General features: G+C 45.9%; 1 protein-coding gene across 1 annotated transcript; it reads left to right on the forward strand.

The window, feature by feature from the left end:
* Positions 1 to 49,255: 49,255 nt before the first annotated feature.
* On the forward strand, positions 49,256 to 57,719 carry LOC124652661 (probable LRR receptor-like serine/threonine-protein kinase At1g56140). Its single transcript, XM_047191700.1, has 24 exons — positions 49,256 to 49,355; positions 50,205 to 50,388; positions 50,478 to 50,549; positions 50,638 to 50,709; positions 50,814 to 50,885; positions 51,006 to 51,077; positions 51,196 to 51,267; positions 51,349 to 51,420; positions 52,220 to 52,291; positions 52,386 to 52,460; positions 52,564 to 52,638; positions 52,732 to 52,803; positions 52,895 to 52,960; positions 53,060 to 53,119; positions 53,453 to 53,497; positions 53,603 to 53,667; positions 53,767 to 54,146; positions 54,226 to 54,424; positions 55,692 to 55,853; positions 55,943 to 56,061; positions 56,293 to 56,503; positions 56,590 to 56,821; positions 56,914 to 57,061; positions 57,191 to 57,719. Exons 2-24 carry the CDS (start codon positions 50,261 to 50,263, stop codon positions 57,524 to 57,526), a joined length of 2,877 nt encoding a protein of 958 aa, XP_047047656.1. The 5' UTR covers positions 49,256 to 49,355; positions 50,205 to 50,260; the 3' UTR covers positions 57,527 to 57,719.
* Positions 57,720 to 72,089: the final 14,370 nt, after the last annotated feature.

Here is a 72,089-nt window from a genome sequence, read left to right on the forward strand (position 1 = left end):
TTCTTCTTGCCGTGTAAAACCGTATAGCGCCACCAATGCGCTTCCCAAGGTAACCCTTGTCGATTGATTTGTTATTGCCTTGTCATCTTTTTTGTAACTCCTTTATTGACATCGCTCCCTGTTTTTTGTATAGAACCATCCAAATCTTGTCTCGCTTCCTCCCCTTCCTGAAGGTGGAGAAGTCGATGAGAGGGCCGTTGTCACCGATGACAACCAAGATGCCCCCTCTTTTGTGAATGAACCCGCAGATTCTCAAAAATCTGCGGGATCTTCTGAAAAGGAGGCTGCCTCTGAAGGCACTGCATCGGCACAATCTCCCCCTCCTGCTGTTTCTCCGAGGAACAAAAGGAAAAGGGATGATGTCGAAGATTCCGGCACCTCCAAAGCCGAAGAAGCCGTCCCTTCTCGTTCGAAGGCAGCTTTTGATCCATACCTTGACGCCCTCATCAGCTCGTAAGTCACCTTTTATTTCCTCTTGTTTTTGTACTCGAAGTTTTTTTTGTCTATCATGCTTTTTACACTGCCGTCATTTGATCGTAGTGGCGACGAGGAAGAAATACCAGCTTTTGATGCGACTGCTCGAACGAGTACGTCGCATACTATATAGTTGTTTCTGAGGCGCAGATTGAAGGAGAAGAATCTTCGCCTCCTCAACAAAACCTCAACGCTCCTACTCCTCCTTCAAGCCCCCTTGTCCCTTCACCAAAAAGGACAAGGGTTGAAACAATCCCAGAGCCTACCCTCCAATTGGGTAGCTCCTCTAGTCCTCTCTTGGATGATGTAAGTTCTTAATTTTCTTATCACTGTCTATATTTCCTCTGTTTGCTTCTTTATGCCATCATATTTTTCCTATACCGATGTTTTCTTTCTTTGTCCTTCTTTGATAGCCTATGATCAAAGAGCTTATTCGCATCGGTGCCCAATTCATTGGGTACCGTGAGTATGCCAGCAAGACTGAAGGTAATAACTCTTTGCTGGCCCTTGTTTATAACTTCTTGCTCCTGTTTTGTCGCAATTTTGATGATTCTTAACTATTTTGGCAGAAAAACTTGCGGAAGCCAACAAGCTTGTCGACACGCTTGCTCAGAAATTAGAGCAAAGTGAAGCGGCTCGCAAAAAGTCTGAACTTGATGCTGGCAAAGCTAAAGCGGAGGCCGATAAGGCCAAGGCGGAAGCCGCCGGTGTCGAAGATCTACAAAAAAGACTTGATGATGCCGAAACTGCTTTGAACGAGCATAAAGCCGCGCAGGCTACTCGTGAAAAGGCGATCATCAAGCGCTTGAACTCGCAGAATCGGCGCTTTGTCGGTAATTTTGTCGATCCATTCTATCTTTTTTAGACTTGCTTTTCTTTACTTGCTGTCGACCAACATATATTTTCTGCATCAGGTAAAACAAACCAAGAATTTGAGCTTGAAGATCCCGACAACGATCCTCTTCTCGACGCACTCTCTATCCTTGAGTTTCATGGAACCGAAGCTCGCGAAGGCATTGAACAGGCTGACGCAGGATTGTCACGGCTATTCCCCTATTTCTTCCCGAAGAAAATGGAACCCAAGACTTTCCTTGCTCTTGCCAAGGACTTCAATCCACCAGAAGATCTTGGGCTGAAGATGCGCCAAGAGAACATGAAGATTGCTGTCGAAAGCACTGTTGCCTTGGTCGCCGACAGCCAGCAAACTATTGACTGGACGAAGGTTGGCGATACAGAAGAGATGGAGACCACGAAGTGGCGGGCACTGATCAGGGCGGCAAAGCCCAATACGAAGAAAATCCTGGCCTATCTCGAAATCAAGCCATCTTCGACTCCTAGCTCATCGAAGCCGGAGGTCTAGTTGAATGCCTCTTCTTTTTTCTTTTTTTATTTTTTTTATTTTTCCTGCTTCTTTTGCCGTTGTCGCCATAGTAGTTTTGGCGACAACGTTCGCAATAGCCCTTCTGAAGAACTTCTCCTGTAATATCTATGTAAATTTTCTGAAGATCAATGAAATTCTATCTTGCACTATCATTGATCCTGAGACTTTCTTTTCCAGTTGATATTTGATAACTACTCCGCCAATCCTTGTTCTGCCGATACTTCGCCTGCTTCTTCATTCTCGAAGAAAACCCTTGTCGAAGATTCTTCAAGTAAACATCTGTCGCAAGATTTGCAAGAACTTCGCCAACAACTTCAATCCATGAAGAAACAAACTCTTGCGATGATGGAGCAATCTCGAAAAGCATCCGAGAGAGAGAAAATTGCTCTTCAACAGGCAAAAGAAGCCATTGCTGCAAAGGATGCTGTCGTCTGCTCGAGGCTACCGAAGCTTCTTCTCGAGAAAATTATATGCTTCAGCTAATGACTGACGCCAGCCTGGACATGACAGGTATGTTTCTTGTTCATAACCATGCTGGATATTGTTCTTGCTATTTTCCTTCCTTGGCAATTTATTTGCTGGACCAGGCTCATTTTTGGATACTGCTGCCGAAGATCAACGTGTTGAAGCTCGAGCCAATGTTCTGCTCAGACTGGCTGCACAACATGGTTCTAACTTTTGGGTTACTCCTGAGCGTACCCGCCAAATTGTCAGATTCCAAGATCGTGCGGCTCAGGTCCGTGACTTCCTCGACTTCTGTACGAAGACTTTGTTTTTAGTTTATGGAACCATGTTCCCTCGCAACAAGATGCCAGAAACTCTTCCTGCTTTAATGGAAAAATTTCGAGATGCTCCTCGAATCCATGGCTTTGTACGGGCTCAACTCTCTGCTGGCGCAAGATTTGCTATGATGATGATAAAGATCTGCTATCCAAAATTGCCCATGAATCAAATTGTTTCCAAGTGCCTGGCTAAGATGTCAAAGAAGAAGAGAAACATGGGCAAAATTGATGATCTTGTAACTCCTGTAGCCGAAGATATGATGGATGAACTTCTTCGGATGGATGCTGAATTCTTTGTGAAGGGTAGCTATGCCGAGCATAGTACTCATCCTTCCAATGAGCGAATAACCATAGACCATGTGCTAGGTATCCGTTGAGGGTTTTTTCCTTTTTCTTGTTGTAGTTTCTCCATTGATACGCCTTTGTGTATTTGTAAACATGATCTATATTGTAAGGCTGTCAACTTTGTAAATATATATTGTTTCTATTTTTGATCGTCAAGCCCCTGAGCCTTTGGCTGGGGTTTATACTGTTTTGTTATCCCGAAGTTTTTCTCTTGTTGCAAGAAAATATATATGTTTTGCTGTCGATGGGTACGAGCCCCCGAGTGTCTTGGTGGTGACGTTCTATATTTTTGTTGCGAGGTTTTCAGACCAAAGCAGTAAAAGTTTGACGAGTACACTATGTTTATAGTTGTTAGCTCCCGATGTTCTATTTGGCGAGGTATTCTTGTACCAAGGCGAAATATTTCGGTAAGTCTAGTTTATCTATATTGTGTATATTTTGTAACTTGAAGGCATTGAGCCCCCGAGTGTGTCGAAGAATAAGAAGTATATCTCCACTATCTTTATTATATTGCAGCACCGCGAGCCCGCCTCATTAAAAACCTTTCCGGCCCCACTCGGTGCCCCGAAAAGGAAAAGAGTGCGTCTGAAAACTCGCGGGCATTTCAGTACATTGTATTTTTACAGAGGAGGACTATATTTCGACTCTAAGCGTAGAACCGCCTGAGCTGTGCCACGTTCCAGGGGTTTTTCTCGGGAACCCCTGTCTTCTTGTCCTTGATCCTATATGCTCCTCCGTCGATGACTTCCGTGACGACGTAAGGTCCCAACCATGGTGACTCGAGCTTTTCAGTACTTTGCTGGTTAAGCCGTAGGACCAAATCGCCGACCTGGAAAGATCTGGGCCGCAATCGTCAACTGTGGTAGTTTTTTAGGTCCTGTTGGTACTTGGTAACTCGTGATAGTACTTCATCTCGAGCTTCATCGAGTGCATCCATATCGTCCTCCCGAGCTTTTCGTGATGTTTCCTCGTCATACTCTGTTACTCTTGGAGAATCATGCTCTATTTCGATTGGTAGTACTGCTTCGGCTCCGTGGACGAGAAAAAACGGAGTTTCTTGTGTCGCCGTATTTGGTGTTGTTCGGATGCTCCACCGAACACTTGGCAATTCTTCTGGCCAAGTATGTCGAGCCTTTTCAAGCGGTCCTAGTAGGCGCTTTTTAATGCCGTTGCAGATGATACCATTGGCTTTTTCGACTTGGCCATTTGTTTGCGGGTGTCCAACTGACGCAAAGTGCAATTTGATGCCTACTTCTGCGCAGTATGCCTTGAACTCCTTAGCTGTAAAATTAGTGCCATTGTCCGTGACAATGCTATGCGGCACTCCAAACCGAAAAATGAGGCCTTTCACGAACTTTATTGCCGACACTGCATCTGGTGAGTTTATTGGCTTCGCTTCTACCCACTTGGTGAATTTGTCGACAGCAACTAACAGGTACTCATATCCTCCTGGCGAAGCTTTGTGCAACTTGCCCACCATATCAAGTCCCCATTGGGCAAAGGGCCATGACAATGGTATTGGCATCAGCTCTGCCGCCGGAGAGTGAGGTTTTGCGGTGAATCTCTGGCACGCGTCGCAGGTTCGTACTATCTCTTTTACATCCTCGATTGCTGTCAGCCAGTAAAATCCTGCCCGAAAAACGTTGGCCGCAATAGCTCGGCTGCTCGCGTGGTGACCACATATTCCTTCATGTACATCCTTTAGGATTATCCTTCCTTCTTCGGGTGTGACGCACCTTTGCAGGACGCCTGAAATACTTCGCTTGTATAACTCTCCTTTGACCACTGTGAAAGCTTTGGATCGTCGAATAATTCACCTTGCCACAACTGGATCGTCGGGTATTTCTTTCCTAAGGATATACGATATGTACGCTTGCATCCAAGGAACTTCTACCATCATCACAAGCTCTTGGTTTTCTTCGTCATCCACGGCTTCTTTGAGGGGCGCCGAAGTTTTTTCCTCCTTTGCTTTTTTCTACGCTTTCTTCGGCTTTGTGGATCTCTCCGCTATTTCTTCCCAAAATACACCTGGCGGGATTGGGAGGCACTGCGACCCGATGTTTGCGAGAACGTCGGCTTCATCATTGCTCAACCTACTGATGTGATTTACCTCGCATCCATCAAACAGCTTCTCAAGCTCATTGTACACCTCCTTGTATGCTATCATGCTATCATTGATCGCATCACATTGGTTCATAACTTGCTGAGCCACCAATTGTGAGTCACCAAAGATTTTTAGTCGAGTTGCGCCGCAAGCTTTCGCCATCTTCATCCCGTGTATGAGGGCATCGTATTCTGCTTCATTGTTGGATGCGTTTGGGAACGTCATCCGTAGGACATATTTTAACTTGTCGCCTTCGGGTGATATAAGTATCACTCCTGCGCCAGCTCCTTCTACTCTCTTGGATCCATCAAAGTTCATAGTCCAAGTTCTCAACAAATCTGGGGGTCCCGTGTTTTGCAGCTCCATCCACTCTGCAATGAAATCTGGCAAAACTTGCGACTTGATTGCCTTTCTTTTTTCATACGTGATGTCCCGAGGGGAAAGTTCTATTCCCCAAAGGGAGACACGTCCTGTAGCTTCTGGATTGTTCAGTATATTTGAAAGAGGTGCTTCATTGACTACTATTATCGGGTGTGCCGAAAAATAGTGGCGCAACTTTCTTGCCGTTGTAATCACTCCATATGCTAGCTTCTGGTACTGCGGGTACCGCTGTTTGGAAGGCGATAAAACTTCACTGATGAAATATACCGGCCTTTGCACTCCATGGAGTTTTCCTCCTTCTTCTCTTTCGACGACTAACACCGTGCTAACCACCTGGGGTGTGGCTGCAATGTACAGCAGGAGAGGTTCCTTTTCCTTCGGCGCCACCAAGATTGGTGGTGTCGAGATTGTACGTTTCAGATCCTCGAAAGCTCTATCGGCTTCTTCGTTCCACTGGAATTTCTCCCCTTGCTTTATTAAAGCGTAGAACGGTAACGCTTTTTCTCCTAGCCTGGCGACGAATCTGCTTAAAGCTGCGACTCGCCCAGTTAATTATTGTACTTCTTTCAACTTTGTTGGCTTCCTCATTGTTACGATAGCTTGTATTTTATCGGGATTTGCTTCAATCCCTCTTGCTGAAACTAGAAACCCAAGAAGTTCTCCTGTTGGGACGCCGAAGGAGCACTTCGTCGGGTTCAGCTTGAGGCAGAATTTGTCGAGGTTGTCGAAGATTTCCTTGAGATCCTCGATCAGCGTTGTCCCTTTTTTTGATGTTATGACGACATCGTCGATGTACACTTGCACATTTTTTCCAATCTGTGTCGCCAAGCACTTCTGCATCATCCTCTGATATGTTGCTCCCGCGTTTTTCAGACCAAAGGGCATTGTTCTATAGCAAAACACGCCGTAAGGTGTGATGAACGCTGTTTTTACTTCATCTTCTTCTTTTAACCTGATCTGGTTATAACCAGAATATGCGTCCAAAAAGGGAAGACGTTCACATCCTGCCGTGGAGTCGATAATTTGGTCGATCCTCGGGAGGGGAAAGTGATCCTTTGGACAATGTTTATTGAGACACGTAAAGTCGACGCACATGCGAAGGACCTTAGTGTTTTTCTTCGAGCACCAACAACCGGATTTGCTACCCATGTGGCCTCTGTGTGTAGCTCCTTGATAAAACCAGCTTCTCTTAGTCGATCAATTTCTGACAGCATAGCCTTGCGGTTTGGTTCCGAAAAAGGTCGTAAAGGTTGTTTGATTGGTCTCGCTAGTGGATCCAAGTTTAGGTGGTGCTCGGCAAGTTCCCTGGGTACTCCTGGCATGTCAGCTGGACACCATGCGAAGATTTTCCAGTTCTCACGGAGGAACTCGACGAGCGCGCTTTCCTATGCGAGGTCCATGTCGTTTGCGATGGATGTCGTATTTTTTGGATCAGTCGGGTGAATCTGCACCTCCTTAGAATTTTTCTCGGTGTTGAAAGTTGATTCTTTATTTGGCCTTCCGACGTCTGGCAGCACGTCGTAGTCAGTCATAAGCCTTGACGCCAAATACTTAGCTTGCATCCCGAAAGTTTCTGATATTCGATGAAAATCCTTATCACACTTATCGGCTAGGGCGAAGCTTCCTTTGATTGTGATTGGTCCCTTAGGTCCAGGCATCCTCCACAATAGGTACGTGTAATGTGGTACCGCCATAAATCTAGCATATGCTGGTCGTCACAACAAAGCGTGGTATTGTGACGGAAAATCTATGACTTCAAACTCCAGCTTCTCGATTCTGTAATTTTCTCGGGTCCCAAACTGAACGTCGAGGTTAATCTTCCCCAGCGGATAACTTGGCTTCTCCGGTGTGATACCGTGGAATCTCGTGTCCGTTGGTTTCAGGTTTGCTAGGGATATGTTCATCTTCCTTAATGTATATGCATACATAAGGTTTAAACTGCTGCCGCCATCTATGAACACGCGAGATACGTCGAACCCTGCGATAACTGCCGGTAGTATAAGTGCTGACTGCCCTGGTCGAGGAACTTGCTGTGGATGATCCGCTATGGTGAAGCCAATGTATTGCCCTGACCAATTAAGATACTCGACTGTTGGTGGAGGCATTTTTTCTGCCATGAACACCTATCGCGAGATTACTTTCTGAGCTCTATTAGATGGCCTTCCCTTCTGAATCATCGAGACCGCTCCGTTAGAGTTAGGATCAACATAAGGCGGTGGTGCGAGTGCTGCCGCTATTCCGAGCTGATGTCGATTTTCGTCCGTAATCGCGGGAGGAGGTGGCAAGTGAATCTCACTCCTGGGTTCTCGAGGATTTCTCTGTGCTGCCTGAGCATTGGCATGCCCTGCATACCTTAGCATTGCCTGGAAATTTTGACAGTCCTTCTGCAGATGTCCTAACTGTCTTTTTCCGTTGCTGTCGAGGAAAAAGTGCATCTGACACGGCCCGTTCATCATCTCTTCGGGAGACACGAAAGGCCTCTGGAACCTTGGCCCGCTCCTTTGCCTATTGTTTCGGGAGTCATCTCTATTGTCGCCTCGTTGCTCATTGCTTCTCTGGTAATCATCTCTGTTGTTTCCTCCGGCGCTTGCTCGGAAGCCAGCCGAGATTTGACCTGGAGCGTCATAGCTCGAGTACTGCCGAGGAAATCGTCGCCTTGGTTGATAATTTCGACCGCGGTCTTCCTCTGGCGACCTATGCCATTTGTTGTGAACAGCATCTTCTCCATCTGCCCATCTGTTTGCTATTTCCATTAGTGCAGATACTGTCTTTGGATTGGTCCTTCCCAAGTCCTCGACAAAATCTCCACGCCTGATACCTGCGACAAACGCGTCTATTGCTCTCTCGTCAGATATGTTTTCTGCCGAGTTTTTGATGATATTCCACCTTTGGATATACTTTCTCATTTGCTCGTCTGGCTTTTGTCGGCACGCCCTCAGTTCCTCTAATGACGCAGGTTTTTTACATGTGGATCGGAAGTTCTTGACGAACACATCCTCGAAGCTACCCTAGCTGTCGATAGATCCTGGAGGAAGTTTCTTTATCCAAGATCGTGTGGCTCCACTTAAATGCACCTGGATGCTTTGCATAGCTGTTGCTCTGGTTCCTCCTGTGAGCTTCACCGTCTCGAGGTAATCAACTAGCCAATCCTCTGGATCTTGAAGGCTGTCGAATTTCTTGAAGTTATCGGGTAACTTGAATCCTGAAGGGACTCGAGTTTTTCGAACTCTCCTTGTGAAGCATGGCAAACCACACATATCCTCGTCGTTTAGCTCTGGGGACTGCCGATGTTCCCTTCTGCTTTGTCGCGCTCTGTCGACCCTTGCTTGTGCTACCGTATCCCTTGCTCCACTTGGTCCTTCGGGAGCTGCTGCTGTTGCTGCCGCAGGTCGTGGACTATTTTGCCTTGCTGTTCCTTCGGGAGGTGTTGATACAAACGCCGTTCCCATGGCTCCAACTCCTGCCATTGCCATGTTATATAATGTCTCCCTTGGATCTCCTGGTGGTGGCCTGGATGCAAGGATGAAAGCCTGTGTTGCCATATACCCAGCTTCTGGTGTCTTGGGGATGATGTTCCCTCTCGTGTCTATCGACATAAAAGACATGTCGAGGTTTTGAACCAAGTGCTCTCTTTGTCCTTCAGGTACGTTTTGTAACCTTGATCTTGCTCTGTTCCGAGCTTCTCTGTGGCTATCACCCGAAGTTCTAGATTGTCGACTCAGCTCTGCCCTTCGCCTACTTGACGCAGAGGCTGCCTCCTTTCTTCTGTTTAACTCAGCTGTCTGTTTTTCCAATTCCCTTGCGGCTCGTGCGAGCCTCGTATTGATATGCTTGTAACTCTTCCGGCGTGGCTGTGGTGGCCATTGGTTCGAGCCATCCATAGCTCTTGCGGCTCTATCCCATGCTGCTTGCGGAAGTTGGACTCTATCTCGCGGCTGTGGCCCGATATATTTATTGCCTAAGCCTCGTCGCAAATCAGAGGGATCGACGTATGGATTTCCCAAATCGTCGAAAGCCTCAGATGTTTCCTCCTGGTCACGGCTTGGCTCTCTGATGACGTAAATCTGATGATACTTTGTATTCAGATCTATGCTGGGTTTGGTGACACCATCATGAAGATTGGCGAAGACCTTGCCTTCGTAGTGGATTTGTCGATGAAGTTGAAGCTGTCGACACTGCTTGAGTCATCGCTTATATAAGAGTCCGCGGATGACTCAAACGACATGTCGCTGAAGATCTTGGCAAGTTTTTCTCTTGCCCTGGTGCTGATGAAGCGTGACGACGAAGTTTCTTCTTCTCCTGATTCGGTTGACGATGTATAGCTTGAAAAATCGGAATCGACTGCCGACGATCCCGACAAAATCGGAATTTCGACACGATACGATCCTTCTTTCTCGACGCGAAAGTGAAATCTTCCGAACGTCATCTCCATAGGCTCCTCCAGATACGCATATGCATCCAAACGGGGGGCGGGTGAGGAACAAAATCGACAGGACCAGTTGCGATCTGTTTACCTCGATCCATCACGTTGCTTGCGGTTGATGAAGTCGACGATCTTGAACGTGCCATCGAGATCGGATCCTTGACACCTCTAGTTCCCACAGACGGCGCCAATTGACAAGGTATCAACTTGTCAATGCCTACGAGTTGTAGACTAGGGTTTAGTTGGAAGTAGAGGGCAAGTAGATCTCGAAGGTTTCAGCCGAAAAGTACTCGACGATTATGAGAACTAGGGTTTAAGAGACAATGATTCGATGCTTTCTTTGTCCCTCGACTCCCCCTTATATAGGAGGCGGAGCCGAGGGATTCGTATTGTACAAGTTACAGAGTCCGGGAAGGTTTCTAACTCATCCCGCAAGATTACAAATAATGTTTCCTATTACAACTCTAGCTTTCCTTAACAATATCTTGGGCTTCCGAATCTTCTTATTCCTCGGGTAGTGGGCCTTCAGTAAACCCCGGGTACTATCTTCGGCAGGCCCATTGGGGATGCCTATGTCACATGGAATACAAGTAGAACCTATGGAATATTCCTTCATATAAACTCAATGAAAACATTAGTCCATAGGGGTTGTCATTGATTACCAAAACCACACATAGGGGCAACATACCCTTACACGTACTCATCTTCCCAGTTCACCGGTGTTGCGGCCATTTGGTTGCAATCCTTCCTCGTCCAATTTTCGCAGGCTGACTGGCTGAAGTATGTTCAAGGCATTATGGCACGGTTCATGCGCAACCAGCATCAGGTTCTTCTCGGTGGCTCTATCATATTTCTCGGGGAATTTTACTTTTTGCCCCATTTTACATGGGACTTCTACTATTTGGGGAGATTTTATAATTTGCCACATATTACATAGAACCTTTATAATTTGCCACACATTACTTAGTCTTTTACTATTTGCCACATATTACATTAATTTCTTTATAATTTGCCATTTTTCTCCTTTTACAGATTTATTCATTATTTTAACTCCAAGATACGTTGTGGAATACAGTATGTGTACCTGTGCTGGAAACCAAATCGATCAACTGATCCGCTCCAATTATTAGTTCTAACGCCGACAATGAACGACTAGCGCCTGATTCCCCTCTCCCAAACAAGCGCCACCGGCATGGATGTCGTCGCGGTGCCCTGGAGCACCCACACGCCAAGATCCACGCCGGCCGGCTGTGAGAACCGGAACTTAACTTTCCAATCCTCATGTGTTACTCGTCAATCTCAAGATCAATGTTGATGACACAGCGAAATGTATATCATTACAAACGTACAAAAAAAATATTTATTACAAAGATTGAATAGCCACATAGTGTGACATTCATTACAATCAGAAAACACAGCGGGATAGATAAAACACGAAGTGACTCCATCTCAGCCACAGGCAGTTGATGTAGTCCACGAGGCCTCACTCTTCAATGTCGTCGTAGTTGTTGTAGTCTTCCTGGTCTTTGTAGTACTCTGGATATCAACAAAAGTATTGTCATGAGTACATAGAGTACTCAACACACCCCCTTGATGCAAGACCTAATATATCTACATGAGGCTTCAAAGGAAGGTTGTAGGTTCATTTGCGTAAAGCTAATTTTATTTGCAATATATTTGGTAGAAACAGTTTTAGATGAAAACATGTTTTATAATGAGTGTAATATTTCTCATCAATGTGGTTGTCCTTGACAACTCACATATCTCATAGGATTCGGATTTTAGGGAAAGGAGGAAAGAACAGAGAGACAAAGAGAGAATTTGCAAAGCAGGTTCCTATATGTCAAGAAGGATTCATGTGTCATCCATAACCGTGGACACGGCTATTCGAATAGTTTTAACTCTGCAGAGGTTGTACACTTTACCCACACGACACAACCTCGTCTTGTTTCCCACCAGTCGTCGCTGATTTAATACACACCAATTGGTGTACCGGCAGAGGGATCGTGACAAGGTCTTTTAGCTAGATGCCCCAAAGATGTGACATGCCCACCGGGTCTGGCGCACGGCACTGGGAGTACGTCCCCAAACCGGTCCCCCCATCTGTGCTGAAGGTTCTCCCGTAGGCAGCCACCTCATCTGCGGTACGGCGACATCAACACCTAAGGCTGACTAACTTACTTAACCAGGGCAGTGCCCATATAGCATGTGGTTGTACGGTTGTCACAATCTTCAAATCCAAGACTTATTAGGACCCTTAGCGGCACGAACGACGGATTGCTCCCTCCAAATTGTGAAGGTCAGCCAATCGCTCCTTCAACATTTGATTCAGCTGTCGCCCGCGCCATGTTTAGATGGTAAATTTAACCCAGAGTAGGAGAGAGAGTAGAGGAAGCAATGACGGCTAAGCAGCCTAGCTCAACGAGCTCAACAACTTTCAAAAGAGTATGTTTGACCCGAAGGTCGGTCAATTCCTCCAAAGAGGCAATATGAAGTATCCTAATGATTATTTAGCATGCTAAGCATATCTACTCTATCAGGATTATTATATAATCTCTACTCAGGGTATCAAGTAAAAGGCGACAAGCAAATCAAGGTTGGTGTGTCAATCGGCACGCTAGCTACTGGAATAAAATAGCATATATATTTGTAAAACATAAAATAGCATGCGCTTTGTAAAACTGGGATAAACATGATGAGAGGGATGCCTTCGTTGTAGAGACTCTCCTATTCACCTTTCTGCTCGTAACCGTCCCACTCTCCACTCCCTAATCGCCGTGTCGCAACAATAATAATCTAAATAAATACAAGCAACACAGCGAAAGAACATTCGAAGGAAAAGTGGCAAATAAAATCCAATGAAGTCTAGCAAGGTTTAGACGGTTCATGGGGTAATGGTCGGTTCGCTCTCTTATCACCGATATCGCATTAGGGTAATAACATATATTTAAAATAGCCAATATAGATGGCATAGTTTCAATATGCAATGCACATACAACAAACAACTAGGTAGACGCACTCATGCAAGGATGAACTATGTAAGGCTCACACGCATGAACTAGCTAAGTTGACAGGATCAGCAATATAATATTGAGAAAAATATCTACCGTATCCAAAGCATATAGAATTATCATGCAAATACAAAATACTATATGCATCTTCTAACATACAAGCATCATACGCATGGAAATAATAATGTAAAGGTAATCATAACCTGAACTAGTCCACTAACAGTACCCCTCAATAAAAACAGTAGCAGTTACACGTAGTTAGGAGACATAGTAAATAATCTAGCCATTGAACTAAACATTAAGCAACCTGGGCAGTAACAGCACAATATATAACACCTAGCAATTTACTGTAAACGAACCACCTAATATGATAAATTGAACAATGACCGAACTAGCAAATCAACACTAGAACATATATATACGCGAGGCAATCACTATGTACTTAAGCATGTATATATACAAGTGCAAAACAATATAGAACCCATCCTGTAAGTATACTGAAAAATCTATAACTAGACATGTGCAATCAACTTGCAGCAGTTCTACTACATGACTAACACATGCGAACCGCTAGATGATATTCAGTTTAAAGAGATGCATCTTATTAAATCTAATTCAATCTAAACAAGTATAAATAAAATGCAGGGATAAATAAACTAACAGCATTACATGAGTAGATGCAACTACACAAATACGTGGATAGCTAACTGTACGGCTAGAAATAACTAACAACAGAACATGCACTCGTGTGTATACCTAGTATATGCAATGAGTTCACCTTAGTTTTTTTACAAAATAGATAGAAACTCATAGGGTACGATCACAACTGGGCACACTACTAGCTTCCTGGAGTTGTTCGGCCCAAGTCTTGTGCTGAAGACATAACCAGAGAACGTGTTCTACATAGACCAATCGACCATGACGCCGGATGGCATTCGGTTCACCGGCAGCGCGACGAACTACCAAACTAAGGCTGAGGATCATGTCTAGGAGGTAGCTCTATGGATGGGGATCACGTTCCAAGCAAAAGAAACGGTTGGTTCTCACCGAGTTCATCACAGTTTGAGGTAGACGTCGGCGGCCGAAGTCGATCGCGTTGCCGGAGGTGTCGTGGATGATCAACGATTTCCCTTTTCCTTCCGTGGGTTGGCTTCCTTGCTCCTGGTGACCTCTCTGGCGCAGCAGCTCCTCCTCTCGTGGCCTGGGTCGTCGGGAACGACGGCGGCGTTCGGCAGCGTTCGGCGGTGTTCTCGCGAGTTTGGCTTACTATGTGAGCCTATGGCTTCAGTGGTGGAGTTGGATGAAAGAGCAGAGCAGGGACGTCGGTCTGAGGCTGTATAGGAGAAGAACGGGCTCTCTAAAGGACGTGATCAAAGGAGATATTAAAGGCTGAGGTAAAGGCGGCAGTTTACGGTGTCGTTAATGGCTGGCGTTTCCACAAGCATTCACGTACGCCACTGCACTCGGACGGTTCGTGTGAGGGTATGCAAGTCGAACGTTTGCTGGCTTGAATTCATGTCATTGATGGTTGGCGCACTGGTAGAAAAACGCTCATCTATACCGGTTCCAGAGGGGCATTCGTACCGGTTGAGAAACCGGTATTAATTATCCGGCACTAAAGGCCCCCCCTTTCGTACCGGTTGCTTACGAACCGGTATAAAAGGGGCCTCCACGTGGGCCACCGGGAGAGCTCGGGGCCAAGGAGCTTTGGTACCGGTTGGTAATACGAACCGGTACCAAAGGTTCCCACCCGCGGCAGGGAATTTGCCCAAATCTGCGCGCGACGAGAAGTGGATTTTTAGGGTTTTTGGAGGGGTTTAGGGATATCGGTTTGTTTCATATCGCGTCGATGCACCAGAAACGCGTTTGGGTTTAGGTAGTACATGAAGATCAAGATGATGCATAGCAAGTTGGTGCATATAATATAACACACATGTAATTGCATAAGATCGCAAATTAAGTAGCACTATGCATGAAGATCGATCTTCATGCATAGTGGTACTCTCCAGGCGTACTCTATATATGTCTATTACATGTAGCATAGTGGTACTCTTCGAGTCAACTATATATGTAACATGTACATCTTCATTCATAGTGGTACTCTGCGAATGGTGGTATGACGTCCGAAGGAAAAATCCCGCCAATTCCTCGCCTATTGCTATGAAGCGGTCATCGATTGAGAGCTTGTTCCGCTTTCTTGCCAACTATAAAAGAATAAGATACAAATGAATACATGAAACAACTATTACTGAAACTCAGCACAACTTATGATAAGAAAACAAATTTGTGAAGATTGTTTTTGTACCTCTTTATTTCTTTCATTATTCGTTCTCTCGGCTGACAATTCTGCGGATGTACTCGCAAACGAAGAATCCACAGAGATCGGTCCCTTGTGGTTGTTGCGGGCATTTCTTTACAAGAATATAATTCAATCAAACAATAGTCAAGTATGATAATTAAAGGTGTGTGGACCTAGGTAGTACTACTTACTTTCGCACGCCATCGCAGCTTCGGTGTCCATTCACGGGACGTATCTTCCTTGATGAAAGTTTGCCATACGCTGCTCGACAAAAGAAAATGCATAAAAGAGTCATCAATTAGTTCAAAGCAGGAAATTAACGAAACAAACCGATAAGAATTAAAATTACCTTCGAGCATTAAATAACAAGACACGTATAGTTCCGATTTTTTGCTTAGTGAGTCAAAGACTTCAACTTCTCCAATTTCCATATTGATGACGAGAAGAATAAAGTGAAACCTACGCACGTTTCAATATGTAGTGTCATATATATAAGTCATTAGTTAAAATTTTGACATACGGTGAGCAAAATATAATGTGTTATAAGACAAGTAAGACTCACTCGAAGTTGTAAGGCCAAATTATTAGCTTTTTGTCACGTTGTCGCTTCAAAAACCTTAGCAAAGTCTGCGGTGTATCCTTGTTATAGAGGGGATTTTCTATGGTTTTAACATGCATTGTGTGCGGGTCAATGAACCCAATGTCTGTGATATTGTCCCTTTTGCATTCGAGCATCTTCGATCTGCATAATATAGCGCACAAAAGATTATAATCTGCAGACAATGAACGAGCTGAGCTAAAGACTTCTCAAATTAAATAAATAAATCACTTACAAACAATAGCAACTGATGATTGATTTTTCGAGGGCCCAGAGATTGTATAACTGAAAGAGTTCGGCGAAGTCAACGTTCACACAGTACTCCTGGAAGTAGTGCTCTTCCCTAACTCGCACCATGATAGTCTCGATCCCTTCCTTTGAGGCATTAAGGTACCACGAATGCAAGTTACGCATACATGTTGGTACCTTCCTGAGATTCTCGACCAAATCTTTCCCTTGAACAAATTGATATACTCGTTCAGCGAAGGCGTAATCAGTTGCGTCTTGTCGAGAACTTTGAACGGTCTTCCCGTCAAACACCTTGAGAGGGCGACCGATTGAACGGGTTGTTGTCCGAGCTGGTAGACTTGGTGTATCCCTTTTATCTCCCCGATACCCGATTTAACGGGTTTAGTCGCCTCGATCATCTTGTCATACGACCTTTCAATAGAACGCGCATAGTCGGATGGCGGCGATGGTACGAGGTCATATAGATTCTCAACGGTACGCACAACTTTCACCGGATCTAGTGTCTTCTCGAAAGGTATCTACGGCACTTTCGGTGCAAAAAATTTCTTCAACTCGGCCTGAACGGCCTCCGCGTTTTCCTCTGGAGTTTTTTCCCAAGGTAACTTCTCAGTAGGCGGCAGTTGTTTCTTCTTTCTAGCTTTCTTCCTAGGCGGCGTACCGTTCCGCTTAATGGACGCTGTCTTACACGGAGGATCTCGAGATGGTGGACTCACGCTGGGGTCCCTCTCAGGTAGGTGTGGACTTGGCTGCTCACCAGGACTGCCACCAGGAGGAGTCGATGGCATTTGCTGCTCATGTGTAGGAGTCGGTGGCCTTGCAAAAGGACGACGTACTTCTTTGGCCATAGGGCGAAACCGTGCTTGACATCGGCCAGTGTCCTCTCATCTTCACCTCTAGGAATATCAAGCTCCACTGTTTCAAAACCCGGAACAACTTCATCCACCTTGATACGAACACAGCCAGGTGGAATGGGCATATGATGGTGCATTGCTCCATCTTCACTTGGGTACACATAGCCGACCGCCACCTTAACGGACGCGGTCCTGAATAACATATGTAGCTCGCAATCTGTCTTCTCCGTGACATAATCCACGGGGTAGCTTCCTCCACATCCGTCAAGATGCGAGGAACCGACACCTTGCTTCTTCGCTGAGATGGGGCAGCATCGGCTTGTGGATCCTGTAGAAACAGCGGCTGATCAGGTGCCCTCTGATTTCTCTCAAGAGCCTCCACCCTAGTTAACAATTCCGTTACAATGTCGGTGTCCTTCTTCTTCTTTCGCGAACGGCTTCTATAAGTGTCAGCGCTGTCCGGCCACGCTTCCTTCATGGTGAGACCTGGGCGAGCTCGTACCCATCCAACGTGTTCAGGGTTCCCCAGAGCGAGTGTCAGCTCGTCATTCTCTCGATCGGGAATGTACTCTCCCTTTCTAACCTTTTCAATTGCATCTACAAGCTTCGGTACAATTGCCTCAATTTTTTCCTTCCATTTTCCCTTCGCAACGATCAGCCCTGTCTTTGGGTCCAACCCTGCCCCATGAGCGAACAACCGGAACTTGGACCGTTCGGGCCAGTCCCATGTCTGTGGAGTGATTCCTGCATTCATCAGTTTATTCTCAAACGCTGTCCACTTCGGAATGGCACTCTTGTAGCCACCTGACCCCAAATGATGCGGAAGTTTCTTCTTTGAAGCATTTTCGGTATTTTTCTTCGATCGGGACACAAAAGTAGACGATTTCTTATACTCCTTAAATGTGGCCCAGTGATCTTTTATCTTCACTAGATTATCATCGAATACTGGATCTTCATTCTTATATTTGTCCCATAAATTTTTCTTCCAGCTCTGGAATTGTATGGCTATCTTCTTCCATGTCCATTCCTTGACTTTATTCTTCTGGCCTTCCGTCATGTCTTCCGGTAGGCTGAACTTTGTCAGTAGCGTGTCCCAAAGAAAAAATTTCATCGTGTCGTTGACATAACTAGCACGACTCTCCGGGTTCTTCGGCTTATGCCACTCTTGAATGCTGATCGGTACATGGTCCCTAACAATAACTCTGGCTTGACTTGTAAAATTGCGGCAAAACTCCTTGGGATGCTCTGGTTCACCATTATCCTTGAATGCCGTGAGGGCTAACCTGCCCTCGCCCTTTAGCACCCGCGTCGGGCCTCATTTTGTTCTAACAGACTTGCTCGATGATCCAGAAGGCTAAAAGAAAAAATTATTCGTTAATAAGTGCAATACAAATAAATGAATGCATCTAGGGTTGAAGACAGACTAATTGATACATAGATATACACCTCGCTGGAGTTTGTGATGGACACTTCATTGTCTTTTCTAACTTGTTCAGACTCAAGTCCCTCGCCAAAATCATTCAGAAAGTCTTGGAACTCGTTGTCATCTCCATCATCGGGTTCCGGACCACGGGCACTCTCATTGATCAATTTCTGCACCGCTTCTTCCCCCTCCTCATCTCGGACGAAGGTGCCGTCCTCCATACCTCAATGTCACTACAAAATTAAGAAAGCAATTGTATTTCATTCATCATGTCATGATCATATAACAGATTGCTAGATGGATAACAATTGAAATGAAGAAAGCAAAAAAACCCTAACGGACCGCCACGGCCACGGACACGGTGTTCCCCCTCCTCCTCTCGCTCTTCTCTCTATGTCGCGGCGGCACCGCCACGGACTCGGCACCGCTACGAACCCTAACCCTAACACTCGGCGCTCCTCCTCTCGCTCTTCTCTCTATGTCGCGGCGGCACTGCCACGGACTCGGCACCGCTACGGACCCTAACCCTAACACTCGGCGCTCCTCCTCTCGCTCTTCTCTCTATGTATACCGATTAATAGCGAAACCATAGAGTGCCGGAACACCTAGTGATAATGCAATGGCATCATATTGCTGCTCGTTTGCGATTTGCCCATTTTCCATTCTAGTTATTTGAATAGCCATCTAGCATAAGAACAAGAAATCTTGAACAATGACTTGAAATTAATTAAGGGGCTTAAGATAATGTCGATTCCTGCTAAAAATGTAGCAAACTAAGAACGAGAACAACATGTATAACCCATATAACCACCTAAAAATTAACTTTTTCATCAACAAATATACTGCCTCGGCGGTAGGTGATCTCTGAGCTCCGCCGTCCATGTCATCTGCTCCCACCCAGGGTTCACGCAGTCATAACCACAAGAAGCACATTTCTCGCAAAGCCGCCGGTGCTTCTCCCGTCTGCCGACCACCGCCGCAAAGCCGAGCTTCACCTGCAACCTCTTGTCCTCAATGCAAGCATCATCGTCCGGCGCCACCTTGGGGACGGCAGCGAGGCACTCCTCGTGGAGGCAAATGTTGATGTGCAGCCGGGCCTCGCTATGGCAGACGGGGAAGTCGACTTAGTCCTCCATGGCACGGCGCCGCAGCAGCCTGCAGCAGCTCTCGAGGGTCCTCACCTCGCTCGGCTACAACGAGATGGCGTCGGCCGCGCCGCTGCTCGTCGATGAGCCGCCGCTCGCAAGGTGGCCCGGGGCGATCACAGTCTTCGCGGCGCCCGACGCCTTCCTCCAGGCCTCCTGCCCCATGTGCTCGCGCCACCACCTCCTCGTGCAGCACATCGCCATGGGCTACTACCCCTACGCCGAGCTCGCCTCCGCCGCCACCATGAAGATCCCCTCCGCCGCCGTCGGCCTCTGCCACAAGATCGCCTCCCAGCGGGGCCCCTTCGGCGTCGACTTCCCCGTCTGCCACAGAGCTCGGCGCCGAGGCGGCATTTTGTCGAACACCTGGCCGGTCCTGGCGTGGGAGGTGGGGAGCGAGCTAGGCTGCAGGCGCCGTCGAGGTGGCCGCGGCGTACGCCGTCGAGGTGGCCGCGACGTGCGGAGGCGAGGTGGCCGCGACGACGAGCTCCGTCCCCCATGCTCGCAAGAGGAGAAAGGGAGGGAAAGAAGGAGGAGAGGGCCGGGGAGGTTACCTGCGGGCGGCGGCGGCTGCGTCGGCGGCGGTGGCTGCGTCGGCGGCGGCGTGGTTGCGTCGGCGGCATCGGCGGCGTGGGTGCGTCGGCGGCATGGGTGCGTCGGCGGCTCTGCTTTGTGCGTCGCGCGGCTAAGGGAGAACCAGGGGATTTGGGGATTTTCCGTCGCGCGGCTAAGGGAAAACCAGGGGGAGGGGCGGTCTTTCGTACCGGTTGGTGGTACCAACCGGTACTAAAGGGTTTTTTTTGTTTTCTTTTTCTTTTACTGTTTTCTTTTCTTTTGCTGTTTCTTTTTTCTTTTACTGTTTTCTTCTTTCTTTTCTGTTTCTTTTTTCTTTTCTTTTGTGTTTCTTTTCTTTTCTTTTCATTTTCTATTTCTTTTCTTTTCTATTTCTTTTTTCTATTTCCGTTTGTTTTCTTTTTTACTTCTTTTCTATAACCTTTTTTATATTTCTTTTCTATTTATTTTTTCTTTTGTGTTTCTTCTTTCTTTTCTGTTTTTTTTCTTTTCTTTTGTGTTTCTTTTCTTTTCTTTTTCTTTTCTATTTCTTTTCTATATCCTTTTTTATATTTCTTTTCTATATATTTTCTAATTCTTTTCTATATATTATCTATTTCTATTCTTTACTCCCGCCACGTACGACGGAAAAAGGCGGGAAAGAAAGGGCGGGAATAAAATTTTATTACGAGTGAACTCGAATTAAAAGTACATAGCTTAAATGAAAATTAAATATACATGGCCAAATTCTACTGTTGGAGTCATTCAGTCATACTCGTGCCTAGCCCTATAGTAGTCGCCACTGTAGTCGTCGTAGTCGTCGTCATCATCATCGCTGGCATCGGGGTCGCGGTACTCGAACGTCGGCGGGTGAGCACGCGTGGGCTGGGACTGAGGGTAGCGCAGGCGGGGGCCACGATAGGCCATGACGCCCTGGAGAGTCCGGCCGCGCCACCACAGCCGACGGCTGGCCTCGTTGAAGTTCGGAGGAGGCGGGCCGCCCTCCTCGTGCCTGGCAAGTGCCCTCTCACGCCGATTGATGAAGAAGCTTTCCCAAGTCGGGCTGTAGTCGGGATGCCACTGGGGATTCCTCCGCTGCTCTGGCGTGAGCTCGAAGTAGTAGTGGTTCGTGATGGCCATCTCGCGCGCCACACCTAGAGGGACTAGAGGGACCGGTACGCCTCCGACGCTTAGCAACCAGTCGGTCGGGACGCGGTAGCCCGGCGGGCAGGGGTAGTTCGAGGCGCAAAGCGCCTCCGCCTCCCGGGGGGTTAGAGATGCGATGGAAGCCATGGGAGAGAATGATGAGGTTTGCAGATATGAGTCTAGATGTGATATGTAAATGGTGGCCAAGCCTACATATATATAGTGAAAAAATGGCGGGAAGACAGAGGCGGGAACCGGTGGAAAGCGCGGGAAGAAAATAGGCGGGAAGACGAGAGGCAAACCTTTAGTACCGGTTGGTGGGTGCAACCGGTACTAAAGCTGTCGGCAGGATAAGGACGCCCTGCTCGATGAGATAAAGTATGTACCGCACGACGCCCTGTCGGTGGGATAAGGACGCGTGGGTAACCTTTAGTACCGGTTGGTGGGTGCAACCGGTACTAAAGCTGTCGGCGGGATAAGGACGCTCTGCTCGATGAGCTAAAGTATGTAGCGCACGACGCCCTGTCGGAGGAAGAAGAAGACAAAGTAGAAGCGGCGCCGTGCCTATAAAAGGAGCATCGATACACCATGGGAAGCAGCTCAACAAGCCAACATGGATGGAGAGTTTCATCACCATGGATGGAGGAAAGGGTTGGGAAATCTCCCGTGGCGGAACTTGTCGAAGATGCCCTTGGTGCACACGCCCTATGGCATCTTCGGAAGTTCCGCCTCGGAAAAATTTCCCTGCAAGCCCGTGGAAGACTCCATCTCCTCTAACAATGTTGGGGAAAGGGTTGGGAAATCTCCCGTGGCGGAACTTGTCGAAGATGCCCTTGGTGCACACGCCCTATGGCATCTTCGGAAGTTCCGCCTCGAAAAATTTCCCCAAGCCCGTGGAAGACTCCATCTCCTCTAACAATGTTGGGGAAAGGGTTGGGAAATCTCCGTGGCGGAACTTGTCGAAGATGCCCTTGGTGCACACGCCCTATGGCATCTTCGGAAGTTCCGCCTCGGATTTTTTTCCTGCAAGCCCGTGGAAGACTCCATCTCCTCTAACAATGTTGGGGAAAGGGTTGGGAAATCTCCGTGGCGGAACTTCTCGAATATGCCCTTGGTGCACATGCCCTATATATGGCATATTCGGAAGTTCCGCCTCGGAAAATTTCCCTGCAAGCCCGTGAAAGCTACTTAACTAGTAAAACAAGCCAACCATCTCCATTGTTAATATCTTACATACAGTAACATCATTACACAAAAGTGATTTCCATATTGAGATACACAAGTTATGATCCCTATATGTAGCTAGCTAGTATTCTGAGTTTTCTTCGTCCGTTTCCCTTTCTTCTTACTGCGACGCAACCATGGACAATCTTCATTGTTTAAGATGATGCTTGGGTCAATTTTTACCTTGAAGGGTGGAATATCGTCAAACTTATTATAATCTTCGACATGTCTGTCTTGTCCTCTACTCCCACGATGTTTCTTTTTTCCGAAAGAACTATGTGCCGCTTTGGCTCATCGTATGATGTGTCCTCTTGCCTTTCTTTTCTTTTTTTCGGTTTGCTAGACATATCCTTCACATAAAAAACCTGAGCCACTTCACCGGCTAGGACGAATGGTTCGGTGTACCCTAGATTCTTGAAATCCACTCGTAGTCATTCCGTACTCGCGGGTCTACCTATACCCCGTCTTTCGAGGTTGAACCATTTGCACCGGAACAAAGGGACCTTGAAATTAGGTCCATAGTCAAGTTCCCATATCTCCTCTATGTACCCATAATATGTGACCTTGTTCCCATTGCCATCTTCTGCATCAAAGCGGACACAACTGTTTTGGTTGGTGCTCTTTTTGTCTTGGGCGAAAGTGTAAAATGTGTTCCCATTAATCTCGTACCCTTGAAAAGTCGATATAGTAGAAGATGGTTGCTTGGCCAACAAGTACAGCTGCTCGTCATCGGTGACATTCATGAGACGTGTTTGCAACCAACCGCCGAAAGTCTTCATGTGTTCTCCATCAATCCAATCTTCACGTTGCTCCGGGTATTTAGAGCGTAAGATATCCTTGTGTTCCTCTTTGTACGGAGCCACCAAGATGGAATTATGTAGAACTCGTGTAGTGTGCTTGAGTGAAAGAATGTCCGTCCATACACGTTGCTGATTTCTTTCCTAGCGTGCCTTTTCCACGCAGTCTCCCCTCATAGCGCGATTCAGGAACACCGATCGGCTTAAGGTCGGGAATAAAGTCAACACAAAACTCAATGACCTCCTCTGTTCCATAGCCCTTGGAGATGCTTCCTTCGGCCTAGCACGGTTATGAACGTACTTCTTTAAGACTCCCATGAATCTCTCAAAGGGGAACATGTTGTGTAGAAATACAGGATCGAGAACGCCAATCTCTTCGACCAGGTGAACTAGGAGATGTGTCATAATATTGAAGAAGGATGGTGGGAACACCAACTCGAAGCTGACTAGACATTGGACCACATCCTTCGCAAATTTTGTAGAGTAAGTGGATTGATCACCTTCTGAGAAATTGCATTGAGGAACGCACATAGCTTCACAATGGGTACTCGAACATTTTTCGGCAGAAGCCCCCTCAATGCAACCGGAAGTAATTGTGTCATGATCACGTGGCAGTCATGAGACTTTAGATTTTGAAACTTTTTCTCCGACATGTTTATTATTCCCTTTATATTCGACGAGAAGCCAGACGGGACCTTGATGCTACTCAGGACTTCAAAAAAGATCTCCTTCTCCTCTTTGGTAAGAGCGTAGGCTGGCGGGACCTTGATACTTCTCTCGGATTCAGGTTGTTTCCTTCGTGGATACTTTGCTGGTCCTGCCGTGCATCCGGTGTATATTTTGTCTTCCCATACACGCCCAAGAAGTTTAGCAGGTTCACGCAAAGATTTTTCGTCACGTGCATCACGTCGATTGCGAGTGAACCTCTAAGAATTTCCGGTAGGGTAGCTCCCAAAATATCGACTTCTTCTTCCACATGGGTACGTGTCCGTCAACATCATGCGGAACAGATTGTCCGCCGGGACCCTTTCCAAAGATCACTTTTAAATCCTTGACCATATCATATATAACTTCCCCAGTAGGGCGGGTAGGCTTCGTTCGGTTATCTGCCTCACCTCCGAAATGCTTTCCTCTCTTTCTTACGTGATGTTGTTTTGGAAGAAATCGACGATGCCCCAGGTACACATTCTTGTTTCCCAAATAATTATCTCACCTAAACAGTGTGTGCATGCATTGTATCCCTTGTTTGACTGCCCTGAAATGTTACCAAGAGCAGGCCAATCATTGATGGTTACAAATAACAACGCTCGTAGGTTAAATTCCTTTTGTTCGTGCTCATCCCACACAGGTACACCTTCGTCACGCCACAACTCTAAAAGTTCTTCAACCAATGGCCTCAGGTACACATCAATGTCGTTGCCGGGTTGCTTCGGGCCCTGGATGAGCACTGGCATCATAATGAACTTCCGCTTCATGCACAACCAAGGAGGAAGGTTATAGATACATAGAGTCACTGGCCAGGTGCTATGACTGGAGCTCTGCTCCCGAAAGGATTAAAGTCATCTGTACTTAGACCAAATCTTAAGTTCCTTGCGTCATCTGAAAATGACTTGAACTCTCTATCGATTTTTCTCCACTGCGACCCGTCAGCGGGGTGTCTCAGCATCACATCTTTCTTACGGTCCTCTTTGTGCCATCGCAACAACTTGGCATGCTCTTTGTTCCGGAACAAACGTTTCAACCGTGGTATTATAGGAGCATATCACATCACCTTCGCAGAACCCTCTTCCCGGGGGTGGACTCACCCTCAACATCGCCGGGGTCATCTCGCCCGATCTTATACCTCAATGCACTACATACCGGGCATGCATTCAAATTCTCGTACTCCCGCGGTAGAGGATGCGATCATTGATGCATGCATGTATCTTCCGCACCTCTAATCCTAGAGGGCAGACAACCTTCTTTGCTTCGTACGTGCTAGAGGGCAACACGTTCTCCCCGGAAGCATCTTCTTTATTATTTTCAGCAACTTTTCAAATCCCTTGTCGAAGTACCATTCTCTGCCTTCCACTCGCAGCAATTCCGGCGTGGTACCCAGCTTTTTCCGACCATTTTCGCAATTTGGGTACAACAGTTTGTTGTGATCCTCTAACATTTTCTCCAACTTCAACCTCTCCTTTTCATTTCCGCAGTTCATCTTCGCATCAAGAATGGCCCGACCCAAATCGTCATCCGGGTCATCAAAAATCGGCTCATCGAAAATGGGCTCTTCTTCGCACTTCGTCTTCCCCCATTCTACTATCACCGTCTTCGGTGAATAAGGGATAGTTGTCACTATCCTCTTCTTCTTCGTTGTCTTCCAATATAACCCCTCTTTCTCCGTGCTTGGTCCAACAATTATAGCTGGGCATGAAACCGTTCTCCAGCAGGTGGACGTGAAGGGTCTTCGAGGTAGAGTAATCCTTCATATTCCTACAGGAATTACATGGACAATACATGAAACCATTCGACCGCCTGTTTGCCTCAGCCACGTTGAGATAATAATGTATGCCATTAATGAACTCGGGATGGCACCGGTCACCGTACATCCATTGTCGACTCATCTGCATTTTATATGTATATCAAAAATCATTAAATACACAACATCATGGATATATGAGTGACCAACTTAATTAATATTCAAGTTCATCACATAAAACTAATTGTTTTTATAAAAAAGAAGAGGGGCTCACCGAGGTGGTACCGTGCCGGCTAGGGGACGACGCTGGCGATAGACAGCGGTAAGGACGGGGATGATACTAATTAAAACCTACAAAACATACCATAATTTCAGCTCAAATTGCATATAAAAAAATAAAATCACTAACTTAGGCATTTCATCGAACACCTTGCTTGCACTAGAAAAATAGTACGAGTTAAAACTACCAAAGAAATGAGCTAAATTAGAAACGCCGGAAGGAAGGATGATATTGTTAACCCTGGATAGATGTATGCCGTTAATCTTGTTAAAATGGTGGAGAAAAATGAAAATTATTGGAGTGTGAGAGGTGCAAAATATTTGGAAATGTGAGAGAGGATGAGAAGGAAATGAGATATGCAGGGAGCTCGGGCGCGCCGCCGCGCGCTGATATAGGGCATGGACCCTTTAATACCGGTTCCTTACATGAACCAGTACTAAAGGTGCAGCCTTGGCCCCACCACCGCCTGGAAACTGGGCAGAAACCTAACACGAACCGGTATTAAAGGTCCATAACGAACCGGTATAAATGTCCCACCCCTGGAACCGGTATTAATAACGCCTTTCGTACCGGTTCGTAAGGGAACCGGTACTAAAGGCTTAGATGGATGAGAGGTTTTCTACTAGTGGCGTTCGGCAGCGTTCGGCGGTGTTCTCGCGAGTTTGGCTTACTATGTGAGCCTATGGCTTCAGTGGTGGAGTTGGATGAAAGAGGAGAGCAGGGACGTCGGTCTGAGGCTGTATAGGAGAAGAACGGGCTCTCTAAAGGACGTGATCAAAGGAGATATTAAAGGCTGAGGTAAAGGCGGCAGTTTACGGTGCCGTTAATGGCTGGCGTTTCCACAAGCATTCACGTACGCCACTGCACTCGGACGGTTGGTGTGAGGGTATGCAAGTCGAACGTTTGCTGGCTTGAATTCATGTCATTGATGGTTGGCGTTTCGCATGTGTGTGCATGCAGAAAGACCAAAAGAAATGGTGCGTCGCTTCCTCCAGTGCGTGAGAGCAACAAACGAGCGATTGTTCACTGGGCTGGGTATCACTACGGGAGAACAGGGCGTTGCCGTGCGCCACTTTGCACGGCAAAGACACCTATACGCACGGCAAAGGCTTTGCCGTGCGCGTGCGCACGGTAAAGTTTGCCCGGCAAAGGTAGCGACGGCAAAGCCAACGTTGCCGTGCGCGTGCTCGTTTTGCACGGCAAAGCCCTCCGCCGTGCGCTCGGTTCCGCCGTGCGCCAAAGTTCGTGCCGTGCGGCACCGCGTTGCCGTGCGCTGGATGCTTTGCCGTGCGCGCGTACGTTGCCGTGCGGCCAACACTTTGCCGTGCGCGCATACGTTGCCGTGCGGCTGCTCTGTGCCGTGCGCACGCTTTGCCGTGCGCCACCTCGCACGGCAAAGTGCTTTGCAGCACACCCCCCAGGACCTCCCAGGTCTACAGGCTGCCGCCACGTGGCTCCTTTGCCGTGCGTGTGCACACGGCAAAGTGACCAAAAGTCCTTTGCCGTGTGCACACGCACGGCAAAGGGCCCTGTTTTTTTTCATTTTTTTGCTGTTTTTTGCTTATTCCCTGCATTTCAAATATAGCAATTGACAATAAAGCATATACTCATATAATCTTCAACATAACATCACCAAACACTACGGGAACACCACAAATACATCAAACACACATATTCATGCATTACATAGAGTCCATAGTCCATCCACACAAGTTACATAGAGTCCATAGTGCAATGTCCAATATTACAATCCATTACAAGCATACAATCCGACAAAGTGCACGAAGACCATGCCATCAACCTTGTCCTCCTCCACTTCCGCCGGCCTCATTGTCATTGCCTTGTGACATAAAATCTATAAGAAGGTTGATGGAATGAACATGCATTTGCATATTGAACACTTGAACAAGCACAAGTAGCGGGTTGGGCACAAGCGTAGGAGGACTCACCGAGGTTCATGCTCCGGATGATGTTCATGTTGTTGACGGTGATAGGTGTCCCCGGGTCCGAGTGGGCGGTGGCGGCATCCACATGGAGTAAGGTGGAGGAGGAAGACTCCCCGGTGGAGAAGACAGAGCCGTCCGGCTCATGAGCCAGCTCATCCGTGCTCGCCGCCGCCGCATCATCCGCCGTCGCCGTTGCATCCGTCGCATCATCTATGTCTCGCTGCCGCCGGTACCGCAGCATCTGCTGCTCCATCCGCGCCCTTTGCTCCCGGGCCGCCTCGCTCCTTCGCTGCCATCTCCTCCTACGTTGTGTTGCCGCGATGTCATTAACATTTCAATGGAAAGCATGTAAAGGAAATGTAGAGACCCGAGGAAGAACATACCCGTAACCGCTCGACGCCTAGATCCGGAGCCCGTGGCCGGGCTCTACCTCGAGCTGGCCGCTCTTACGACCACGACGGATCTCGGCGGAGAGAGGGAACCCTCGCTGGGTCGACGCACCCGTCACCAAACCATAGGCGGCCATGCTTCAAGCCTTCTCCCGCAAGCACCGCGACCTCGTGGTCAAAGTCCTCGGCCTCCGGATTGGCGTCCTCGCCGTGCTTCGCTTGAACTTGGAGACATACGCCGTGCACTCGGGTCTCGGATTGCGGGTTAACCCACAAGGACCCCGTCTCGAGATCAGGCGTCTTCCTTTGCTTCATCTTCTTTAGCACGGCAAAGACGTTAGGCTTCGCTCCCGTCCCGACTTCCCGCAAAAGAGAACATGTAATTGAGTGAAGTGACACACCCTTGCGGAGTTAACAAATATATAACATGAATTCAAAGAATGAAGGAACCATTAATTTGCTCACCTCCTTCGCAGGTGAAGAGAGATGGGGATGCCGCCTTGGATATGCGATCCACCTCGCATCTCTCGCCCGCTTCGCCTTGCCCTCCTCGTGCTTCTTGAGGTACCGGGGGCATGTCCACCACATGACCATCGCACGAAAGCACCTATCGTCGTTGCCGACGTACCGAGGAGGGTTCTACATGCACAAGATAAACCCATTATGGTAAAATAAACTACATGGCGATAAAGAAATCAATAACACATAAATGCAAATACCCGCAAGCACCGCCACGGCCGCATGAGCGTGTCGCGAGCGTCCTCCTTACTCATGTGGACGAAGCGGTCGGCGTGCCGAGTCGCGGACGCATTGAATACGTGCCTCGTAGTGCATGCCGAGCCACCCTCTTCCTTGCAAGCTGGTGTAGGACATCATCGCACGCATTCTCCTTGCCCTCGGCCCTCTTGAAGTATTTCTGCAACCATGCACATAGGTAAAACAAGGGGCATTAGTGCAATTATTGTGAACCAAGGAGAGTGTATGAATGGTAAGAAGTCAAAAGTCACGTACCCAGAATTTGGCAACAACCATATCCGCCGCGGTGCCGCGGCCAAGAGGATCTTCCGCGAGGCTGTAGTGCGCCCACCTCCAAGCTACGTCGCAGCCACCAGTAGGGAAGTTGACTATCCCAGGGAAATACCACCTAAGTAGGCCCCCAAGGATGTTCGAGTACCCACGTGGCGGTCTCTGCGTCGGGTCTTCAAACTGGAACGAGCTGCACCATGAAACGACAACATCAATATGTTTGTGATAATAATTTTGATAATGACAAAATTGCGATAACGAAATGCCAAAAAATAACATGTACCTCCTTCCATAGGGCACAAGAACAACGTGCTCGTAGCGCCAGCCTTCTCGGCCGAGGGGAGCCGTGTTATCCCACGCCGATATGGCTTCCTATCACGTGGCCTCGCCCTCTCCAAAGCCGGAACGTACCGGTAATCCTCCGGCTCACACCACTCTAGGCTTGGATCGAGATCGAACACTAAGTTCCCCAACCCCTCATCCTCCGAGAGGTCCTCCTCGTCCCCCTCCTCCTCCTCGGTCCTCCCCACCCCCCTCCTCCTCCTCGGTCCTCCCCACCCACCTCCTCCTCCTCGGTCCTCCCCACCCACCTCCTCCTCCTCGTCATCATCATCGGCCGCGGGAGGGGGCTAGGACTAGGAGTGAGTACCCGCGTCGCATTCTTCCTACGCGGCCGCCCCGTGGGAGCGACAGAGAGGGGGCTAGGAGGGGGCTAGGTGGGGGGCCCGCCTCGAAGTCCCTACACCTACCAAGTCCTTGAGCTTCTTTTTAAGACCGCCACCCCTTTTTTTGGCGGCATGCTTCAATCACCCGCAAACACAAATGAAGAGAGTGGTTTATTAGTACGCAATATTGTAAAGAGATAAATATTAGTGAAAGCAACAGAAATATAAGTAGATGAACATTAATGAAAGCAACAAATAATGCAAAAGGATGAACATTAATTAATTAGTGGAAGCAACAAATAGCTACCATAGAGTTCTCTCAAACATAGCACGGAGTTCTTACAAATAACCTAGCTAGACAATCTCTATTACACGGAGTTATTACAAATAGGCTAGCCTCACAATTAATACTACATAGATCAGTAGCCTGTGTCACCATCCGTGATTGGACCGCGTGTCTCCTCATCGTCATCAGGCTCGGCGAACCAATAATCATCAATGAAACCTGGAGGTGGTCCATCTCGCATCGAGGTCAATCCCTCGCTTTGAACGCCTCGAGCAAACTCAGGTCTTCCGGGGCACGGACATCCTCAGCTTCATCTTCTCGCATTGTCTCCATCCATGCCCGCGTCTTCTTGTTCATCGTCTACGACCATGTCATCGATAGTCGGCAAGCCGATTGTGAAATGGCCGGGAGCCCTTCTTCCCCGATAAAACTCGACACTCCTTGCCGTGGGGTCTACGCGGCGGTAATCGTCCTTGTTTGGCGGGGGCGGCCTATTGCGTGAAGGCACCGTCATCACAACATCCCATCCATGTAGACGTTTTGTCGGGTTTCTCGCACGCGTATGGGAGATAGAATACTTGAAAGGCCCGGGTTGCCAAGATGTACACATCCTCTCCCTTATAAATGGAGTTCCTTTCAACTTCGACCAACCCAATTTCAGGATCCCGTCTCACCCGACGTGGGTCAAACCAATGGCATTTGAAGACGACGGGATTTAGCCCTTTGTGAAACCCGTAATTCAGCTCGTATATACCCTCGACTCTTCCATAGTAATGGAGCCCATCATCACCTTGACATACCACCCCACTATTTATTGTCTTCGCGTTGGGCCGGCTTGTTGTGTATTGATGGGTCCGGAAGCGATACCCGTTCACGTCATAGGAGTTGAACGCTTCTACGGAATGGTCAAAGCCCCTAGCAATTTTTCTTAGCTCCGACTTCATCTCTTTGTCAGCTTCTTGCCTACAAGTTTAGCACAAGAAGTTTAGAACGAGAAATGACCGATAAATGTAGGAAGTGCTAGCTAATTTGGATAGAATAGTACCAAATTACAAAACCAGCTACCGAAACCGAAACCGCCTCCCTTATCGAAAATTTGCTTGGATTCTTCCGGGTAGGCTCCCCGTGGGTATTCTTCCAATGTATAGCCTTGAATTTCCTATACCGATGAAAAGAGGAAGAGTTAGCCACGAACATACGAGTGAACGTTTGCGAATAATTAAATGGTTCGCACTTACTCGATGTACGGCTTCACTTCGACCATGGTGTTTAAGACATACGAGTGGATCAAGGTCCGCTCGGTAGGTCCGTTCTGTACGGCTTCGAGCCACTTGACTTGCCACCAAGCCCCACGAAGATGCTAAGCTTGGGTACTTCTTCATTGTTGGCGGCATTTAAACGGAGGACCGGGTTGTGCTTTGTGGGAATGTTGGGATCATAGTGCTTAGTGGTGAAGTTTGCCACCTCCACGTTCAGGACTGCCTCGGCTATGGATGCTTCGATCTTGCATTTATTGCCAGTCATTTGACGAAGCTTTTGTGTTTCTCTCTCGGGACCAAACTGCCAACGGCCCCAATTCGGGCCCCCTTTAAGCACTCCTCCGCGAGGTGCAGGATCATGTGTTGCATCGGATTAAAAACCCCGGAGGAAAGATCTTCTCCGGATCGCAAAGCAACACGGGTGCCTCTTCATCCAGCCTTCTCAATCACTTTAGTGTCTAACTCCCTAGCACAAATCTGGCGGAAGAAAAACTCAACCTCGCTAGCACTCGCCAAGTCTTCTCGGGGACATAGCCTCGAATCATCACCGGCATTATCCGCTCAAGCCATATGTGGTAGTCATGACTCTTCAGTCCTTGTACTCGCTAGCGTTTCAATGTTCAGGCCCCTCATCCAGCTTGGCTGCGAACCCATCAGGGAAAACAAGGAGTCCTTCATCCATTGGAAGACCTCCATTTTTTGGGCCTTTGTGAGGCAGAACAGATCGTGTGGCTTAGTCCATGTTTTTTGCACCGTGAGGTGGCTGCATGTTCAACTCTGTCCTATCGCACCACCTTTCTTGATCAATTTGAGCCTTTATTTTATCCTTCGTCTTCTCAGTGTCCACAATGGTGCTCCAAATGGCTTCACTGATATTCTTCTCGGTGTGCATTACATCAATGTTATGCGGGAGCTCGAGAAACTCAAAGTAAGGGAGCTTCCATAAGCACGGCTTGTGAGTCCATTGGTGTGTCTCCCCATATCCTAAGAAACCATTCCCATCGTGGCTAGGCTGAAGAGCATCTAACTCGGCCTTGATTTCCGTTCCGGTCTTCGGAATTGGCTTCGGGCCACGGACAACACGGCCTTTCTTGAAACTCTTTACATCACTCCCGTATGCATGCCTCCGCTCAAGGAACTCGTCGAGCTTCATCAAAGCATGAATACTTGCCTCCCTTGTTTAGCCGTAAGAAAGTCACGGCCTGTCCGCACCGTGGGCAAGGCCACTTCCCATGTGTACACCACCCGCAGAACAAAGCACGTGCCGGCAGTGTCATGCAGGGACGTGTGGTACCACACATACATATCGAAGTACTCCTTCTTTGATGCGTCATATGTTCGGATCCCGCGACCTTCCCAGCCACGAACCAAGTCATCCACCAGCGGTTCCAGTACACATTCATGTTCTTGCCCGGGTATTTGGGCCCCGGGATTATCATCGACACAAACATGTTCTCCGATCTCATGCGTACGCCGTGGGGAGGTTCATGGGAATAACAAACACTGGCCAACAACTGTATACTGCAGCCGACATACCATATGGATTGAACCCATCAGTTGATATCGCAACTGCTACGCTCCTCGGGTCACTTTCTTTCAATGGAAATTTCTTCACAAAGTTCTTCCATGCAGTACCATCCGACGGATGTATCATCTTGTCGGTGTATCTGTTTCCTTCCACGGCCCACCTCATCTGCTGGGCAGTATCCTCGGTCATGAAGAGCCACCGGATCCTCGGTAGAACCGGGAAGATAGCGGAGGATATTCTTGGCAACCGTGGTCCGCCTCTTCCGACCATCACCATTGCGGTCTACCTCAAAGTACCTAGAGGAATTGCATTTGATGCAATAATTTGTGTCAGCCGTGCTCCTCTCCGAATAGCATGCATCCCTTTGGACAAGCGTGTATCCGCTGAGATGACATCTTAAGGTCACCGAGCAATTTGGTCGAATAGTAGAAGTTTTGCGGCAAGAGGTGCCCTTTCGGCAGTAAGGCCGCCTACGATGACCGAAGTTCATCGAACCCATCTCTCGCACAAGTTCCTATGGCACTTCAAGGCCATAAGGCGAGCGATGGCATCTAGTTGGGTAACCTCCGTATTTTCATGTAGGGGTTTCTCGCGAAGCAAACAGAGCCTCATAGTACTCCTTTGTGTTTTCCTCCGGGTCCTCACTTGTCTCCGCATCCCGAGGTGTCTCCACCTCTACATGAGAGCTTTCGTACACATTACCATTAGCCAAGTTTTCTAAGCACCTATCAAAACCAAGTGTCATATTCCCCCCTAGGTTGAATCTGCCGCACCTCCTTCCTAGCACGTTTCTTTGCCTTTTCTCCATGGTAAGTCCAAATCCTCGTAGGACGGTGTGAACCCAAACTTGATCGGGTGCATACTCATAGTTTCCTTGTCCTGTGCCTTTCGGTTAGCGCACTTACTACAAGGGCACCAAACACTTATAGGTCCGCTAGGGATGGCAAATGCCCTATCCACAAACTCGCTCGGTCTTTTCTCCCCATTCATCAAGTATAGTTCCACTGACTGATTCTGCCATCGTACATCCAGCCACGATTATCCATCCTCTAATCAGCAACAAAACAGACGAACATAGCATTTATATATCAAATAGGAAATAAATGCATCATATATTTATTTATTTTACGCGTGCATCAACCCGAAACTCTACTAGGTGGGCTCCTAGCAGCCGCCGGATCCGTAGATTGAGTACGTTCTCCCAGCTCTACCCCGATCCGAGACGGAATTTCGGCAGCACCTCCCCGCTGCTCTCCCGATACACGTCTCGGCAAAAAGCCGAGAGGGGTGTGCATCCGGAGAACAACGGGGAGGCGCTACCGAAATCCTGTCTCGGATCGGGGTAGAGCACGGAGAACGTACCCAACTACGCATCCGCCGGCTGTCCCGATAAATGCCGTAAGAGTTACGGTTCATAATATGCGAGACCACTAATGCATATTTATCCGCGTAACCCTTACGGTCGGGAAGAGACGCCTAGGTATCGCGACAGACTTGGTGATCTAGACATAAAGAAAAAACCTAGGTACAAGAGAGGCGAACGGATTCTCACCCTCGAAGCGTGACCGACAGCCGGCGAAGAAGACCAACGACCCTCTGAGAGAATCGTCGAAGAAGATCCGAAACGCCCCGTCAAACACCCCCGCGACGCCGCCCCTCGTGTCCACCTCGAAGCATCGCCTGCATAACAAGAAAAATAGTCATGCAAGTGAACAAGAATTTTTTACAATAGTGGTATAACAATATTACTTCACCATAAAGAATTTCCTTCCGACACATTATCTTATATCTACCATATGTGCCTAGTTTTAACATATCCGTATCATAAAACAACTATGCTAAAACAGGCACAAGGGTCATAAAACCGCTTTCAGCAGATGCATAGGCAATATATCATCTACATGTAACAACTAAGGCGTATCCAAGATGGTCAATATTTAATTTGAAATTTTACACACATATTTTTGCACAATTGTTGCATTTGAGCATATACTCCCGCGTATGCCATCAATAGCTGGTTCTATGCGACAGGAGGGGTTAAACTTCAGGGGTAAAAGCGTGCGTGAACCAAAAATCCATCCTCCCGAGAAATCAAAATCGAAATCGAAATCAGAGGAAATCCATCCCCTACCCAAACGCCGGCCCCTTCCACTTTCCCCCATTTCATCCCCCCGACAACGCCGCGCCGCCGCTCGCTGATGCTCCTCCTCACTCGCCGGCCACCCTAGACCGCGCCCCTCACCGGCGTCGACGCCCGCCCCTATTTCCTTCCTTCCTTCCACGCCGCAGCCCCCTCTCTCTCTCTCTCTTACCATTCAATACCAGCGCCGCCGCCTACCCAACGCCGGCCCTCTTCTCTCGCCCCAACCACATCCACCCTCCACCGCCGCCCTCCGCCCTCCAGTCCACCCCGTACACGTCGCCATGGACCATTTCCCCAGTCCCACCTGCTAGGGTTCGGAGGCAACCAACTCCCTCCTGATTTTCCGCCGGGCCTCCGTCTACCGACCCAGCTCTCAGCTCTCCTTCTCGTCCCCGATCGCCGCCCACCGCGGCCGGCGGCAGACCCGCGCGTCGGCGTCCGCCACGGACCGGCACTGCTGGGCGCCGCTGCCGCTGCCGCTGCCGCTGCGGCTGCCGCTGCCGCTGCGCAAGGTGCCGGGCGACCACGGCCCGCCGCTGCTGGGCGCGCTCAAGGACCGGCTCGACAAAATCCTAGGCGGCTAAGCGGAAGCGGGGGCTCACCTGGAGGAAGTGGAGGACGGACGGCGAGCTCCCAGCGGCGGCGGAGGAGCGCGCGGGGATCCTCGGCGGGCGCGTCCTGTAGAGGCGGCGGCGGTGGGCACGGGGGCTTGGGCGGGGAGGAGGTCCTCGCGCGCTTCGCCGAGAGGGCAGAGGGGGAGAGGAGGTGGGCGGCGGCTGTGTGGGCGGTGGGGGTGGCGCCGGCGGCTGGCCGGAGGGGCAGAGGGGGAGCAGGAGGTGGGCGGCGGCGCTCGGTGCGTGTGGGGGGAGGAACTAGGCAGCGCGCGGGATTAGCCAATTCACCTGGTCGGGACCGACTCGATTTAGGTCAAGTACTGTGTCTTTGCCGTGCGCAAGTCTTTGCCATGCGGCAGGGTGGCTTTGCCGTGCGGCTAGGACTTTGCCGTGCGCAAAGCCCCTTTGCCGTGCGGCAGCCCTCTTTGCCGTGCGCTTGCGCACGGCAAACATTTTTTTTTTTTTACCATTTTAATTATGAACAACATTGAGTAGTATTTCAAAATTATACTAAAGCTGTTTTTTGAACATGTGTATTATTTATTAATGTATGTATCATGCTTTTCAATGAAAAAGTACATTGTTGCATGTCGCGCGGAGAAATCTAGGGGGGTAGACCCGCCGGGGGCACGCATACCGCTGTTTTTTGGGGAGGAGGAGGAGAACGACCGCCGGAACACCGGAACCCCACCAAACCTTGCATGTGGACCTATGATATGTGTCAAAGTGTGGTGCAAGGTGTAATGGTGCAAAAGTAGCTCCCCTAAACCCTAAACCCTAAACTCGGGAGGCTTCGAGCCCTAAACCCCTCTAAATCCCTAAACCACGATGCCGGAGCCGCAGAACCATGCATCATAAACCCTAACCCTAACCCTAAACCCTAAACCTATACCTAACCATAAATACTTACCCTTTAACCTAAACCCTAGCCCTAGCCCCTAAACCCTAGCCCTAACCCTACACCTAACCCTAACCAAGCAGACCGGGCACACCGTCGATCGTGTGATAATGGCTCTAGCTGCCGGTATATGTGCCAAAGGGTCCCAATCTTTGGTTCTCCATGTGTATATGTACTAAACAAACATAAAGGAATGAAAAGTTACATTGGTGCACCCTCGCGCGGAGAAATCTAGGGGGTAGACCCGCCGGGGCACACGTTCCGCCGTTTTGGGGGAGGAGGGGGATAACGACCGCCGGAGCACCGGAACCCCACCAAACCTTGCATGTGGACCTATTCTATGTGTCAAAGTGTGATGCAAGGTGTGATTCACAAAATGGTGCATGGCATGGATCCCCGGTCCGACATTCCTCACCTTCGGGCGATAACACTTACCGCATTCCCGGACGTGTACGCCGAAGTGTCCCGCCGCGGGTATATCGGGGGCCGGACTGTGCCAAAGGGTGCCACACATGGTTTTCCATATGTCCATGGACTAAACAAACCTAAACCTATGAAAAGTTACATTGGTGCACCCTCGCGCGGAGAAATCTAGGGGGTAGACCCGCGGGGCACGCGTTCCGCTGTTTTGGGGGGAGGAGGGGGATAACGACCGCCGGAGCACCGGAACCCCACCAAACCTTGCATGTGGACCTATGATATGTTCCAAAGTGTGGTGCAAGGTCTAATGGTGCAAAAGTAGCTCCCCTAAACCCTAAACCCTAAGCCGGGAGGCTTCGAGCCCTAAACCCCTCTAAATCCCTAAACCACGACGCGGAGCCGCAGAACCATGCATCATAAACCCTAACCCTAACCCTAAACCCTAAACCTAAACCTAACCATAAATACTTACCCTTTAACCTAAACCCTAGCCCTAGCCCCTAAACCCTAGCCCTAACCCTACACCTAACCCTAACCAGTAGACCAGGCACACCGTCGATCGTGTGATAATGGCTCTAGCTCGCTGGTATATGTGCCAAAGGGTCCCAATCTTTGGTTCTCCATGTGTATATGTACTAAACAAACCTAAAAGAATGAAAAGTTACATTGGTGCACCCTCGCGCGGAGAAATCTAGGGGGTAGACCCGCGGGGCACACGTTCCGCTGTTTTGGGGGAGGAGGGGGATAACGACCGCGGAGCACCGGAACCCCACCAAACCTTGCATGTGGACCTATTCTATGTTTCAAAGTGTGGTGCTAGGTGTAATTCACCAAATGGTGCATGGCATGGATCCCCGGTCCGACATTCCTCACCTTCGGGCGATAACACTTAACGATTCCCGGACGTGTACGGTGAAGTGTCCCGCCGCGGGTATATCGGGGGCTAGACCGTGCCAAAGGGTACCACACATGGTTTTCCATATGTCCATGGACTAAACAAACCTAAACCTATGAAAAGGTATATTGGTGGAACCTCGCGCGGAGAAATCTAGGGGGTAGACCCGCCGTCCCGCTCGTTTTGGGGGAAGGAGGGGACGGCCGCCGGAGCACCGGAACCCCGATATATGTGGGGGATGAGCATGGAGACTAATTTTGTATTTCACATAGTGTAATAAATAGTCATCAAAAAGAAAAACTAATTAACAAAATAAATATAAGTAGTAGATGAAATAAAATAGTTAGAAAAACAAAAAAAAAAGTATAATGGCGCACGGCAAAGGGAGAAGCGCACGGCAAAGGACCCTTTGCCGTGCGGCAGAGTTCTTTGCCGTGGGCTTACGCACGGCAAAGAATTTTTTATTTTTACCATTTTAATTATCGATAACATTAAGTTTTATTTAAAAATTATATTAAACTTGTTTTTTCAAAATGTGTATTATGTAATAATATATGTCCCATGCTTTTCAATAAATATGTGATTCAATCCGGTTCACCTCACGCGGAAAAATCAAGGGGGGTAGACGCAACTTCGATTGCTAACGCGGGAGTTGCAGATCAACCCGAAATCCCTAACCATAACCCTTAACCCTAAACCTTACCCTAACCCTAAATCATAACCTAAAGGAATGAAAAGTTACATTGGTGCACCCTCGCGCGGAGAAATCTAGGGGGGTAGACCCACCGGGGCACACGTTCCGCTGTTTTGGGGGGAGGAGGGGGATAACGACCGCCGGAGCACCGGAACCCCACCAAACCTTGCATGTGGACCTATGATATGTGTCAAAGTGTGATGCTAGGTGTAATGGTGCAAAAGTAGCTCCCCTAAACCCTAAACCCTAAACTGGGGAGGCTTCGAGCCCTAAACCCCTCTAAATCCCTAAACCACGACGCCGAGGCTGCAGAACCATGCATCATAAACCCTAACCCTAACCCTAAACCCTAAACCTATACCTAACCATAAATACTTACCCTTTAACCTAAACCCTAGCCCTAGCCCCTAAACCCTAGCCCTAACCCTACACCTAACCCTAACCAAGTAGACCGTGCACACCGTCGATCGTGTGATAATGGCTCTAGCTGGCTGGTATATGTGCCAAAGGGTCCCAATCTTTGGTTCTCCATGTGTATATGTACTAAACAAACATAAAGGAATGAAAAGTTACATTGGTGCACCCTCGCGGAGAAATCTAGGGGGTAGACCCGCTGGGGCACACGTTCCGCTGTTTTGGGGGAGGAGGGGATAACGACCGCCGGAGCACCGGAACCCCACCAAACCTTGCATGTGGACCTATTCTATGTGTCAAAGTGTGATGCAAGGTGTGATTCACAAAATGGTGCATGGCATGGATCCCCGGTCCGACATTCCTCACCTTCGGGCGATAACACTCAACGGATTCTCGGACGTGTACGCCGAAGTGTCCCGCCGCGGGTATATCGGGGCTAGACTGTGCCAAAGGGTGCCACACATGGTTTTCCATATGTCCATGGACTAAACAAACCTAAACCTATGAAAAGTTACATTGGTGCACCCTCGCGCGGAGAAATCTAGGGGTAGACCCGCGGGGCACGCGTTCCGCATTGTTTTGGGGGAGGAGGGGGATAACGACCGCCGGAGCACCGGAACCCCACCAAACCTTGCATGTGGACCTATGATATGTTTCAAAGTGTGGTGCAAGGTCTAATGGTGCAAAAGTAGCTCCCTAAACCCTAAACCCTAAGCTGGGAGGCTTCGAGCCCTAAACCCCTCTAAATCCCTAAACCACGACGCCGGAGCTGCAGAACCATGCATCATAAACCCTAACCCTAAACCCTAAACCTAAACCTAACCATAAATACTTACCCTTTAACCTAAACCCTAGCCCTAGCCCCTAAACCCTAGCCCTAACCCTACACCTAACCCTAACCAGTAGACCAGGCACACCGTCGATCGTGTGATAATGGCTCTAGCTGCTCGGTATATGTGCGAAAGGGTCCCAATCTTTGGTTCTCCATGTGTATATGTACTAAACAAACCTAAAAGAATGAAAAGTTACATTGGTGCACCCTCGCGCGGAGAAATCTAGGGGTAGACCCGCCGGGGCACACGTTCCGCTGTTTTGGGGGGAGGAGGGGGATAACGACCGCCGGAGCACCGGAACCCCACCAAACCTTGCATGTGGACCTATGATATGTGTCAAAGTGTGATGCTAGGTGTGATTCACAAAATGGTGCATGGCATGGATCCCCGGTCCGACATTCCTCACCTTCGGGCGATAACACTTACGGATTCTCGGACGTGTACGGCGAAGTGTCCCGCCGCGGGTATATCGGGGCTAGACTGTGCCAAAGGGTGCCACACATGGTTTTCCATATGTCCATGGACTAAACAAACCTAAACCTATGAAAAGTTACATTGGTGCACCCTCGCGCGGAGAAATCGAGGGGGGTAGACCCGCCGGGGCACGCGTTCCGCTGTTTGGGGGGAGGAGGGGGATAACGACCGCCGGAGCACCGGAACCCCACCAAACCTTGCATGTGGACCTATGATATGTTTCAAAGTGTGGTGCAAGGTCTAATGGTGTAAAAGTAGCTCCCCTAAACCCTAAACCCTAAAGCTGGGAGGCTTCGAGCCCTAAACCCCTCTAAATCCCTAAACCACGACGCCGAGTGCATGAGAACCATGCATCATAAACCCTAACCCTAACCCTAAACCCTAAACCTAAACCTAACCATAAATACTTACCCTTTAACCTAAACCCTAGCCCTAACCCTACACCTAACCCTAACCAAGTAGACCAGAGCACACGCGTCGATCGTGTGATAATGGCTCTAGGCTGTCGGTATATGTGCCAAAGGGTCCCAATCTTTGGTTCTCCATGTGTATATGTACTAAACAAACCTAAAATAATGAAAAGTTACATTGGTGCACCCTCGCGCGGAGAAATCTAGGGGGTAGACCCGCGGGACACGCGCTTCCGCTGTTTTGGGGGAAGGAGGGGATAACGACCGCCGGAGCACCGGAACCCCACCAAACCTTGCATGTGGACCTATGATATGTGTCAAAGTGTGATGCAAGGTCTAATGGTGCAAAAGTAGCTCCCCTAAACCCTAAACCCTAAACTCGGGAGGCTTCGAGCCCTAAACCCCTCTAAATCCCTAAACCACGACGCTGAGTCGCGAGAACCATGCATCATAAACCCTAACCCTAAACCCTAAACCTATACCTAACCATAAATACTTACCCTTTAACCTAAACCCTAGCCCTAGCCCCTAAACCCTAGCCCTAACCCTACACCTAACCCTAACCAAGTAGACCGGGCACACCGTCGATCGTGTGATAATGGCTCTAGCTGCTCGGTATATGTGCCAAAGGGTCCCAATCTTTGGTTCTCCATGTGTATATGTACTAAACAAACCTAAAAGAATGAAAAGTTACATTGGTGCACCCTCGCGCGGAGAAATCTAGGGAGTAGACCCGCGGGGCACGCGTTCCACTTGTTTGGGGGGAGGAGGGGGAGAACGACCGCCGGAGCACCGGAACCCCACCAAACCTTGCATGTGGACCTATGATATGTGTCAAAGTGTGATGCTAGGTGTAATTCACCAAATGGTGCATGGCATGGATCCCCGGTCTGACATCCCTCACCTTCGGGCGATAACACTTAGCGGATTCCCGGACGTGTACGGTGAAGTGTCCCGCCGCGGGTATATCGGGGGCTAGACCGTGCCAAAGGGTGCCACACATGGTTTTCCATATGTCCATGGACTAAACAAACCTAAACCTATGAAAAGGTATATTGGTGGAACCTCGCGCGGAGAAATCTAGGGGGTAGACCATCCGGGGCCCACAGACAGCCGTTTTTAGGGGGGAATGACCCCGGAGCACCGAAATGCAACCAAAACTTGCAACTGGACCTAAAACCTACCCTAACAAACCTAAGAGAATGAAAAAGTACATTGTGCACCCTCGCACGGAGAAATCAACGGGGGTAGACCCGCCGTCCCGTCGTTTTGGGGGGAAGGAGGGGACGGCGCCGGAGCACCGGAACCCTGATATTTGTGGGGGATGAGCATGGAGACTAATTTTGTATTGCACATTGTCTTAAGTAACACTAATAAATAGTCATCAAAAAGTAAAACTAATAAAAAAATAAATATAAGTATTAGATGAAATAAAATAGAAAGAAAAACAAATAAAATGAAGTATGGCGCACGGCAAAGAAGGAGTGCACGGCAAAGGCGTCTTTGCCGTGCATTTTATCTGGCCGCACGGCAAAGGGAAGCCCACGGCAATGTCCCGATCCTTTGCCGAGCACGGTTTCTTTGCCGTGCGGCCTCTGTTGGCTTTGCCGTCATGGTTTCTTTGCCGTGCGCGTTTGAGGAACTTTGCCGTGCGAGGAACGTTGCCGTGCGGCATGGGTGAGGTTGCCGTGCTCTTTATCTTTGCCGTGCGCCACCCTGTAACTTTGCCGTGCACATATTCTTTGCCGTGCGTGCCTATTGCGGCGCACGGCAAAGAATTCTTTGCCGTGCGGTGCCTCACGGCAATGATATGCTGCACGGCAGCGCCTGATTTTCCTGTAGTGTATGCGCTCGGTTGGCTGGGTTTGGACATGAAGTGCTGGAGCTCATTGCCTTGCATGCCTACGAGTCTGAAACTCTGAATATGAACGATCGATGTGCGTGCTGTATGGACTCCTCGCGTGCGAGCTTGAGTCGTGCTTGTACTGGCGCTGCTGGCCTCACTCAGCCCAAGACCAGGTGTGTCGCTTGCTGCCTGAGCCTGAACTGATCTCAATTTATTTGACCATCGGAGGAAAAGAAAGAAGGATTGTGCTACGCGGCGGCGCCGCACAAAACATCAACCCGTGCGGCGGTTGTACCACGTCCCGAAAAACACGTGATTTCTCTTTGCTCTGTTCCGCGGTTCACTGCATGCCTTTGCGCTCAGAATAAAGGTCCGCTGGTCCCATCACGTCCATATCCAAGCACATTAACCTTTTGTGCATCTCAATGTACTATAATAGTAATGCTACATGAAAAGGCTGCTCTAGATGTAGCAAAAAAAAATCAGAAAACACTGTTGTGACTCTAATCAACCGTGACATGGCTTCAATTTAGCGTCCTTCATTTTGCTCGCTCGTTTGACATCATTTCCTACAAAAAAGTAAAAGATCACTTCTCATATTATCTTTTTTTTTTTGCGAAACCACTTCTCATATTATCTTAGTAACAACTTAGTTGATTGCCATATTAACTTGTCATGGTCACCCCGCAAAAAAAATATTGTCATGGTCACCACTCACCACAAAAAAAAGCATCCGTAGGTTATCTCAGTAGCACTTTTCAGATTTAATAGCCACAGTTATCAAGTTATTTATTTAGCAATTAGAAAAATGATGTTTATAAAAAGCAATTCGAGATTATCTGTATAGTATTAGCAGATTAATTAGCCATAATTGCAAGGTTACTTAGTTAAAATTATCAGTTAAATATTTATAATTACCATATTTTTTATAAAAGTAACTACCCGATTAATTATTCACAGCTACCATGTTATGCACTGCACATCTTATCATATTTATAAATTTCCTAAAATCAGTTGCTAGATTATTCTAGTAGCAACTACCGGATTAATCACATTTACATCTATTTTACCATGTTGTTTAAAAATGCAATTACCAGATTATTTACCGGTGGCAGTAATAAGATTAATAGTCAGTTATCAGATTACACAAATGATACTACTCTATCATGTGATTAATCAACAATCATCAAGTATGAGCTATCCCCAAACTAAATTGGCATGCCACGGGAAAAATACACTCACCATGTTTAGCCGATTCTTAGGACAATGGTAGCAGGTGGTCCTGGAGCTCCAATCTCGTCACCATTGTTGTTGCATCTGTATAGAACACCACCACCCTTGCCCTCCCGGCGGCTGCTGCTCCTGGGAGATACGGCCCAGCGCTAGGGGAGGCGGCTCCCCGCGAGCAGCCACGACCACTGTTGTAGAGGAGTTAGCTTGAAGCGGGGTCGAACGCAACCGTTTGGCTGCGCGCTCGCGGATTAGCGCCGGACGCCACCGCCCCGACGAGGCTAGTGCTCGCATCCCGCCATCCCCTCGTGGTGCGCCGCCGACCACGACCTCATGGCGTGATGGCTCCCCCGGAGCGCCCCACCGGACGATGACCGGCGACCTCCCAGCGTGGTGCTGCGTCGCGCCATTAGAGAGGGAGAATTCAACGAGGAAGAATTGGGAAGGGATTGCGTGTGGTGGAAAGGAGCAGAGCAAGTGGGGATAAGGCGAGGGAGGTTGCGGTGGCTCTCTATAGATGCAGCGACACGAATCGCAACGCATCCGTCGCACGAGGCACACCGCGTGCGGCGCCTTCCGTTAGCTTTTCCCAATTATCAATTGACAAAGTAAAAGATGGCAAAACGGTGAGACCAAAATAAAAGAGGGCAAATAGTAGAATCCCCAAGTAAAACGGGGCAAAAAATAAAAAAGTCAACCAAGATCCTTCATCTCTAACGAAGAACTCGTCCCAAGACACGCACGCACAGGCACAAGGAAGGAATAAACGAGCTAGGACTAGGATGATCTTCTCGTTCTGCGGCGCGGTAGGCGAATTGTCAAAGACTCAAAGCTGTGCGTTGGTCCACACGGAAACCTTCCTTCCTACCCGGCTACCCCGTCGTGTGCGGAACCGGCTCCTCTAACGTGCGGGTAAGAAGTCAGAGACTGACTTTGCTTCTTGGAACTGGGGATTCTCCTCTAAAAAAAATTAAAAAGAAAATAAAACTCCAGAGCGGGCGAGAAGGTGCGGAGCGCTATCAGCGACAGAAGCATGAAGCGCGCCCAGCGGCACGGACAACTAGCCGTCGGCGACGAAGGCGCGGTTGGCGGCACGGCAAGTCGACGAAGGTGCCGCGGCGGTGCGGGCGGTTCACTATTGTCGACGGCGGCGCGGACTCCAGTCCAGCAACGAGTCGACGGAGGCATGGACGTATCAGTCGAGGCATGAGCGAATCAGCGTAGGCACCAACGACTCATTGGGCACGGGCGCCGGTGCTCGTCGGCGACGGGTCAAGCTGCAACGCGGGCGATTCACTGTCGTCAACGGCGGCGCAGACGTACAATGGCGAGTCGACGGAGGCGTGCGGCAAGGCAGCCAAGGCTTGGCCGAATCAGCGGACCGCCGCTAAATCGACGAGCACGGGGGCGCCGATGCTCGTTGGACGACGACGAGTCAAGCAGTGGCGCTGGCCGCTGATTGAGCTAGGCACGGCCGGAGCAAACTGCTCTTTTTTCTCGGGAGAGGCAGAGTCTAGAGTTTTCTTTTCTTTTTAATTGTTTTGGAGGAGAATCCCCAGTTCCAAGAAGCAAAGTCAGTCTCTGACTTCTTACCCGCACGTTAGAGGAGCCGGTTCCGCACGTGGTCAATCAGCTAGCTAATCAAGTCGCTTTTAATCGATCTACAAACCATCTTAATGTTATGGTGAATTATGTATGTAGTAAAAAAAAAGTCGCCTTTAATCCAGTTGTCCACTTGGGAACAAAGAATCCAAGTTATTCCATTTGAGTCCGCAAATAATTTGGTCTTAGTTTGACCCTCCAAACAAGGTTTCCTTCCGCTTTACAAATAAAACCATGCGGTCCAACCGATATAATGTGATGAGGATCACCTTTTACATAGCAAATTAAGAATAAGTAAGGTTACAACAACCTACCCTTGCCACCGACTGAAACAAGACTGACCAGACACAGGGCCGGCCCTGACCCATGGCAGCCATGGGCGGCCGCCTAGGGCCCAGGCCGGGGAGGGGCCCGGAATCAGAGATTTTGTGTACTATATGAGCTATAAAAAAAAGAACGGGTGAACTGGCTTAGGTAGAAAAGGATGTCTTCCATGAGGCCTCGATCCATTCCATTGAAAAAACAAAATAGTCTAAGATGATCGGTTGACTATTTAGCTGTTCTGCTCTTGTCTAGCGCTTGTTCTTGTCTGCCCAATCGTTCGTCTATCGTCTCAGCGTGATAGCCTCTTCCCGATCGCCTAGCCTTGCTCGATCTTCCTGTCATCATGCCTCTCTGTAAGTCCAGTATTAAATCTCTCGTCTATTTTTTCATCTAATTTATAAATTAATTTAAAATTAGGGTTTTAATTTAATGTATTTTTTCACCATTGTAGGGGTTATAATGTCAAAACAATTGTCAGGTCCGGTGCTGCGAAAAGGAAAAAAAAAAGCTAGATAATCAGTTTAGGGTTCTTGAAATTGTTCTCAATGATTTTGCATCTAGAAATGCATGAATAAGCTTTTTTTTTTTTTGAAACATTGAAGCGTAATTATCGATAAGGGACCCTTTTGTCGACTTCGCCCAAGGGACCCGAAAAACATATGGCCGGCCCTGACCAGACATAGCTTCAGGACGACGTCGCCAAGAAGATAACGAAGCCACAACCACTAAAATAGTATAACAACCTAGACTTACCACCAAAAATACTGAAACGAGACCGGGGGAACATAGTTTCTCTGTAGGCTCAAAGAGCCCGACTTTAAATGAACGAAACCACGTCCAACAAAGGTTACAATGGGACCGAGAACGGGAGTGATGTTTTGGCAAATGGGAGCATATGCTCCATTTATTTTGAAATGCATCTTAGACATATTTTGAAATGTGAAAAAAATTTGAAACAAAAAAATTCGCACATACATCTTCACGGGCAACGCGTTCACAAAGTCGTTTCATGCGTGTGGAGTGCGCGTAGAAAAGACAAAATCCAGTGCTAAAAATAAGACTTTTCACAAGATTTGTTTTCTCTGTTTACATAGACCATAAAAGTAGTCGGTATGTTGCGAAACTTGACGAACATACATATATTGTAGAGATGTGCTTATATAATTCTTTGTAAAAAGAAATTCGACACTTCAAAATATTTTTTTTTGGTAGAGGAATCATATGCATCAGGGAGCTAAATTGAGTTTTCGGTGAAGACAAGCAAAGAGGCTGGTCCTAGTTATATTAAATTTGGTCAACTTGCTATTGAGAAGTTGCTATATTTATAGAACTAATTAATATTACTCCCTCCGATCCATAATAATAAGTATAATTTTTTTAGTATTAAGTTAGTACAACTTTTGTACTAAGTTCTCGACACTTAGGGTGTGTTTGGTAGCCCGGGGCAACAGAGAATGTCTATCTCCTCTCAACATGTTGACCCTAGACAAGTTGAGGTGAGATTTTATCATGTGTTTGGCAGCTCGTATACGTTGAGATATTCTTCCTTGAGATGTTGTTTGGTAGCATTTGTGCTGAGCTGAGAATATTACATAGCAGTTTTACAAAGATGTCCAGCTATTTTGCAAAAAAACCCTGGAGAAGAGGAAAAGAAAAGCAATCCAGTCCCGTTTATCTAAAGCGTTCATGGAGGAGCCAGCCGGCGGCCAGCGGAGATGCGGCGGCGGTCGGCAGCCATGGAAAGGGTAGCAGAGGGCGGCTGCCAGGGGAGGGTTGCCGGCGAGCGGTGAATAGGGAAGGAGAGACACGGCGACGAGCGGCGACCAGAACAGGGCAGGGCAAGCGCGACGGACGGCGGCGGCCATGGGGGCTTCTGCACGGCGGTGGGTGGTCGGCTGGGTCGAGGATATCCAATTCCCAGCCGTCTGGTCGCCGGCGAGTGTCCAGGGAAGGGCGGACGGGTCGCTCGAGGCGGTTCCTGCGTGAGGGAAGGGGATGCAGGGGAGATGCGTCCAGGGGAGAGCAGAGGAGGACGGCGGCCATGGGAGGAGCGGCGGAGGACGATGGCCATGGGTCAGCGGCGGGCGGCGGGCGTTGGCCGACGGCTAGGGGCGGCGGTGGGCCGGGGGCCAGAGGAGGGGCGTGGGAGCGGAGAGAGAGTTGTGTTGGAGCCTGCGGGAGCATATGTGAGAGACGGGCTGGGGTCTGGGGGTGAGCTGCGGGATTTTCGATGCGTCTTGCGGGATGGACTCAGCCAAGTTGGGTTGTGAAGCTCGATTTGAGCTTCACAACCTGGCCAGGCTGGGAGCCCTTATTCGTATGATGTGGGCTAAGCTTTACTCGTCCCACCCGAGCTAACAAACATAATCTGAGTTGGAAAAGTGGGATGAGGAGAGATTTTCTGAGCTGACTCAGGCCACCAAACACACCCTTACTATAAATCAGAGGGAGCACTAGATTCATATTAAAATGTATTTTCTATAATATACTAATTTAGTGTCGCAGGTGTTGCTACTTTTTATTAAAAAAAAATAGTCAAAGTTAAAAAAAGTTAAGTTGAGGAAGAGCTAATGTGCGAATTTTTTCGAAATGGGGGATGCCTCGCCCTCTATATCAAACTGACACAAACCGCCATTTACCAAAACAAATCTCAAACTTCAGTTAGTTATTTAGATTTACATCTCATTAGTAACCCAAAGTGGCGACATGAATGAGCCAACGAAAAAAGGAATGCAAAACTACACTAAGAATCTTGTGTCCTCTTAGCACGCTGCAAACCAACTTGGCTGAAGATAGCCCGAACGACTGCCATCTAGAGAGTGCATCCAAAATCCATAAGAACCCGCTGATCTTCGGGTAAAAGGTAGGACCACATGTTGATCCAGTATTTAGCCTTGTGAATAACCTGAAAAAATTGGTCAAATCCCACGTTGTTAAAGACAACATCATTTCGAAAAATCTAAATTAACTAAAGTAATGCACAAATCCCCACTCAAATACGATCTTTAATTTTCTTATCTATTCCAGTTAACCAAATCCCAAGAATATTTTTAGCATTTGTTGGCGGTGTCATATTAAAGGTTAAGTACACAATCAAATAAGCTTTGCAAAGTTACACATAATGAGCAAACGATCCACTGGCTCCTCCAAATCACAGAATACACATTTTTCAGACCCTGTTCATTTTCTTTTCGTCGAATTATTCTTAGTAAGCTAAATGTGCGGATGGAGGGAGTACTTCTGAATGAACCTTGTACGGTTGGCTGTACCTGGCTGGCTTACCTCTGGGAGCCCCACCAATCCACCATACACATAACACATGTCCCTTTTTCAAATTTTGTCTTCTTATATTGTCCCGGCTCTCTCTCCCCGAAGCTACAAGAGGACGAGCTAGTAGGCTAAGCTAGAGCAAGGCAGACAGAACGACTGAGTAATGAGGCGGGGGAGGCAGCTCCTCCATGGCGCGGCGCTCTCGCTGCTGCTTTTTGCGGCGGTTGCCCATGCTCAACAGACGGCGAGGACTGATCCGGGCGATGGTGAGCATGCTGGATTTCGTCTTTCTTGAATCTTAAGTGCTCGTTCCCCCACGCTGTTCGTTGCTGAACCATTGCCAGCTGGTGATCCGCCATTCGCCTCTGTTTTACTCTGTTCTTCCATCAAACTGCTAAGAGCATCTTCAATAGCATTGCTATATTGGATGCTAAAATTTTGATACGGAAAAAGGAGAGAAAATTTATAGCAATTTCAGCAAAAATTTGCTTTCATAGCATTTCTATAAGAAGTCGTTTGGTATTCATAGGTGGGTTGTTTGGTTGCCACAGAATTGAACCATCATTTCATTTAGAAAATCCAGCAAAAATAACACTGTGGGTAAACACAATTCCGAGCTGAGACTTGTCATTCACGTTTCTTTATGGAAGCCATGTACAAATTTAATATTAAATTTTACTGTCATTTGCGATTCCTGTGACAACCAAACAAGTGTCTTTGGAAGCCAGACTTTCCTTTCATTTGTAGCATCTTGAAATGAATACATTTTATTTACATTGTAATTCTAGAAATGGACATTTGTTGGTTGCCATAGGAATCGCAAAAGAAACCATGCTTGCTTCTGAATTTTTTTCCATGGTTCCCTGGCTCGGTTCGTTCCCAATTTCCCATCCTCAGCAAGCAAGTATGAAGGCATGATCTTGCTGTTCCAAGAAACCAGCACGTTCGGGATGCCTCCGTCGGAAGGTCAATGGAGGGACGTCGAGTCTCTCCGGACAAAAGTCAGAAACCATGTCCGGTTTCCTTTATCTGCTGCCTATCGCCCGTCGGATCCCCATCGGACGGCCCAGCCAGTCAGCCAGACGTCTTTTTGACCCGTCTCTTTTGTCTCGCAGCGGCGGCGCTGAAAGCGGTGTTCACCAAGCTTGGCCAGGCTTTGTCCGCATGGGACATGAGCTTCGACCCCTGCACCGGCCAAGCCGCGAACAGCACCAACATAGACCCTCCCTTCAACCCGGGCATCAAGTGCGGACTCTGCACCGGCACCGGCAACACCTCTGTCTGCCGCATCACCAGGCTGTAAATAACGCCAATGTCCCCATTCTCCCCTGCACGACCACAGCGTGTTCGGCGGATTGCCCACGGCTTACGAGACACTTTTGATGCAGGAGAATATACGCCTTGGACGCAGTCGGACCGATACCGGAAGAGCTGTGGAATCTCACTGCATTGACCAATCTGTATGAACTCGAAACCGAAATCTGTATAACATTCCAGCCTCCCACACCAAGTTCACTTCTTATTGTATCTGATTCGATGCTGTTTCAGTGATTTGGGGCAGAATTACTTAACAGGGCCTTTATCGTCGCTCATTGGGGAGTTGACTGCCATAGAGTACATGTGAGATTCCCAACTCTGATCATGATTTCATGAGACTAAATTAACATATTACTTTGCAATTCTGTGCATCTAATCTAACGCATTCTCTCTTTTGAACATATAAGAAATCTTGGAATCAATGCGTTATCTGGACCTTTACCAAAGGAGCTCGGGAGCCTTACCAACCTTTTATCACTGTAAAGATTTTTGTAACTACAAATTTAGAGTTAAATTCAGTTTCAATAGTAATTATGCTGATAGGCTTTATGCCCTTTAGAATATATACATGTCTAACCTGAATTTTTGTGTATTTATAGGAGCATTAGCTCAAACAATTTTAGTGGATCGCTTCCTTCAGAACTGGGAAACCTGGCAAAACTTGAGGAACTGTATGTATTTACTGAATTCTCGGCAATCAATTTTCCATCTGCAAAGCCAACTATCTTTTCGCATGGACAAGTCAGTTCCATGTCTAATTTGGGATATTTCTGTATTTCTCGATAACAGGTACATTGACAGTGCTGGCTTTACTGGTCCACTACCATCATCACTTTCCAGGCTCACAAATATGAAAATACTGTATGTCTGTAGTTAACGTGCTGTTGACATTATAATGTTCCACACCATTCAATCTTATGTACTTTTCTTCTCTATGTTTAGATGGGCATCAGATAATGATTTTACTGGGCTAATACCTGATTATATTGGGAGCTGGAGTAATTTAATAGATCTGTAAGATTGCTACTGATCTCAGTCACAGTAATTCTGTTTAAAAAATGAAATTTCTGCAAATAATATGGGATATGCTATTTACACATTTAAAAGAATATTTTTTGCAGGGAGCTTTGAAAGAAATCTGTGCAGTTTGATATAGTTATATACAATCTAAGCTTTAGATTGTGCAAAACATAGGGCTCCTTTGATTCATAGGATTTGTATAGGAATTGTGTAAGATTTAGATCCTATAGGAAAATTTCCTACACAAGTTGTTTGATTCATAGGAACCTATCCTATAGGAACTAATCCCATAGGAATCTTGTAGTGTAAATCAATCAAATACATTTCATCTTCTCATAGGATTCAACTAGCCATGACATTCCAATCCTATACTTTTCCTATTCCTATGCTTTTCCTGTCATATGAATTAAAGGAGCCCTAGTTGGTGTGGAAGTGGGATACTCTTCAAAATAACTGTTTTTGTCCCAGAGATAGCATTTTAGGTCCTAGAGCCTTTATTGACCACACTGGTCTTTTTATGTGGCATCTTACGAAACACTGCGTCTTCCTTCCCAAACCGTCCAAACTTATGGTTGCTAGTTTCAGATAGAGTGATACTGTGATAGTATCAGTAAGCATTGAATCACTAGAAATACTATGTAGTTTCTTCTATAATAAGTTGTGCTTCTACCTGCATAGATTCACTTTCTTTTGTTTTCAGAAGCATAGATCTCTCTCCTCTTTCACTACTAGGTTGCTGCATCCGTCAAGAAGGTGATTCTCTAAATGACTAACTTGAGGTATGGCATTGTAGGAGGTTTCAAGGCAATTCTTTTCAAGGTCCGCTTCCAGCTACCCTTTCCAATCTTGGCCAATTGACAAACTTGTAAGTGCCTATTGCCAGTGATAAGAGCTAAGTGTCATTCTTAAATTTCAAGGTTGCAGCAGAGAAAAATTAATAATATACTTCTGTTGTGCAGACGAATCGGTGATATAGTAAATGGAAGTTCTTCTTCATTGGCATTCATCACTAATATGACATCTTTGATCACCCTGTATGCATAACTTGTTATTCAGTTATTGACTCAAATGACAGTTCCAATTTGTTGTAATTCACCGAGTTGTTATCTTAAAACTTGTATTATGTTCTTTTTGCAGGGTGTTGAGAAACTGTAGGATATCTGATAAGCTTGTATCACTAGATTTTTCGAACTTCACAAGATTAGGTTTATTGTAAGCATTTTATTTCGACAATAAATTACAGCCCTGTATTGCTATGGATTATATATTGGTGTATGACATCTTCCATGTCTTGCTTTTTTACAGGGATTTGAGTTTCAACAATATCACAGGCCAAATACCACAAACTTTGTTTAACCTGAGCTCACTCAGCTTCTTGTATGGACTCTCTTGACTTGACGTGTATTTCTGTGGAAGGAAAACTTTCATCATTCTTCTCGCTAATCTTTATAAATTTTGTTGTGACTAGATTTCTTGGGAACAATAGCCTTTCCGGAACCCTTCCAAGCTCAATTGGATCTTTACTTAAAAATTTGTATGCACTGTGGTTCAGTTTTATTTACAGTATTACACAATAAAAGAAGGGAGACGTTTATTTAATATCTAATGGTGCTTTCATATTCTTATTCTGTAGAGATTTTTCTTACAATCAGCTATCAGGAAGCATTCCTTCTTGGGCAAAAAATTCACAGTTGTAAGTTACAAGTTCTGAAACTCCCATTACTGGCTGAACGAAATCCAGCCCAACTAAGGCTTATTAGGCTTATAGTGTACACATGAAATAAGCAAGAATCATATTTGATAAATATGAAAGTCTATTTTGGTGCATCTGTCGAGCATTTATAAAATTGTGTATAATGCCTATTGTTTGAGAAGTTAGGCATTAATCTTACAGCCTGGTACTAATCGAGCCAGTTATTTAAGCCTCACTAAAGTTGTCTTATTTAAGCTATAGCAAAGAAACCCTAAATATGCTCTGCGGTATGAACAGTGCCTTCTAATTGTTGCTTATTATTCATTCTCTTAGGAATCTGGTGAGCAACAATTTCACTGCTGACAGTTCCAGCAACAGGTTCGTCCATATTTTAACAATATCTTCTCAAGACCCGAAGAGATAGTTAGTAAGCTCTCTCAGCTTGTATTTTGGATTCAAAATGTCACTCTGTTACGTTTGCAGTGTCTTACCTACGGGGTCGATGTGCCTTCAGCGTGATACACCATGTTTTCTTGGTTCTCCACAGTGTGAGGCTTCTGCTTTTGCCATTTTAAGCATATGCCTACTCGAGGAACTGTAAAGCTGCAAAACTAATACCACTATTAAATAATTTAACTTGCTTGCAGCTTCTTCCTTTGCTGTGGACTCTGGTAGTGTTCGATCCATAACAGACTCAGATGGCCCTATCTATGAACCTGATGATGCCAGTCTTGGACCTGCATCATATTATGTTACAGGAGCACCAACATGGGGTGTTAGCAATGTCGGAAGGTTCATGGATGCATCAAATGGAAGTTATATAATATACAGTTCGCAGCAGTTTCAGAATACACTTGATTCGGCACTGTTCCTGAATGCAAGGATGTCACCGTCATCTTTAAGATACTTTGGAATTGGACTTGAGAACGGAAACTATACAGTTACACTTCAATTTGCAGAGTTTGACTTCCCAGACGCTCAGTCCTGGAAGAGCAGAGGTAGAAGGGTTTTCGATATATATGTCCAGGTAGGTTCTTGCTGGTAAGTGATAAGCATTACTCTTAGCTTATCAGCCATTCATATTTTCGTTCTTCTTGTTTGAATAGGGTGAGCGTAAGGAGCAGAACTTTGACATAAAGAAGGCGGCAGGAGGGAAATCTTACACTGCAGTTAGGAAGCAGTACACTGTTCCTGTTACCAAGAACTTTCTTGAGATTCATCTCTTCTGGGCTGGCAAGGGCACTTGCTGCATTCCTAATCAAGGATACTACGGGCCTGCAATATCAGCTTTGAGTGCAACGCCAAGTACTCCCCTTAACTTGAAATAATGATTTTCATTCTGATTACCATATCTTTTCCAAGTTAACTTGGATAATTCAATTTTTAAATATGCTGATACAATTCTGAGCAGTTACCAAAAAAAAGCAAACGAAAATACTAAAGCATTGATATAAAACAACTAGGCAGGAAAGTTCGGCTTGCCGCACGCTTGCCCGCCGAAATAGGTCGATCCACACTTAACGATAAAAACGTGGGAAACTCGTTCTGAAAGATATTTAAGGTTTTCCTTATTAACTGGATCAATTTCCCTCTTCTATAAAGCAAAGGCAGAGCTCCTGCCGTTTACAGTAAAAAAATATATTTAAGGCAAAACACTATCTGCACTATTTTCTAAGAAGGAAAACATATATTCCATTGGGAACACAAGCTGGGAAAATCACAAACAACCAAGTTCTTGTACTGCACCCAACACCATCCCACCTTTGTTATTCATTGCTAGCAGTTGCAAATCATGAGACCACTGGAATGAAGGCATAAACATCAAATCAAACAACTTGGGTCAACTTAATCAAAAACATAATAACATTTTCCCAGCAAGGGTATGAGATGGGAAAGATATCGTCAAGATATTGCAGTAAAGGATTCAAACAAAATTCAGAAGACACGCACTACAAAATGGTGAGCGGAAGAAATTTACCTCGCCTTTTCCAGAACTGTTCTTCCATGGCATAATAGCACCGTTAAAATTTCCATACAGCAGCTAACGTGTCGAACTGCAGAAGGGAAAATGAAACAAACCATCACCAACAGTTCAGTGCTCAGTACCTAAGGATCAGGTCAAACCATCTTGTAGTTGATCTATACTAGTGCTAAGTATCTATAGCTAGCTCCTCTCGGGTTCCAACAATTATTCAGAGAGACAATGCAGGAACCTACATTGAAACATGAAATGTCGATTTCGCTCCTGACTAATGAGCCAAATTATGGGGCAACCACCGCACCACCCATTCCGATCTGAGCACTCACATATCAGCACGTAGAAACACTCGCTGATGGCCAGCTACGGTAAAAGGCAGGCTCGCTGTTTAGTGGGTATAGTCCAGGATCGCTCCACATGTTCGGATCGGACGGTTCAGACCAAATGAGAGCTGAGAAGCCTTAGTTTCCTGTGAGAATATTATCTTTAGATGAGGGTTGATACTATACAGATAGTAGAACTTTTATTTGGACCTCACTTTAAATATACTGACTCTGTTGACATCACATTTTTCACAAGTGAATTTTCTGTCAGATTTCACTCCTACAGTACTTAATGCTGGGGCAAAGAAGAAAGGTAGTAAAGCAAGTGTGATTGTGGGAGTTATAGTTGGTGTGGCAGTTTTAGGATTAGCAACACTTGCCGGTCTCTTTGTTTGCATACAGAAAAGGCGAAAACTATCACTGGAGGAAGAAGGTATGGGATATATTAGTATCTCTTTGTGTTCTAACTGGGAAAATGAGCAGTTGAAGTAAAAAAAAAAAATCTTTTGTGATGTCTTGCAGAGTTGTACAATATTGTGGGAAGATCTAATGTCCTAACTTATAGTGAACTGAGGTCAGCTACTGAAAATTTCAGTTCTAATAACCTTCTTGGTCAAGGAGGATATGGGTCGGTCTATAAGGTTAGTTCATTCTGTACTTACAGTCTTGAATTTCCTTTAAATGTTCGTTCCAGAAGGAGCTTCTGATAAGCTTGTAGTATAAGTAAACATTAGAATTTTAAAAGACAAACCTGTTTATGCGGGTTAAAATTTTATAATTATTTTTTCTGCATGTACATGCCCATAAAATTCCTAAAATGAAGGGGGAATCTATTTCAATGTATCTGGACTGATGACAATGTCTTTTTGCAGGGAAAATTAATTGATGGTAGGTTCGTGGCAGTGAAGCAGCTGTCTGAAGCATCTCATCAGGGCAAAAAGGAATTCGCGGCGGAAATAGAAACTATATCTCGAGTGCAACATCGTAATCTTGTGAAGCTGTATGGTTGCTGCCTTGAGGGCAATAAGCCATTGCTGGTTTATGAGTACTTGGAGAATGGAAGCCTGGACCGTGCTCTGTTTGGTACAAATTCTGTTGATTGACGCAGCTGCATATCTACAAATTCAGGATTAGTATAGACAACTAAAAACATAAACCTACATTTGCAGGAAAAGGGAGAGCACACTTAGACTGGCCAACACGTTTTGAGATATGCTTAGGCATTGGAAGAGGTCTGGCATATCTTCATGAAGAATCTAGCATCCGTGTTGTGCACAGGGACATAAAGGCCAGCAATATCTTACTTGATGCCAATTTCAATCCTAAGATCTCTGATTTCGGGCTTGCAAAACTTTATGATGACCAGGAGACACATGTCAGCACGAAAGTTGCTGGCACATTGTAAGTGCATTTCCATCTTGCTATTCTTTACGTTCAGGTATTGTTTTCTATACATATATATGCTAACGATGATTTTCCTCTCATTTGTCAAGTGGTTATCTCGCACCTGAGTATGCGATGAGAGGCCGCATGACAGAGAAGGTTGATGTGTTTGCGTTTGGTGTTGTGGTGTTGGAGACTTTAGCTGGAAGACCTAATTATTACACTAAGGACGAAGACAAGGTTTATATATTTGAATGGGTAAGCGCCAGGAGCAACTATAGGCCCCGGTGATCTCTTTTTATTATTCATTAAAAGATCATTTCCCCGAATAAAACATGATTGAAACTAGTTAACCCACCCGAGTGTGTACCATCTCGATGTTTTCAGGTCTGGGAACTGTACGAGCACAACCGTCCTCTAGACATGCTCGACCCGAGGCTTGAGGAGTTCAACAGCGAGGAGGTGCTCCGGGCCATCAAGGTGGCACTCATCTGCACCCAGGGCTCGCCCCACCAGCGTCCGCCCATGTCGAGGGTGGTGGCGATGCTGATGGGCGATATTGAGGCCCCTGACGGGGTGACCAAGCCCAGCTACATCACGGAGTGGGAGATCAAGGGCGGTGGCGACACCAGCTACATGATCTCTGGCGTCAGTGGGCAGTCTAGCTCGGCCGCGTGCGGCCCGTCGCAGATCCTGAGCTCTGACATCTACGATGGCCGTTGACATGATTCTCACGGTCGACCGATCAGTCCATGGCGGCTTCTTGTGCTGCAGATTTGTTGAGAATGGCTGCGTGAATGTAGGTTTGATTTCATTTGCTACTGGTCATATTTGCATTGGCGTTGGAACTGTATATAGGAGTAGCATATGTAAAGCTTTATGTGCACGTGTAGGTGAAGCTGTGTATTCTTTGGTTCTCTTTGGACGTACATAAGATTTTTTTTTTTTTTTTTTGGCTTTTGACTTTCAAGTTCGAAGAAGGCTCGTTCGTGCTCACGAGCTTGGTTGTGAATATTAGAGATGTAATATCTGATATTACATCTCTAATATCCCTTGCATGGCATATTACATAGAGAGATACGTATGTGTACTACACCATACGTATACATGTCAATACATATTAGATATTACATCTCTAATAGTGAAGAATGTCTGTCTAGTAATGGGGATACTACACTTTGCAATTTCATCCTAACTTTTTAAACTGGACCATGAGCTACAGACCTTGCAATTTCATCCTAGCTTTTTAAACTGGACCATGAGCTACCACTAGTAGAAAATGGGTCTTTCGTTTGGAACTGCAAGAAGCATTAGTCCTGGATGTGATATGATTCGGCAACAATCCCGGTTCCAACGGCTACAACGCGAGGCAACATCTAGTCCTGGTTCGTTAGATACCTTTAGTCCTGTTGGTGACAAAAACTGGAGCTAAAGGTTCTGCGTAGGGTGCGGCAGGTCGCAAGCACCTTTAGTTCCGGTTGGTAATCAAAAGACCTTTTATTTGCGCCAAAACTAAAGAACTTTTATTTGCGCCATTACTAAGTTTTATTTATATCTATTGAATATTTGATAAGTGGTTTAATATGAATTTGATTAATTGTTGCATCTACTTTCGAATGTGAACAAACTTGAACATGGAAAATATTTGAATTTTGAGAAGAAATCAAAACCCATGCATTTTCTACTTTGTAGAATAATTAATCTAACTATTCAAAACCCTTAACCAAACTTGCGCTCCGGTTTTTATTTCACGACTTGACTGACATGACAACTCCTCTAGTGTGAGGTCGATCACTGTCCATTTACTTTATCGTGGAGGCGTTCACGGGTTTGCGGGTAATTTTCCCGAGGCGGAACTTCCGAAGATGTTCTAGGGTGTGTGCACCAACGACATCTTCGAGAAGCTCCACCACAGGAGATTTTTCCCAACCCTTTCCTCTAAGATGTAAGATATTAGCACTGGAGATGGTTGGCTTGTTTTTGCTAGTTATATAGAGGTTGTGACGTACTATAGGAAGATTCTTCAACACTATTAGAGGAGATGGAGCCTTTCACGGGCTTGCGAAAAATTTTCCCAATGTGGAACTTCTGAAGATGTTCTAGGGTGTGTGTACCAACGACATCTTCGAAAAGCTCTGACACGGGAGATTTCTTAACCCTTTCCCCCGGCCATGGGGACGAAGCTCCCTACCTTTTGGATGGCTTGTTGAGCTGCTTGCGATTAGAGACGCTCCTTTTATAGGCCTGGCGCCGCTTCTCCTTCGTCTTGTTCCTCCGATAGGACGTCGTGCGCTACATGCCTTATCTCGCCGACTAGTGCGTCCACATACGCGTCCTTATCCCACCAACAGTTTTGTTAGATGACACTAAAAATCCACCTTTAGTCCCGGTTGCACCCACCAAAAGGTTGGTCTGCCGAAAAACCCTTTAGTCCCGGTTGCACCCACCAAAGGGGACTAAAGGTTGGCCTCCCGAAAAAACCTTTAGTCATGGTTGGTTTCTCAGACAGGACGTCGTGCGCTACATGACTTATCTCGCCGAGCAATGCGTCCACCCCCACGCGTCCTTATCCCACCGACAGTTTTGTTAGATGACATTTTCTCTGCCATGTTCAAACAGAGTAACATAGATAGATCCACTTTAGTAGAGTAACACATCTAGCCTTTTGTCTGCCATGTTCAAACAGTATCTGTGGCTCTTCAGTTCCTGTCATCTGCTCAAGATATACTATGTGAAGTACTTTCCTGCTCTTCCGAACCTTTTTGGCTACAGCATCTGGCCTTTTCTCTGCCATCATGTCATCTGGATATACTATGTGAAGTACTTTCCTGCTATTTCAAAGCTTTTTGGCTACAGAGTAACGCATCTGGCATTTATTCTACCATGTTCAAACAGTATTTATGGCTTCCTGTCATCTGCTCAGGATATACTACGTGAAGTACTTTCCTGCTCTTTCGAAACTTTTTGGCTACAGAGTAATACATCTGGCATTTTCTCTACCGTGTTCAAACAGTATATGTGGCATAAAGTTATTTCCTGCTCTTTTGAAGCTCTTCAGTTAGAACATTTATTTTTGAAAATATAAAATTATTTTGTATTATATTTCTAAATTGAAATGATTTTCATGTTTAAAGTTTTTCCAGATTTTAAATTATGCAAAACATATGATTTAATGCATTTTAAATTGAAAATGGCAAAAGGGTTACTCCTCCGATCCGAAAAGTGCCCGGGAGACTAGTACAAATTACGTTTTACAATAAAGTCCTCCGAAATTCACAAAAAGAAGCACGACCCCATTCCTCTTCTAGCCATTGACTAGCCGTCATCGCGAGATCTACGGACAGGGTGGTGGGATGCCTGGTGACGGGCGGTCGATCCGGTCGCTGGGGCGCTCGATTTGGTGGCGGTGGAGCTCGATCCGGTCGCTGGGCGCTCGATTTGGTGTCGGTGGAGATCGATTTGGTCGCTGGGGCGCTCGATCTTGGAGGTCGTCGGTTGTCGGTCTCCGGACGCGGCTAGGTCCACTCGCCGGACCACCCTGGTGTGATGGGTTGGGTGGTGGCGAGCAAGGGGACTTGGTTCGTGAACTTCTACCTGCGGCCTTGCCGCCTCGCAGCCACACACACCAGACGAGACGAGTGGGTGAGGACGGATGGGAGTTTTGAGGGCGAGGACCGAGGTTTTTTCTTTGCATAACTAGTAAAATGCCCGTGCTTCTCTACGGGATAAAACAAATTAAGCATATAAAATGAAAAATGCCATCTCTATCATTTCTCTCTTCTCGACATGACGACATCATGCCACATCCAAGTTATCCGAGGGAACACCTCAGTCATTTACCCCCACCTAGCAAATCATCAAAGTGGCGGCTTTGTTTTTAGTCTTTGTCGATCTTTTTGTGTGTAAATGTCTGCTCCATGAGAATCCCTCCCTGGATGAGAAGAAACATGAAAATATGGCCATAGAACATATATAATTGGAATAGCATGCTAGACCGTTGCAACATCAGCAAACCAGATTGGAAACAAATCCACAACCACAATGAAGAAACAAAATTCCATGTCAACCGGTGCAAACTTCGTGAAGCAAACGAAATCTTAAATTTAAGCATACATCAATAAATTTCACGAAACATATTCCGGTGTCATGACGAGTGCAGTGATGCAGAGTTTGATTTAGAAATATAGCATGAACTTCTATGCTATACATATATAGCAGTCGAGGCGGCTCAACATAACCTAGCTTGAGTCGCTCCATTGTTATCCCAATTTCAAAAAATATACCGGCTTCGCCTCTATTTCCACTCATTCCTCCTCTTTGTGAGCCATCGTCTTAACCTTTAACTCCAGCATTATACCTTCATTACTAATTATTATGCATAACTTGACTTACAACGGTAAAACTGCAGAATACACCATAACATTATCTATGTCAATGGAGTTCATGGTAGTCCACATAACACACCTAATGATCCATTTATAAAGGGATGTCACCATAAGCAAGAGAGCAGAAACTTCAAGAACAAACATGGATCCATTAATATTGCATGGCAATGAAATCAATGTCGTTGACAACACACGCTCATTTTGTGTTTATAATTCAGACTGAAGTAGATACCCAGTATTGTCTCATTAAATATTTTCTTCGAAAAATCTCACCCGAGTTCAGAAAGTTCTCCAGGCTATTATTTCAGATCGTTTCCGAATGAATTATCTTCGTCTCGGTTTAACGTACATATTTGACGGAACGTCGGTGCTAGATGACCTAACATTTAACTGCTGGGCTAATGCTAAAATACATTGTTGTCTCTGCCCTTTTGGGCATTGCCTACTCTTGGCCATTAATTTCAAATTATTTTGGTCACTATTCATGCTCTAGTATTTATTTATTTCCAGGTGTCGTACATCATATTTTGATTGATTACCAAGTGTTCTCCAGGCTATATTTTCTTTTCAATTTCCATTCAAGAGTTTTATATGTTTCCACGCATTTATGTAAGACCTCCAAACATGAGAACGAATTACTTCTCTTACGGCTGCAAGAGGACTATATCCTGGTCTAACTGGCCAGGATTTTGTCCAAGGTTGCTACAATGCCAAGGCATTACCAGCCAACTTCGTCAAGCATCATACAGCAAGCTGTCATTGTTGCTGCTTACATCAGCTGATTAATCAAATCCAGGGTAGTAATCTCTGCCAAAATAGACAAAGAACGGACACGTGCACATCTAGTTTTCTAGGTACATATCTTATTTAGACCAGCCATCTTAGACAGATATAGACAAATAAATATGCGACATATTTCCTTGCAACAAAAGGCATGTAAATCCAGGCATCAGTTTGCATAAACTTTACTACCTCCAGAACATATATGGTTCGCATCATCAATTTTGGAGATAAAATCAACTAAGATAAAAAAAATGGTTCTGTGTAAAATTTGGCAGAACTTTTTATCTACATTAGCAACAATAAGAGCTTAGATAGTGAGCATATAGAGAACAAAGAGACTCGAAGATGCTTCCGGACCTTGACTCCCTGCATCATAATCATGGTTTGGTGATCTTATCCCATAAAGCTTTCGACATTAAATGTCAAGCTATGTTAGTACAAAGGAAGCATGGTAGATGTACATCATCTGAGTAATCCTCTGTTATTTAGAGTTTTTGTGAACATTCATACATGCTTATTCCACGGAATGTTCTGAAAGAGATGATGCAATTCCGAAACACTGAATCAACAACAAATTTTGGCTAATGTATTTTTGAAAGACTGAACCATGCTTTATCTGCATGACGAATAATGTATTAACAAGACTCGAGCAATACATATTTGTGCAAAAACTGTCTCATCTCACGCTAATGTTATTTGATCATCGTTACACTGAATCACATTCTGTTTGTGTTCCCAAAAATCATGCACAATGTCCCATCTTTATAAAATCTGTTCGGGCTGACAGCAACTTAGAATTTTTGTGATAGTATGAAAGTAGAATATGGTCATTCCTACTCTTTTCTCCTGAAGTCTATTATGAAAAAGCAAAGGCTGATGAAAAGCATGTAATGCTAGAAAAGGAGGCCTAGTCAATCCCCATAACGCTAGCAAAGGAGGCAAATGAAAGTTGTAACCAATGTTCACCCTGCCGCATTGGTTCTCATTCTCTGTACATAGTATTTGCGAAATGGCATATAATACATTAAAAGCCATCATATGAATACTCTCAACAATGAATGGCATGAAATGGCTCGGTAAAGCTTCCAAGTTCCAATGACTGAACATACTAACTTGTTCGTTCCTAGTATTTCTGAAAATATCAGAGGAACAAAGTCAACATTCACCATGTCAAAAATAATTCAGAGTTGCTCAATAGAGCACTACCCACAATAGAGATTCATTTTCCTTGAGACGGAACTTCTCAAATGTCATACAGTTGACAATGAAGCCATAAGAAGCCTTAGTAGTTATTTATATAAGCTGTGTTTGGCCCTATTATTTATTTTCTGAGACTTCCTAGCTGCAATCAGATCAATAGATAACATACTGCAAAATTGAAATGAAATTCAGTATACTACTATCAGAAACTTAGTTGATCAGTTATTTGCATCTTTGTGAGCACTGATAGTACGGGACCTTCCAGAATAACAACTTTTTCTTGTGTCTCCACTGACACTTTTGTTTTCAGAAATGGGTATTGGTTCTGGAATTGATATTTTTCCTTGTGTCAAAGATGGTACAATGTTTGCCTCTTCCTTTGGTTTCTTGTAAAACGAAATACAGATAAACAATTGATAAACCAATAAACTAAAATATATAAAGTGGACAACAGAGAAGCAATATACTTTGGCAAACAAAATCTTGACTTACATGCATTTCAGGTTCTACAACTGGCTGAGGGTTGAACTCAGACCCTCAAGTACCACCCATGTTCTTCCTCCTGACATAATATGTGGCAATACAACAATACTGAACAACCTATAACTACTGCAGACGCAGAGACTGAAAGAACAGAGTACAGACGCATTACCTCCACTGATGGTATGCACCCGAGCCCATGGCAGTAAAACAGAAGCAGTATAAGCTAGCATTCACAAGCCATACACGACCATCGCTAAACTTGAGTTTTCCATGTATTTCTCCAGATTCAGCACAAATCTAGGACTAACTGAAGCCAACACCCAGATAACCAGTGTCACGACATTACAGTGTTCTCAGAGATAGGTAAAAAGAAGTTTAATCCCGAGAAGTCGATGCAGGATTAGAAGGTTGGGGATAGGATGGAGGCGTCGAATTACCAACCTGGTCCATTTGCTATGGTCCACACGGTTCCACGCCAACAAGGTTGGGGATAGGATGGAGGCATCGAATTACCAAGGGCAGGGCCTGAAAACAAAAAATTCCGAGATCACCAACCCTGGATTGCGGTGGCCAACAAGGCCAGCAAAGGAGATCCGCGATTTTGGACCAACTGGGGGGCTAGATCGGCGCGCGTCGGTCAGGCTGGAGCCCGCAGAGGAGGAGGGCGAAGTCGTTCGGAAAGCGAGAGATGAACGCGGAGGCGGAAGAGGCAGGCGAGGCCTCCGTGATGATGTCCGTCTCCGTGAGGAGGGGAACCGGGAGAGGAAGTCGGTGGGCGACAGATGCGGCGCTCGCGGCGTGTGAGGTGTTGTAACTCATGGTCAGGGGTCGCACATCAGAATCGGATGATAAGTAACCGACATTTAGGAAGGGCTAAAATGCAAAACGTGCGATACATGACTCGATGCGGGACGTTGGACGAATTGACGAAACGGGCGACGGACTGCCTGACGACGAAACAGCTTCCCATTTTTTAAGTAGTAGAGATTGCTGCATCCGATGCTTTTTTCGGATCGGAGGGAGTAATAGTTTGGCTAGTTAAAACATTTAATTTTGAAAACATAAAATTATTTTGAGTCCCAACGTCATCACTCCCTCGCCGTCGTCCTTCCCTGCTGCTGCTCCTCCAGCTCGACCACTTCACCTCCGACCATGACGAGCTCTGCCCTCTCCGTCGCGAGCGGTGGCGGCGCATCTCAGCGGAGGTTCCAGGAAGATGCAGGTCCGTGCTCTCCTCTTCTCCGCCGACCCCAGCCGCTATTTCCAGCCGCCGCAGGCGCCTCCAGTCCCCGCCGCAGCCGCCTCTCGGCCTCTGGTTCCCACCTCAGCCACCTCTGGTTCCCACCTGTCCCCAGATCCAATCTTATCTGTCGTCTCTCTTCCTACTCAGATTAGCCCAGCTGGGCGAGGCCGTGGCAACACAGAAGGACGCCGCCGTACTAATTGATGACGAGGCAAAACCCTAGGCCGTGAACATGTGCGAGTTCAATAAGCCCCAGATGCGAGCCAACTATGGGAGGCACACAACTCCGGTCCAAGCTTCAGCATCCGTGCTGCTGCATCAGCCATTTACCGGCCGCACTGCGTGTACTTGTCACCGCAGGTCACCTCTCCAGCCATCTGCAAGGTAAGTCATGCCTAATGCCTTATCTCTTCACTGGAGCTTGCTAGTCTTCACTTGTTCTTGCCAATACTGCTTGCTATTTTAATGCTTGTGGATACAGGTAAAGATAGTCATGAATATGTCCAGATTGTTAACTCGGTTACCTCCCATCTGGCATCTGGGGGCAGAGGCATGTCTGACAATTCAAACAACAAAGTTTATGTTAGCCTGGTGCTATCTCCTACACCACGGAGGAAGTACTATTGAACATTGGAAGTCTGAGAGTGCACTGCATATTATTTGGTAAGCTGTAAGACTACTTCTCTAATATTCAATGTTTTTGTCTATTTCAGATTAGTATATTGATGTATAATTCTGTATTGCAAGGTGTGAAAAGGAATAGAGTGAAGACTTGAAGAAGATCATGCAATCAGTCAACACTCATCAATGAAAAAAGGAGCCAGGAGGCAGTAGGTACTTTGATCGCACGTCTTTTTCAAAAATGATTTTAGTACTGGAAACTGCATTTTTTCATATATATACTCCTTGTGTCTTGAGAAATTCTTAGTGTTAAGCTTCTTAGGATATTATGTTTTTGGGGTATTTATAACCGGAGGGGCTCCAACTGCTGAAAATTACTAGGAAATTATAATTATACAGGTGCAAGTTATCCCACGGTACATGGCCGTTAAGAATTGCAAGTGAACTCTATCGATAAACTCAATCACTTAACATATATATATATATTTTTTTTTTGGCTTGGCTGAGCCTATTCCCAAGTAAATTGAGCTCGTATTTCATGAGTCTAAACCAGCCTTGCTTAACATGTTTAAAAATCTTTTTATTTGATGTCTTACATATGCAGCAAGCTCGTATGATCCAAAGTTTAGTTTGTTTTAGCTGAGCCTATTCCCAAGTAAATTGAGCTTGTATTTCATGAGTCTACAGCAGCCTTGATATGTACGCTTAACACCTTTAAAACTCTTTTTATTTGATATATTCCATATGCAGCAAGCTCGTATGATCCAAAGTTTAGTAAATAGAGATCCATGCCACCTGTTCCAGATGTGGTTTTGTTTCTTACCTAAATCATTACTTCAAGTTATGTTGACAAGCTCATCTTCTTATTCAGGGCACTATTTTTGTGGATTTGTCCATATATTATAGAGGATGGTGCACTACTGAATACAATCAGCGGCTATCTCCTGTTGGATTTCTTCTCATCCGACATATGAGGTCCATTTTATGGATCAGTTCTCTGTGTGGCAGTAATTCAAGGCTAAATATGTAGCATATTTCTTCAATGCATGAAAAATATTTCCTTTTGCCTTTTTATGTTTGTACATTCAGAGAAAACTTCATACATTTATTGCTGAATTTGCTAGATTTCTTTTACGCGAAAATATAATTTGGTTTTATTTTACTTTTCATGTATATAGTTTGTGGCAATAACTGGTGAATAGTAACATGTTGGTATTGTCAAAGTTCTGGATAAAAAACTTTAGGATACCTATCATTTTAATTTACCTTGCTAGATTAGGCTGATTAGTATTGTTGTTTTCTTGCAGGTGCACTTTTCAAGGTTTATATTATTCTAATTTGCGGTTTTTTTTTCTGGTGTAAAAAAGCAATTATCAGAATGGTTTGCGGAAGTTGAGTAGTCAGTTTAGCCTCCGCAATTCATGTGTTTTCTTTATGTTCTGTCATGCACACAAGATTACCTTTCCTGAATTTAGCTCCAACCGACAGTAAGTACTGCATCTAGCTTTAATAATTTTGCAATTTATGTATTGAAGGAGATTAAGAAGTTTCTAATTCATGATTACCTCATTCGTTTCTCTCGAATTCCATTTACTTGCGAGGTCAACATGCTTTCTGTTTTTCCTTCTTAAATAGTTATGATGCTATACTCATATTTTTTATATTTAGCCAAAGAAATCACAGCAGCTCTCACCTTGCCCGCTAAAAATGGTTGGTTATGTCTCTCACTAAATAAGGCATATCCCTCCTTGGGTGTTATTTGGTGCGATGGAATACATGCCCAGCAACGGTGCAAAAAGAAATGAACTTGGACTGTGGCTAGCTAATATATCTGTTGTAGATCTGCGATTTGTAGTGTTACAACAAATATATGCAGTGGTACATCCTAAAGTTACGAAAACTCATAAACACAAGATATACCACTTTGCTTCATCGCTGCAAATGTCTACCGTCATATGCTTTTTCATACAGAACTTAGTTTTCTATATTGTATAACCTAGTAGTCCTAATTTAGGTGCGGTTACTGTCTTCTGCTATTTTTGATCTTCAATTGATAAGTGACCAACCATCATATGGTCAATATAATGCCCTAATTTTTATGCATGTTCTCATTTATGATTTACGACAGTAAAAAGACAGATCAAGTCTAGGAACATATATCTCTGTTAAGTATTCCTACTCTTGCCATTTATATACGAGGGGTTGTTGCAGAAACAAATTGTTTTCACTAGATTGTTATGTGTGATTTGGCACTTTATATTTGTAGTACTAATTCATGTTGAGTTTAGTAGGTTCATTTCCATGTAGAGAGGTGAATACTTACATACTAAGTTCATTTTTCCAATAACCACTATTTCTACCTCATGATTAAACATTGTTTTCTGAAGCTTTACTGTCAACACTACAGATGTAAGTACCAGACTGAACATTTATGTCAGGTACTGTTTAATATACTAAGTGATCCCAGACCGATTGCATGAAGACAATCGTTAGAACTTCTTGAAAAAAAAGAAAGCTTTCTCCTCTCAGCCCTTTAGATATACTTGGCTCAACTTAGTAATAGAATATCTGAAACTACCTCCTCCTTATGCACAATAATTGCCTAAAGCTTCCTTCCTAAAATACTCTAAATTTTAACAGTGCTTATGCATATTTTGCTTCCAAAAACTTAACTAAGACTCAGTACTGTAGAGTGGGTCTGCTTTCTGGCTGAAGCGTTTTCCAGCTTTGCTACGACTTTTCTGAAAATATCCCATTACTCCTACTAACTACTACTTTTCTTTTGATTATACTGAGTTACTAGGTGTATTATTGCTCCCACTATTCCAGACTATTTAGATTTTGGAACTGTGAATATAATACGGGAAGTACGAAGCAAGATAATGTGCTCAACTTTTCTCTCTGATTTATTTTGTTAACATCTATGATTGCTCGACATGGTTCCCTTCAAAGATGTTTCTCATCAACAAGCAATTTTCTGTTATTTTGCGTGTAATGTTTTGGTTCTCTTTGATTTGCGACTGCTGTATGTAATATTTTTCCTTACATTCTCCATGTCTACTTATTCACGGACTACTTATCATTAAGTTGTATTCGTGCTTAACATATTGTTTCATAAGCCGCTTACTATGTGAACGGCGGGGTCATGTGTTAGTAGGCTTCATAATGAACTAGGCTTTGCAGTTGCATGAGGCAAGCCATTTTCTCTGTCGTGTTGGCATCAGGTAGCTGTACCTGGTGTTGTTGTCACAATATCATCTACTTACATGTTTCAGTCAAGAAGTTGCTCCTCAAGTATATATGCAGTTAATTTTTTTTGTATGCATGTTAAATGAAATCTGATTCCCCGTTGTTGTGTTTTACCCATCAGATCAGTTTCCACTGATGAGGGAGAGTTCTTCGGATGTGTTCTTATCCTACTGAGCTTTGTGGTGACTAGCATTATTCTATTGTATGTTTTGTTCTCGTCATTGCTGAAATGTTGCTAAACTGGCATGAGATTGTTTCTTTCCTTTGACAACAAAGGGACTATAGATTTGGCTCAGCAAGATTTTTTCCCCATGGTCTATATATATCAAAAAGGTGAAGGAAGTATCCTAAGCTTCTCATGTATGTCGACCTTGTATATAAAAAAGCAATGTGTTTTTGCTACCGCAATATATGTGTAATATATTTTTCTACATTGTATAGGTCTACTTATTTGCTGACGATTTATCATTGATTCTTACTGATGCATAATATAGCATTTTACCAATTATTTACCAATGCAAAAGTTTGTATATATACAAAATTTACCCTAATTTCATCATGTTGACTTTGTGTGGAAAACCTCAAAAAAAATTTATCATTTTTCCACATGATTTCCTTCGTTGTTATACAAACTGCAAATCGATGCAAATTCCCCGGAATCGTGCGCCAAGGCGCACCTTTTTAGAGAAACAAGGCACCAACCCTGGCTCCAATTATATTGAAACCTTCCGACCAAACTACATCATTCAGTTTTGTTTTTTGCACTACAGACCACCGGCACTTCATACAACTCAGAACAAAACATAAGTTTTAGGCTACAGGTCACACAAAACTAGAGGCTTTTAAACTGACAACAGCACAAGTTATGGAACCAGCTAAAAGACCCAAAACAACAGCACCCCCAGGCTAGCAGCTTCAAGGACGGTCCAGGACTCTGAAGCCTGCACCATCCCCCACCAGAATCAGGTTGTTCGCCTCCAGGGTCCTCGCCAGGTCTTCAACCGTGATCAATATCGGCCCAAACTCCCTCGCGCTGTTCATGTCACAGACCTCCGGAGTTGATCTGGATTTCTTTCGGGGCGTCAGCCAGGCTTCGGCCACGACAGCAGCGGTGGCAGCCGAGCCAATGTCTCCATCTTCCTCAACAGCAGTCTCAGCTCTTCTCTTCCTTCTTCTTTCAGCAGGACTTTCCATTGAGCACAGCTGCAAACCATACGTCTCCACAGCCCCTGCATGCCAACCCATTGAGAACGATTGAAGACTAGATCATTGCTGGTAATCCAGATAGTTCTCAATGCAGCAGCAAAGATCATATTGTATTTATTGTTCTTTTTATTTTCATTCCAAAGAGATGAAATATCAGGCATGCTTGAAATCTTAAGATTAAGACCCAAGGCTAAAACAATTTCTTTCCAAATTTTTGATGCAACCACACAGTCGAAAAGGTGTTGATAAGATTCCACTTCATTACAGAAAAAACACAAATCATCAATATAATATTTTATCTCTTGACCAAGTTATCTCTAGTGAGTAACTTATTGTGAAAAAGCAACCAAAGAAAGAAATGAATTTTTGGGGTACTTTAATTTTCCAAACACAATGAATATCACCAGGCTCAATCCATCCAAAGTTAACCACATCATACATGGATTTCACACTAAAACACCCACTGGCTTCCCACATCCAAATCAAACCATCCTTCATATTATTCAAATTGATAGTTTGAACAATTTGCTGAATTTCCAGCCACTGCATCATCAATCTATGGTCAAAGCATCTCCTAAAAGTCAGTTTCAGAGAAGACCCATTCCAAATATCAGCAATGGTCTTATTTTGTTCATTTACTAGGAAATATACTTCCCAATATTGAATAGCCAGGCTGCAGGATCCAAACCAATGATCTTCCCAGAACTTAATATTCCTACCATCCCCTATTTTCCACTGATAACCCATCTTAGTAGCTTTGGCAGCCCACATAACCCCTTTCCAAAAGGGAGAGGCACCACTAGATGAGCAAGAGAAGAAGTTAGGGTTATCCACATTATACTTGTTATCCACTATCTGTTTCCACAACTTATTCTCGTTTAAGTGATATCTTTTAATCAAGGAAGCTAAGAGACACATTTTCATCTCTGATAGATCAGGAATGCCTAAGCCTCCTATTCTTTTTTCCTAGTGACCAAAACCCAATTAGCTAGGTGATACTTATGATGTCCCTCATAATTGTCCCAAAGACAGTGAGCCATTTGAGAATTAATAAGGGTGATAGCCCACTTGGGGAATTTGATCACACTAAGCAAATAAATAGGAATACTGGCCAGGACACTTCTAACCAGCTCTAACTTAGCAGCATGGTTAAGAAGCCTCCCTCTTCAACCAGCAGCTCTCTTGAGGATCTTGTCAACAATAGGTTGTATATCCTCTCTCCTAAGCTTACTGTGATGTAGGGGAACTCCTAGATATTGCATAGGAAAATCCCCCAGCTTACAACTCAAGGATTGAGCAATAAGTTGTGCATCATTCTCATCCACATTAATAGGTACTAGATCGCATTTATGAAAATTAATCCTCATACCAGACATATGCTCAAAACAAGCCAGGATCCATTTTAAATTTATGACAGACTGTAAACTATTTTCCAGGAAGAGTAGAGTATCATCAGCATACTGCATACTAATGATCCCCCTCCTAGCTCTTGCATGAGTCCATCTATCTGTCTATTAACAGCAGCTTTGGACAAGACCTTAGTAAAAACATCAGCCATGAAATTAAAAAGAATGGGGGATATAGGATCCCCCTGTCTCACGCACCTCTACTGGTGAGGAATAACTGACTATTGCAGTCATTGATCCTAACACCAACAGATCCATTATGCAAAAGCCCCTCATGATAGACATCCACCTAGGGCTAAAACCCCTCATCCTCATAACTCTCAAAAGAAAATCTCTGTCCACCCTATCATAGGCTTTTCCGTAGTCAAGTTTAAAAATAATGTTGGGGGGATGACCCCCGGTATGCCAAAGGCATGCCAAACCGGATGGTTTGAGCCATCAAAGTACCGGTTTAAAGGTGGTTCCGGATAACGAAGGTTGATTCAGAGAATCATACCGGTATCCCAGGAAAGGGGATACCGGAACTGGCTAAGAACGTACCGGAATACCGGAACATGCTACACTGTAGCACGTCGGCAAGACTGGTCAAAGATGCTCTCCAGAGCTAGAAGACAAAGATGAGCGAAGCACTTCAGCTTTAATCGAAGCCATGACGCCAAAGGCGAAGGATGACGTAAAAGGTGTCGGAGGATGTCACAGCTCTTGATTAA

Source organism: Lolium rigidum, chromosome 5 (genome assembly GCF_022539505.1).
Source record: "Lolium rigidum isolate FL_2022 chromosome 5, APGP_CSIRO_Lrig_0.1, whole genome shotgun sequence".
NCBI lineage: Eukaryota > Viridiplantae > Streptophyta > Magnoliopsida > Poales > Poaceae > Lolium > Lolium rigidum.

Coding starts and splice junctions, on each gene's coding strand:
- LOC124652661 (XM_047191700.1), top strand. CDS start 50,261: ATGAGCTTCGACCCCTGCACCGGCCAAGCCGCGAACAGCACCAACATA. Junction 52,804..52,894: donor CTGAGCTCACTCAGCTTCTT/GTATGGACTCTC, acceptor TGTTGTGACTAG/ATTTCTTGGGAACAATAGCC. Junction 54,147..54,225: donor TTTTCGATATATATGTCCAG/GTAGGTTCTTGC, acceptor TTGTTTGAATAG/GGTGAGCGTAAGGAGCAGAA.